This window comes from Leucopleurus acutus (assembly GCF_964270905.1).
Source record: "Leucopleurus acutus genome assembly, chromosome: 13".
NCBI lineage: Eukaryota > Metazoa > Chordata > Mammalia > Artiodactyla > Delphinidae > Leucopleurus > Leucopleurus acutus.
The window spans coordinates 71,838,449-71,910,288 of record NC_139155.1 but is presented as its reverse complement, the minus strand read 5'-3'; the positions used below and the strand labels follow the sequence as shown (position 1 = coordinate 71,910,288).

The following is a 71,840-nucleotide window of genomic DNA, read 5'->3' as shown; positions in this document are numbered from 1 at the left end:
CTTCCTCTTATACAACAGGTCCAACTCTCCTCTCACGCGCACAGCCTCTCGGGGCCAATTGGACAAAGATGTTGCATTTGGAACACTAATAATAAAAGCTTCCTTTTATTATCATTTCCGGAAGAGCCACCTGTTACCATTACTTCTTGACTTTCTGCTGCTCCCAACAGGGTTTGAGTCTTAAAAAGTGGAATGAAAAAGTCATAATGATCACTATTAAGATCATTATTAACAACTTTCAACAATTATTGACAATTATTCTACATTTCACATTCAGAGGAGGAATGGAGGCTTGGAGAGGTGAAGTCTCTTGACCAAGGTGACTGGGTTGGGGAGATAGTATGGCGATGGGAGTTGAACCCACCTTTGTCTGACTTCAAGCTGTTTATCGTTGCACTAGGAAGAGTGCATCACTGCAGCCCAGGAATGGTGTTGCTGTAATCAGGCTCCTGTGCACAGCCACATGTGATTTTCTGCCCACTTAGGTGAGCTGCTTCCCAGATTTCTGAGACCTGGGACTCAGCCAGTGTTAGTCTCCTAATGCATCTGTAATAGGATTAATGTTGCCTGGAACCCTGGGCATCCTCTCTCCCTTCCTGAGCTCTCTGCGTCCCCTGGGTCAGAGGGTTGCCGGGAATTAGAGACCCATCCTGGGTCTTTGGAGACTACAAGAACAGATGCTCAAGCCATTCCCCAAATGTTCCATGTGCAGTGCTGTTGGCAGCCATTCTGGCTTACAAGAGGCTTTCACCTGCCTGACCTCACTGCACCCTAAAAGTTTACTGGGACAAGGGGGATGAGCCCCAATTTTAATGAGGAGGAACCAGGTGCTCAGAGAGGTCAAGACATGTGCCCAAGCAACACATCTAAGGAATAGCGGTGCCAAGACTAGAGTTTAGGACATGGCGGCTGCCAAGTTCTTGGGCTCAGTATTGAACTTGATGACCTGGTCACCAAGTGTCTTCTACACTTTGTGCCTCAATTTCTTTCTTTTTTTTTTTCCATCTGCAAAATGGAGAAGCAGTGCAGGTTCTGAAATGAGGTGCTAAATCAGAAGGCAAGACACTTGTGTTTGAGTCCTACCTCTGTCACGGGGTCTCTGTAACTTTGACGTGGTCATGTTCCCTTTCTGGATCTCAGCCTTTCTTTCTGAAAAAATAGGGAAGGGGAAGGAGATGGGTTTTGACAGGAATGCAGTTATCAGAAGTTAGCCTATAACAGGTACCTACTATGTACCAGGTACTTAAGACACACATCACTTCATCGAATCCTCCCCAAATCCGGGGAGGCTAGCATGGCTATACACATTTTATGGATGTGGAAACTCACGTTTGTGTGTTTCCAGAGGCTTGCTCTTGGCCAGACGACCTCTAAGGACCCTTTAAGCTCTGACATTCCAAGATTCTAGGCAGAGGGTTTAGACAGATCAGGACTCAAATCCTGCCTTTGCCACTTCCCAGTCGTGGGACATTCTGGACTACCAGCTTCACCTCTCTGAGTCTCAGTTCCTTCATCTGCAAAATGGGTCCATCGTGTCCACCTGTTGGAGTTACTGACATAATTGAACGATACACTACATATAAACCCACCATCCAGCATGTGGTAGACGTGGATCTTTCTGCCCTTTTCCTGCCCACACTCACGGAATGTTTGAAAGGAGTAGGAAGAATCTCTCCTCTCCCCAGCAAAATCCTTTCTCCTCCCTCCTTCCCTTCTGTTCTGCTCTACCACACTCAAGTTCCAGCAGTTGCGCTTAATTGGATTTAACTTAATAGTTTTATTGATGCCTTTTGGTTCAGAGGACGAAGAGGCCTCTGGGTAATTTGCACATTTTTAACAAACCAAATAAAGAGCTGATAAGCATAAACAAGTGCGTTTTAATTGGATTAAGGGAAAGCTTTGCTTGGGGACTGCAAACCACAAAGGAGCTGGAGAAAAAAAGGGCTCTTGGAGATTTCAGACTTTCTGCTTCCTTGGACCTCCAAAGCACTCCGCACAAGGCTCTGGTTTCTTTCTAATAAACTGCGTTCTGGTGTATTTGTGTCCATGTCTTACTTCCTACATGAGATGGCAGCATCTTTCCCCCACCATCCTTCCCCACCTGCTGCTATGCGCCATGTGACAAGTGGTTCAAGCCTCTGCCTTAGGTCTCAGACCCACCAAAGTTCAAGCCCTTGTCCTGACTATTCCATGCTTCTCTTGAGCAATTCATTTAATCCTCTAAGCCTCAGTTTGCTGTGAAAGGGGTTAGTGGTGTTCTCTGAACTGTAAGGTTAGTGTGAGAATTACATGCTGGGAAGTTGCCTGCTTCGGAATAGGCCCAGCAAAATGGCAGCCACTAATAGCAGGGGGAGGGATCAAAGTCCCTGTTCTCATGGGGGCTCACATATCTGTGAGTCAGATATCCTAATACGTATTGTCCAAAACATCCCCAACTGATGGGGCAGGGGATTGTTTTGTCATGTAAATCCCTGCACAAAATTTAAATATGCAGACAACTAAATTCTCATACACTCCTGGAGGGAATACAAAATGGTGCAGCCTCTTTGGAAAAGTTTGGCAGAGTCTCTTTTATTAAAGTTAAACATCTATTTACCTTGTGATCTGGCAGCAATTCCATTCCTAGGTATCTACTCAAGAGACTGAAAACATTATGTTCACACAAAGACCCACATGTGAACATTTGTAGTAGCTTTATTGATAACAACCAAAAACTGGAAAGAAGTCAAATTGCTATAAATTGGTGAATGGGTTAAAAAAAAAGAGTACTTGGAGTACTACTCAGGAGTGAAAAGGAATGAACTATTTACATATGCAACATTGAGTATAAATCTCAAAAGCCTTATGTTAGCTAAAAGAAGCAAGACTTGTATGACTCCATTTACATGAAATTCTGGAAAATTGTAATGATAGAAAGCAGACTAGTGGTTGCTAGAGGCTGTGGGGTGGGGGGCGGAGGGAAGGAATTGACTGCAAAGGGCATCAAAGAATTTTCTGGGGGGAAATGGTAATGTTCCATAGCATGATGGTGATGGTGGTGACATGATTGTATATGGTGATGGTTAAAAGTCATCAAATTGTATAGCTGAAATGGGCAAATTTTGTTATATGCAAAATATATTTCAATAAACCTGATCAAAAAGCAAAAGAAAACATTGAGCCCACGGTGGAAGACATACTGATATTGACAACAATAATAATTAAATCCCTTCAGTGGGTCAGGCGCTCCACATACACGTCTCACTTTCTAGACCAGAAAACTGATGCTCAAGAACATGAAACAACATTTCTAAGGCCACACACCTGGGAAGTGGCAGAGCTGGGACTTGAACCTGGGAAGGTGAAGGCACCTCATCCAGGCTCCAAGACCAAAGAACTGGCCATCCTGTGGCTTGGGAATCAGGCCATTTGCTAGGGAAAGATGCAGTCCTAACACCTGAGGGGGCGCTGGTTTCTCCTTGGGGATTAGCTAACAATGACCAAATCCATGCCACCAATGAGGCGGAAAGCAGCCTCTGATAACAATAATTAGCACTGAAACATTGCTTTTAAACATTAGCTTGCTTTGAAGGTGTGTTTATTAATTAAACACTTTCCACAGCCCTGGGAGGCAAGAGAAGAGTGGATGGCTGGCTTTCCAGGGCAGCAACCAAGAGGAGGAAGAGGGTGTGATTTTCCCCAGGTGGGGCTCCTGCCAGCCTCCCATCAAGACCCAGTGGCCTTAGTCCACTTAGCCCATCAACACACAGAGAAAGGGCACGTGGTGGGTGACTGTTCTCCGAACCATAGTTTTGACCAAAGGGAACGTAGATGTGAAATACAGTTTGAGCAAACCTCTTTCCCCCTCCAGACCTTGTTCCCAGTGGGTTGGCTTGTGTGATTCTAAGTTGTACATATGCCCCTAGTTGTCCTATCCTAGGGATGATTGGATTATTAGGGGATCGCCCAGTTCAGTGCTCTGGTTTTATAGAGGGGCAGGAGACTGGGAAGTCCAAGAGCAAGGTATCAGCAGATTTGGTGTCTGTTGAGAACCCAATTCCTGGTCTGCAGATGGCTGCCATCTTGCTGTGTCCTCTCATGGCACAGAGAAAGTGATCTAGTGCCTCTTCTTTTTATAAGGGCACTAATCCCATCACGAGGGCCCCACCCTCATGACCTAACCTAATCCTAATCACCTCTCAAAGGCCTCACCTCCTGGTACCATCACACTGGAGACTGGGGCTTCAAAATATGAATTTCAGGAGGACACAAACAGATAGTTTATAGCTGTTCTTGATCCCTCAAGTTAGCCAATGGCAGACAATTTTCCGGGTTATTACAAACTGAATTAATTCCTCATTTGCAAGAATCTTCCACAACACCATGAATAATCATAGTAATGATAATAAAGAGAATACATTTGCACTTTTTATTCCCTCTGTGTATAGAGTACTGTGCCCAGTACAAGAAGTCCAGTAATTATATTCCATGATAATCTCCATTTTAGAGATGAGGAAACTAAAGCTAAGAGATCTTTGGCAGCTGGTCCCAAGTCACACAGCTGAGTCCAAAGGTAAGTCAGTTTAGTCTGATGCTGGAGGAGCTCCATACCCCGCTCCCTGCCCATTTCACTGAATGAGTGAATGAATGAATGAACAGCTCCCCTTTTATTATATTACACCAGGGTTTGCCAGCATTATTTTGGGACAAATCATTCTTGGTTGTGGTGGCTGTTCTATGCTTTGTAGGATTTTGAGCTACATCCTTGGCCTCCACCCAAACCAAAAATGTCTCCAGATATTGCTAGGTATCCCCAGGTTTAAATCCCCCTTGATTGAGAACCACTGTATTAGAGATTAGGATTTCACATTTGGTTTTGATTGAAGATAGGGTTCCACTGCCCTACTTTGGAAACCACTGGATTACATGATTTTTAATTTCCTACTTTAGGTCCCAAAGAGCCTAAATGCTCCTTGAAACTCTATGCAAACTCTGCATGCATGGGTATATGTGTATGCTCACTTTTTTCTGGGGAGACAGTTCATGGTTTTCATGAGATTTATAAGCTGATTTGACACCCCCTTCCCAGTCTGATGATTAGACCTGTGAGGTTTTATGCCCCTCTTTGTTCTTTCTTTGGTCCCCCCACTCAAATTTCTCCTCCATCATCATCATGTAAGGGTCTCAGGCCATTTCTTCTCCTCCAGCCCAGTCTGTCCTGGGGAAGAAGCTGTCACCCTGCCTCTGTCGGCTGGAAGGAGTGGTAGTGACAGAGAGTAGGAAGGACTTTCCAGAGAATCACTGAGCTGTGGAGTCAGAGATTATTGCTTGGCAGTTGCCATGGGAACCTATAAACCAACCTTGCTGCTGAGAACCCAGACTTGTCTGGAGCACCAGCTTCCGGCCTTGTCTCTATCTCCTCTTCACCCGGTGGTTCCTCAACCCCAGAAAGGCCAATCCTCTGCATGATGTGTTTTCTTCCCTCATCTCCCATTGCAGCAATCTTCTCTGTGTTGACCTGAAAACCACCCCTTCCTTCTCGGCTCTGCGCTCATTTCTCCCCCTGCGAGGCAGCATTGTGGCTAAACATATGGACTCTGAAGCTAGACTGCCTAAATTCAAAGCCCAGATCTATCATTTCCCAGCTGTGTGACACTGGGCAAAGTAGTCAACCTCTCTGAACCTGGATTTCCCTCACTGTAAAGTGGGGAGACTAAATGTCCCTGTCTCCCAGAGTTCTGGCGATGATTCATACCTATGAAGCTCCTAGCACAGCGCCCAGCATACAATTAGTACTAAATAAATATTAGCTACTATCATCACTCTGAATAGTTTTTCATTCTCCTGCCTTCCTGGCCATTGTCTGGTCAGGTGGATCCTTCTATCCACTCACCACAAAGTCTGTGATAGCTGAGAGGCTGGTGGATGGTGTTAAATGTAATCGATGTATTCATTCTTTCACTGGGTCAACGTTTGCTCATCTGGGCTAGGAAGCACGTGGAAATCCAGAGGCGAAGACAAGGTTCCTGCCCTAACAGAGCTCATGCCCTGAGCACTGAGAGAGAGAGACATGCACCAGCTTACTGAAGAGATCACAACAATGGCCACGTCCAGAGTTGTTAGAGGAGGAGTTGAATTTGGTCTTTGTGATCAGGGGAAGCTGCCTGGAGGAGGAAGATCCTGAGCTGAGTCTTAAGGAGGCTTTCCAGGTAGAGGGGGCAGCATGAATAAAGGCATGGAAAAGACTAGAAATAGCACATATGTGCCTGTGTGCTTTGGGCAGTGGTGTGCTGGCAGATACTTAACAACTCTCCAAACAAAACGAAAAAACCACTCACCTGATTTGTAGCAGTTGCCAATTTCCATGGTGTAAATATTCTCACCATGGCCAATTTCAAGCTACCGATATGATGTCACTGAATGTGAATTTGAGAAGAGATGTGCACAATGGGCTTTTGAGAGCTAGTATAAGTGGGCAGCACCACACCATCGGCTTTAGGGGCTCAGGCTGGGGGTGAGAGAATAGAAAAACAATTCAGTATTACTGGAGAGAAAATTCAGGGCAGCTAAGGGCCTGCTTTGGCTGATGACTTGTGGTTTTTCTCTGAATATCCTTTAAGAGTCCGTGATACACTCATTCAGAAAATCAACAAGCATTTCGGTCACACCTGCTGTGTGCCAAGCACTGTGCTAGTTCTAGGGATACGTAGATCACGATGCGTGAAAAGCCATGGATGTAGGGATGGTAACAACAATCCTTCGAATGCTTCTACCATAGAGCATAGATCGGAGCCAGTAATTATCAACAAGGCAATTGTAAATACGACTTTGCCTCCCAGCAAGCCCACCAGACCCTTCACATCCACACCTGGACTCCATCTTTTGGGAAATCTGATCCAGAAGGTCTAGGATAAGGCATGGGCATTCCACGTTTTGGGGAACTCTGACTATGGGTTGGGTGCCTAACTCAGGTCTTGGAAGAGAATCTGGCCTCTAAGTTGCTTCCTGTTCCCTCTCAACCCCGACATTAGGACACACACACGTCTTGTCACCCCCTAAGATCGACCCCCTCTCTCACTTCTGGAGGATGGTTCATTCCCCATAATTGTTTAGCAAATGACTCCAGAATACACAAAAATCATTTTGTTGCAACACATTCCATTCTATAATGACATCATTTCAATTAGCTGGCAGAGCCTGAAATAGAGATGCACGGTACTCCTCGGATAAATCACCACCTGGTTTGAAAGTGGATTTAAGACAGCCGGGGTGGGGGGTGGGGGGCGAGTGGACAGAGGGGGTAAATATGTCCTCATTTCTTCCCTTCTTGATGTTCTGCCAGTTTGCTCTCATTTCCATGCTTCTCCCCCTGCACGCCGGCAGATTGCAGACTGTAAATTTGAGGGGAAATAGTAAATGTGCAAACGTGATAAATAAACATGTTGGTTTTGCAGGGACGGACATTATTATCATCCAGATTTACAGCTCTCCTCGCCTGCATGCTTTATTGCATTTGGGGAAAAGCAGAGCGAGGTTCTCATGTTACATTGATCAACTTTCTGCCCTTCACCCCCTGTAACCCGCTCTGAGTCATTTAAATATCAACCTAGGCCAGGGACACAATCCGTCTCCCTGGGAGTGACTGCATCTTGACAGGTGTTTTCTTTGGGGATAGTTATAGCTGCAAAAGCTATCATCCTGCAGGGTGCTTTTGTTTCCTCCCTCCCCCTTTGTCATTTCTCTAAAACTGAACATATTTTTGTTTTCCCAGTAGGAAAAAGTGCCAGATGGATGATTTAAATCTCTCTCTCTTCCTGTCTCCTTCTCTGCCTGTCTCTTTATATTCTACCCTCTTCTGTCTTCCATCTTCGGGACAGGTTCTGGATCCTTCGAATCCAAGTGTCACCACCAACTTTTGGCCCAACTTTTGGGCCACCACCACTTTTGGGCCAAGTGTCACCACCAACTTTTGGGATCAAATTACTTACCGTCCCTGAGTCTCTCACCACCCTCGGGGCCGTGCTTTTTTCTCCGGGGCTCCTTGTTGCCAATTTGTAGGGAGAATTGAGTGGGATATTTCTGTCTGTTGCCACCTTCCCTCCCACAACGTCACCCCAACTAGATGGTGAACTCTTGGGGACAGGGAGCTATGTCAGTTTACCATACCCCCACCCCCACCTGCTCCTCTGCCCCCTGTTCTCCATCTCACTCAAAGGACCTCCTTCTGGAGATGCACAGACAGAATCTTGGTGCCCCTTTACCTTCCTGGCCACCTCCCCTTCCCTGAATCCAGCCTGTCACCAGGTCCTGTGGACTCCTTCCCCAGCTGTCTCCACTCTCTCTGCCTCTCTCTGACCCCACAGCCCCTCTATTTTTTTTTGAGTGTCCCCAAAGTGCCAGGAACCGAGCTGGTCTCTGACCGCTGTCCCCTCTCAAGAGGACCAATACAGCAGCGTCTATAGCAACTGCCCCATCTCCAGGCTTTCCCCCCGCCCTCTCAGTACTTACTGTAATAGCTAAGGGATGGGGCAGTGGAGCGCGTGCCTGCAGATTCTGTTGCTAAGGAAACCACTTCCTTGGTTACCGGCCTGGGTAGCATTTGTCTCACTGGGTCTGGATCCCACTGAGTCGCCCCCACTCTCCAGGAAGATGAGGAGGAAGAGGTGGGAGAGAACACCAGGGGTGGGGAGGACGGGAGACAGGGAGCAAGAGACAGGCAGAGACACAGAGATTAAGAGAGACAGGGAGAGAGTTGCTTGCACAAAGAGAAGCAGAAATCAAGAAAGAGATTACGATGGAAGAGAGAGAGAGAGAGATTCAGGGGTGGGAGGAGGGAGGGAGAGAGAGAGGAGAAAGACAAGAAAGAAAAGAGGTTTAATGAGCAGCTGGAAGAAATAAAAGAGACCACAAAGAGAGAAATTGAGAGCAGGAGGCAGTGTAAAGAAAAACAGTGACGGGGGTGGGGATGGCCAGAAAACAAACCAATGCAAGAGAGATGGGGGGAAGGGAAGAAAGCCTCTAGGAGGAGCTGGGTCCCTGTAGGACCTTGCCCCCCACCATCCCCTTTGCCTCCCCATCCTTTTCTCCCGCCCACATTGTCTACCAGGGATATGTTTGCAGCCGCCTCCAGGGTTCCTGGAGAAATCAGGAGGAAATCCCAGCCGTCAGCAGATGCTGGGCCCTGTTTGTTCTCCTTGAGTTCTGGAGGTGTACCGGAGGTGACAGCAGGATGAGAGCCTACGTGTCTCGGCTTGCAGGCCAGGCATGTCCCCTGCCCTGGGGACCACTGGAATGCAAAGCTTTCCTTCCTCCTCAAGTGCCAGGGTTTGGGTGGCACTTTTTGGAGAGGGCACACAGACACATCAGACACTGCGCGGTCATCACACCAGCCTGGGGGATGCAGCCTCACCACACAGAAGGGCAGTTGAACACAGAGGCAGAGACAATGTTACACACCAAGATACACAGTTCTCCACAGGCAGTTAGAGTTGCACAGACATCAAAGCAATGATGCTCCCAGAACATTCTCTGTCTCTGTCTCTTACACACACACACACACACACACACACACACACACACACACACACACACCCCAGAAAAACATTCCATTTGTGACCTCGCCTTACATGACAGTCTATCACGTGGTAGAATTATCAACAAAACTTGTTTTTAATGATGGTGTTGACCTGAGGAATCTTCAGACAGAGGCTGGTGGCCTGAGGTGACCACCAGCAAAGAACTGGCCCAGGTCTTGGGCCAGAGTCTCCCAGAGAGAGCTGACCTCTAAGAGGGAAGGGAGGCCAAGCCCTCTAACTGCTTCGTGAAAGAAGACTAGAAATTTGCCTGGGGGAAAGAAACACGGTACAAAATACATTCAGAGCCCCCTGGCTGGGCCCCGGGGTGGCCCGAATCCTACAGATGAGGGGCTCAGGGAAGAGAACCACAGGTCCAATCCCCTGGCCCTTCTCTTTGCATGGCCACGTTCAAAGGGGTGGAATGTATTAGTCATATTCCTCTTAGAAAAATATATCTCTTTACACTCGCCTTCTCCACAGTCCCTTGGCTATCTGGGAATGAGCATTTATTTGCACCCCAAGGCTTCAGAGGTGGCTGCTTGGGGGGCTGCTCCAGACAGAATAGCAAAGAGCTGTGACCTATGGCTTTTGCACCTACATGGTGGGGGGATGGTGTAGGTGCACACATGTGGGCTGGATGCGAAATCACTGGTACCCAAGGTGGCGGGGAGAGATGGGCTCCTGGATCTCAATGCTTTCTGAGATAGATGATCAGTGATTCAGGTCCTTGGGAATCCTTTGGTTTGATGTCTCAGCATCAAAAGAGCAGCGTTTGTATGGACATGAACCACCACCCCACTCACCCCGTTCCTTAACCCCCTAAGAGAAGCTGGCCTATGACCAAAGGGAGGTCTATGGTCTGGGAAGGTAGTGGGGGTCCCTTTCGCTCAGGGTTCCACCTGATTTGGAGCACTCTTGTTCTCTCTCCTGGATAGCAAGGGACCTACTGGTAGGGGTCAGAAGGGCAGTGTCAGATCAACGTGTTGGACCCCACGGTGGGGAGGTGTGTTACCAGAGCTCTCATTCTCGCTCAGATTCTGCATGTGGCTTGTGGCCGTCCCGGTGAGATAATGGTTGGTTCCTGAGGACCCTGGAAGTGGGCCACCACCTGGATACAGCTGGGGAAGAAAGGGAAGAATTCCAGCCCTCGAGGTGGACAGGAACCGGGTCATTTCTCAGGAGCACTGTGACCTGGTAGGGGGGTGGATTGGGATGTCAGTGACCCCACGCGGTGGCCCCAGTTAACCTGTTCTGAGCACCATTGCTTCCCTGACCCACCCAGAATGTCAGAAACCTAAGGGCGCAGAGAAACTTCCCAGCAATCTTTCTTCAAACAGAAGTGGCTGGGATAAACCCTGGCGTCAGTGCTTCCTGGGCGGGGCAGAGACGGGGAAGCTACGAGTGCTCAGCTCAGCACGGAGGAGAGTCTGGGGCCACATTTTTCCATGTCATTCTCTTTAGCTCTTGCACCAGGGTCCTCAACACCTGCGGTGGGGCACCCTTGTCTCTGGGACACCCATGAGCCCTCCTTCCCACAAGTGGAGCCCAGAGTGGTGGGCACAGGGACACGGGAGACAGAGAAGGGTCCATGTGGCTAGAGCTCCCTAATCCAGTTGCCCCCTCCATCTCTGGGGGCGCGGTGTGAGTAGGCGGGGCGTGCCTGCACAATCTCTTCGCCTGAGCCTCCTTTGTCATGCAGGAAACTCAGCGAAAGGCAACAGCAGCCATGGGGATTGTCCCCAAATCGAAGAGGGGACTGATGGGTGTGGGCCCCCAGGGGTCTGGAGTCCCCAGGGCCTGCTCGGTCTGGACTGCCAGCTCCCCGCCCCGCTCCGACCCATCATCTGGGGTAGTAGTCATCGGGAACGCCCGTGAGGTTCCTCCCTTTAAGGGCCGCATCCACCGTCTTGATGTAGGCAGAGATGGTCTTCTGCATGTCCGCCGTGTAGGGGTCGTACTCCAGCTTCCGGAGCCCCGAGCGCTTGAAGTTGCCGTCCTTCTGGCTCTCCACACACAGCAGGCGGTCCTCCCTGACAGCCACACCCAGCAGCCCGACCATCCGGCCCAGCTGGACGAAGAGGTCCTGCTTCAGATCCTCAAAGTGCACCACCAGCACCTTCTTGCCAAACTTGAGCCAGTCCAGTGTGTGCGTGGCCCACCACGGGGCGTAGTTCCTTACGAACTCTGGCCACTCTGTGGACAGAGCAAGGAGGCCCAGGTCAGCGGGAGGACACAGGTCAGATGGCGTTGGCTATTCACAACAGCGCCACCACTGTTAACCCTTAGATCACCAAACTCGCCTCCCTCCTCCCACCTCGGGGCTGCTGCTTCTGCCTGGAATCATCTTAGCCCTTCCTTCTCTCTGGGGAGAATGACATCTGTCTGGTGCTTACTCCATGCCAGGCACAGACATATATAAATCCTTGTTACTCTATTTTTATATTTTAATATATATTGATCTTAATATAGAGTGTAATAAATATACTAATAGAGCTATCAATTCACTTATTCCTCACAAGAACACTGTGAGGCAGGCATCATCGTTTTCTTCATTTACAGAAGGGGTAACTCAGGCACAGAGAGGTTAAGTAACTTGCCCAAGGTCACACAGCTAATAACTGGCAGAGCCAGGATTTGAAACCAAACAGTCTGGCATCAAAGTCTGGGCTTTTAACTACCAAGTTATCCTGTGTAGGAACAGTTATCCTGTGTAGTAACAGTATCTTCTCACAGGATAGTAATAGGGCCTTTGTACAGAGAAGTGGAAAAAGCATACAAAATTTTCAGCATGGTGCCCTGTACCCAGTAGGTGCTCAGTAAACGTTGGCTATTATTACTGTGATTATTCTGTTCTCAGGTGAGATGTCATCTTCCCTGACTCCCCAGGCTCAGGCAGGTACCTCCTCTGGGCTGAGGGCAGTTTAAATCAGATTATTTACATTGTCATTTTGACACCTTCCTGTCCTATCTTTCTTTCTTTGCTTTCTATTGAAGTATCACACATTGTTTCTTTGTGCTGTTTGTTCCCTTGCCACGGTAAAAGGACTGGATGGATTTTCACCCAGATTGGGAGTGTGTGTTTGGGATCCCCTGACTCGAGAAAGAGACAGGCTACAACAGAATGTGGGAAATTCACCAGAGAGCCCTGGAGAAGACCTCAGAGAGACAGCCAGCCAGCCAGCCCCAGGAGCTGTTGAAACTCTGATAAAGGGGAACCCAGGAGGGGGGTCTTGGAGGATGTTGGGAACAGAGAGAGGGATTTGCAGCCTCAATTCTGAGCCCCAGCTGGAGAATCACAGGGCCTGTGCTCCGGAACCCTGAAGCCATACCCCCTGCTTCTCACAGGGGCAGCACCACCCCGCACCCTCCAGACGGATATGTTTACTGAACGAGGCTCAGTGAGTCTCCCAAGCTGCGTTGGGGAGCCCAGCTGGTTCTTAATAACTAAATCCTCATCCTTTGCTGGATGATGGATACCCCTGATCTCATTTAATCATAGTAACTACCCTGAAAGGAAAAGACTACTGTTCATTTGTCACCAGTGAGGAAGCTGAGGCTCAGAGACGTGAAGTAATTTGCCCAAGGTCACACAGCCGGGAAGCATAATCCAGACCAGGCCTGCCTCATTCCAGGCCCCCATCTTTCCTAGGCACCAGCAGCCTCACCCCCACTCCCTCCCACTGCCTCACACCCAGCAGGGGCTTAATAAATGGTTGTTGAACTAAATTGAAATTCCCAGCCGCCAAGCTGTGATGTGATAAAGGGCTCCTCTTTCTTCGCAGAGCACATCAGAATCTGTGGTGAGGCTCCTGCTCCCCCAGTGACCCCCTGGAACACCACAGCCGCTTGGGAAATATTTATGCTGATGACAAAGATATATTTTCTTTTTGCGGTACGCCGGCCTCTCACTGTTGTGGCCTCTCCCGTTGCGGAGCACAGGCTCCAGACGCGCAGGCTCAGCGGCCATGGCTCACGGGCCCAGCCGCTCCACGGCATGTGGGATCTTCCCGGACCGGGGCACAAACCCACGTCCCCTGCATCGGCAGGCGGACTCTCAAGCACTGCACCACCAGGGAAGCCCCTGACAAAGATATTTTTTATCCTTCAAATAGATTATTTACAATGTATCTAGCTAACTGGGCCGTACTGTTATAAGACCAGATGTATCTGTGTGATTAGGAAAAAATCTAGCATGTGTGTACTCTGCTTTACTTTTTGAGAAAGAATGTCCCCATTCCTGAGTCATCTCACAGTATCCCTGGTGATTCAGGACAACTGCCGCTCCCATGGCAGAAAGCCAGATGGATGCAGAAGGCACTCAGTTACTCAGTCCATCTGGATGGACTTCCAGGCTTAGCCACTTGTGACCATCTCAAGAGGTTCCTGGAGGGTGGTCCTCAAGAAAAAGGAAGGGCCTGTCTGCATGATGGCCTGGATCCCCCAGGTGGTGCCCCTGGCCTTGGACACAGGTTGGGGGGAGATGACATGGCATCCCTGTGACTGCAAACTTCCCTGGGGTGGGAATGTATGTTGCCTGAGCACCTACTGTGTGCCAGGACTGTGCTGGGCACTTTGCACGCACTACCTCACGCAGTGCCCCTTACAAGAAGCCTGGAGAGTAGGAATTACTCTAGCTCCATCTTACACACGGGAGTGAGCCTGGCTCCTGCCCTCCTGGCAAACCCTTTAAGAGCACCTGATCTGACCATCTCCAGCACTCTTCTCGCCCCAGATCCTAGTCTACATCCGCTTACCTCACCTTCAGGTGTCATCTAAGACACGGGTCTGTTCACAGAAGACTTTGGAGTCAGACTGCCAGGGTTCAAAACCCAGCTCCTCTCCATATTGGCTGTGTGAACTTGGGGACGTCAGGAGGTCTCCTTGAGCCTCAGTTTACCCATCTGCACACTGGCAACTGTGCTAAGAACTCCATCCTAGACATGCCATACAGATGGAATGGAGTAAGATTTGTAGACCCTGGCACCAAGCCTGGGACGCAGGAGGCGCTGGATAAATGTTGGCTACAACTATTCTTGATGTTGGTCCCCAGCATCTCTGAGATGCCCCAAGTGGCCCATCATTTTGGGGCAGCAGATACTCACCCCCTCCCCACCCCTTCCTAGAGCAAAGATCCCTCACTTGGAGCTCCTGAATGACTTCGCTGGAATGAAGAAGAACGAAAATGAAAATGAAAAACACAAGCCCTCATTTAGCTCAGGATTCCCGGTAATTGATGGCTGCCTTCAAATTGGGTAATAAAGGCACACTGTGCCGTGGACCACTGGTAATGAGTGCTGGTTCTGCCAGAACCGTCCCCCACAAGGGCCCGGCGGGACACGCGCTGGCCACTCTCTGCTTCATCTTCTTGTCAAAGGGAGGAACCGGGGTCTGATTAATAGCTTAACTGTATTTAATTCTCCACGGAATCATTAAACACGGTCTCTGTTTCATTAAACAGATCCAGGACAATTCACCTTGTGTAATCGTATCACATAAAACTTTGCTTTGGGCCCACTCCAGGGATATCATAAAATCAATGTTATGGAAACAAAAGCCGGGGGGGTGGGTGGTGGTGACATGAGCCTCGACCCAGCTATAACTGGGAGGGGGACACGGGTGAGTGACCTCTCAGCAGGTGAGTGACCTCTGCTCTTAGGTGGAAGTAACCCTCACATTCCCGGCCGAGGGTGTCCTAACGCAGTGATTCTCAAATTTGAAAGCTCACAAGAAGCTTCTGGAAGGAATCTTGTTAAAATGAGAATTCTGATCCAGTAAGCGTGAGGTGGGACCTGAGAATCTGCATTTAAAACTAATTCCCAAGTGATACTGACGCTGCTGGAGCAGGCAAGGGTCTCAAACTCAAGTGCCTACAGGGTCAGATGTTAATGCAAATGAGAGGAATGAGTGGGTGGGGTCCGTGGGGATGGGGTTCTTTGGAGAAGGCTCTCAGGCAGAGCACTTGAAGACCTAGGTCAGGCCTGGGAGGAAGCACTGGGAGAAGGTCCCTCCCAACCCAGACTAATGAGGGGGCCCCAGGCCCCCCATAGGAGGTGTGTGTCCTGAAATCTCCTCTTTCCCATCCCCTGCAGCCTCTGGGCTCAGCCTGTCCTGACACCTCCCTTATCTTTGGTTTTAAAGCTCCCAACTGGCTTGAATAAGGAAGAGGCAAGGTGGCTCCTGGGAATTAGGAAATTGCCTAAACCTGAGACTAGGGGTTATGCCAGGAGGGGGGAGCCTCTGAATGTACCAGAATGTCAGCAACACCCCGAGGTGAGAGACAGCCTGGTAGCTAATGCCTGGGTTTGGATCTCAGCTCGCTCAACTCCTGGGGCCTCCGCCACGTGACCCGCTCCCTTCCTGGGATGGTGACTGTGGCAGCCCTTCTTACCTCCTCGGGTAATTAGAAGATGTAAATGAGATAATTATTGCTAAGTGCCTGGTCCCATATGAGCTTCCCAAGTGAACTCCCTCCCTTTTTACTTGGGGCAGTAGGATGCCTGGGAGGTGGAGAGCTGGACTCTAGTCCTGCCATTATGTGCCCGAGTGACTCTGGCAGGCCCTGCCTCTCTTGGGCCTCATTTTCCCCATTAATAGAGAATGAATCCGTGGTTCTCAGGCCTGCCTGCACACTGCTTTAAAAAATACCAGTGCCCAGGCTCCACTCCAGTGATCGTCTGGGGTGCAGCCTTGGAACTGGGACTTCCCCACATCCTGGGATTCTGATGTGCTGCTGGGGCTGAGGACGCCTGGGTTCAGCGATCTCCCAGGTCCTTTCCGGCTTGACAAGCAGAACATCTGCTCCTGGGACAGGATCCTGCCGTTGGCACCTGCAGACTTCTCAGCCTGGCCCCAAACAGTGGTCATTTTTGATTGTTCTACAGATAAATAATTCAGAGGTCTCTTTACCCCTGGGAACAAATGTCATCCCCTGTCCAAGCTTCCACCCCCTCACTGAGAGAGGGGGTGAAGTAGGGGAAGGGACAGACAGGCCCCTTGAGCAAACTGGGAACCCAGGGCACAGTTGGTCAGACAGGCCCAAGAGTTTTCATCAGTGACATCAGTGCTGAGAATGTGATTGGCTGAGTTAATGTTGTCCTGCCTGCTCCGGTTCTATCTGGGGAGGGGCTGGAGCGTGGAGCAGCTGGGGGCCAGGGGGAGGGTTTGGAGGAGTGGGAAGCACCCCTGGGCCTAGAGGCTGCAGCAGCCTGGTTCCTTGAAGCTGGATGAGGTCGGCTGGGCTCACATTCACAGAGTACTTACTTGGCATCGGGAGCTCTGAGCGGGGGGATCCGTAGCCACTGACGTTCAGTCTAACTCATTACCATAGCTCAGTGGTTAAGGGTGTGGGCTCAGGAGCAAGACTCCCTGGGTTCAAACCCCTGCCCCACCACTTCCTGGAAAAGTGCCTTCACCTCCCTGAAACTAGCTTGCACCATCCATGACACAGGGTGAACTGTGTGAACCTAACCCAGGCATTAGCTACCAGGCTGCCTCTCACCTTGGGGTGTTGCTGACATTCTGGTCACGCATGGAGGTGACTTTCATTATGGTAATGGAGATATGGGTGATAACTGACATGGGATTTTGAGGAGGCTGGGTCTGAGTTCGGAGCTCTCCCCACTACTGTGGGCTGCTGCTCTGTACTGAGACGTTCTTCCATTCTGGAATCTACTAAGCACCAGAGGTGAACATCAAATTCAGATCATCTTAATGAACTTTAGTGCTCGGAGACTGACACTGTCACTTCCCAGCTATACCTGGGGCAAGTCACTTAACCTCTCTGAGTTTTCCAATCCAGAGTAGTGGAGGGGGTTCATAGAATGATGATCTTAGGAGCTCATAGGTGACCTCATGGCCACTCAGCCACTGACCTTGGGCTGGATTCAGATCCCAGGAAAGGGCTCTTGAATACGAGGGTCCACTGAGTGTTTTTAAAGGGTGAAATTCTTGGATTTTACTACCTGCACTTTATAAACAGGACAATCTAAGTTCATGGAGGTGAAGGCGCTTTTCTAGGAAGTGGTGGAGTTGGGATCTGAACTCAGGGAGTCTTGGTCCAGAGCCCATGCCCTTAACCACTGTGCCACGGTAACAACCTGGCTCACAGAGGGTGATGCTGGTGGGTATGGTGGGATGTGCAAAGCATACCTCCTCATCTGTAAGAAGGACCTGGACACTTACACACGTGCCTTCAAGGATGCCCTCCTGGATTCCTGGCAGGAGACAGCACTAGCCCCTCGCACTGCCCTCTACACCCTAGGGCTCCACCCCCCCACTCCAAAGCAGTACCTTTGCCCTTCCAATGGGCATGGGCAGCGAAGCCGATGTGTCCGCCATACTTGCGGTTGAACTCCGCCATGAGGGCCTTGTAGGGGTTGCGGATGAGCAGGATGGCCGCGTCGAAGGCCTCGATCTCCTTCTGGCCGCTCTCGTGCGTCTTGATGCAGATGGTCCTCCCGCTGCGCCAGTGGTCCCGCTCACCTTTAAACCCTTCCCACAACCAGGGGGTTAGGGAACGTGGCACTGAGCGGAGGGAGACAAGAGGTCCACCCCACCCCCTCCTGGACCCCTTCAGGAATCCTCAGACGTTCATTTGTCTACTCATTCATTTACTCACGTACTTACAGAGCACCTACTACATGCCAGGCACTGTGCAGGGAGGAAATGATTGACAGAAACATCCATGGGTCTTAGTTTTTGAGAGCCAGATAATTTGAATAGGGACATAAATGAATGTAAAGTCACTGCCGTGGCTAGAGCTACAGAAGAGGAGTAACCATGCCTACGTGCCACGGGAGCGGCCTGACAGTGATGTGCTGGAGGATTCCTCTTTGGGTGGAGTCTACATCTCTACCCCACTGATGCTGGGCACGCCGTATGACTTGCTTTGGCCAGCGGATTGAGGGCGGAAATGGGTCTCTGCCAAAGTCTTAGGATGCATCACATTTCTGTTCACTCTGTGTGTTTCTGCTGTCACTGTGAGAAGGACATGCCCTGGAAGCCTGTTGGCCCCAGATGGTGAGAGACCCATGGAACAGACACGGGTCCAACCTGCAGTCTGCAGCTGAGCAGCCCAGCCAGCCTGGCCAAGATCACTGACCTAGTCAGGCAGCATCCAGAAAGACTTCCTGGGAGAAGAGGTGCTTAGGCTGAGAACTGAAGGACGAGGAAGAATTTACCAATCCAAGTGAGGAGGGAAAGGTGGTGGGAACAGCAGGTGCAAAGGTCCTGTGGTGGGTGGGAAGAAATGTGTCGCACATGAGCGACTGGTACAGGAGAGCAGAGGGCAAGAGGGGGTTGTGATGAAGAGTTTTAGTACTGGACCAGAAAGACTACACAGCCCTTAAAAGGAATTAAGCAAAAGGAGGGAGGGACCGGATCAGGTTCTCATTTCAAAAGCTGAGGAACTGAAAGACATTCTGGGTAGCTGGACGATGCTTCTATAGCACCGACTCCATGCTGAACACTGCTCTGAGCCCTTTTCATGTAGTAGACAACTGATCCTTTCAATAATCCTTTGTGGGTTTTATCTGATAGATGACGAAACTGAGTCCCAGGGAGAGCAAATAACTTGCCCAAGTTACAGAGCTAGCGAGAGGCCCTTCCAATGGGCATGGGCAGCAAAGCCGATGTGTCCGCCATACTTGCGGTTGAACTCTGCCATGAGGGCCTTGTAGGGGTTGCGAATAAGGTTCAAAGCTAAGCCATCCTGCCGCCCAAGACTGTGCTCTTCTCCATCTTGGCCTCCCATGCCCATGAGAGTTAAGGCATTTGGATGGGCTCTTCGAAGCCAGTTAGAATGCTAATGTATCAATACTAGACCTTCAAGACACTGGCTGTGTGTCCAACTCAAATGAGTGATCTGGGACATCGTGTCACGTCTTTGGGCTTCAGTTTCTTGTATGAGGTGCCCAGCATACAGTAAGTGCTGAAGGAATGACTTAAATGGAGGGAAGGTCCCAGGCACATAGTAGGTGCTTAATAAGGGTCTAATGTTGACGGAAGCAGGTGAGGTACCCAGGACATGATACTCAGGAAATGTTTGTGGGATGTAAGTGAAGGGAAGGTACCAAGCATATAGTAGGTCTCGATAAACATGCCCAGGTGAGCTGAGCAGCACACAGTAGGTGCTCAGGAAGGGGTATTCCCATGCCCTCCCAGGGGGTCCTTCCCGAGCTCCTGCCCCCGTTCCCTGTTCCCCTCCGCCTCCTCACCTTTGTTGTAGAGAGAACCGTCGAAGTAGTAGCTGCCGGTGTAGAAGCCGGTGGCCAGCTCGATGAGGTGGCGAGCCCACGTGTTGCCGGCACCTGGGAAGCTGGCCAGAGCGATGAGCTGCTTGGACTTGGCTGGAAGGAACCTTCTGTCCATGCAGCGGTTGTCTGCAAAGGGCAGGGCACAGACAGGGGTCAGTGGCAGGGGCACAGCAGAAGGAGCCTGTTTAGAAGGGACCAGGGTGTGAGTCCCATCCCTGCCACCTCCCAGCTGTGCGACCCGGTGCTTCTGGGGCCTGTCTCCTCATTTGGAAACGGGAAAATGGTTATATGAGATAATATATGAAAAAGGATAAGCACATGGTAGGGATTCAGTAAAAGTCAGCCAGGAGGATGAGCCTTCTCTCCAGCCTCAGTTTCTCCCCTGTCCCACTGAGTCTCTCATCACCCCCACACCTGCCTCCAGATTAAAACTCACAAATGCCGTCCATCTGCATGGGACTGAGTCCAAGGTTTTTATCTTGACCTTCAAGCCCCGCGTGGCCTGGCCCTTGCATCCTCCCAGGCTCACGCCACCCACATGCTCTCCCCTCAAACTCCCCCACCTGCCAGCCACTTGGTTCTTGCACTGTCTCATCCGTGCTCTGCTCCTTCCTGACTTGGCAGCTTCAGGTGCACTGGTCCCTCCACCTTCACTGCCTCCTACCTGCCTTTGACTGCTTATTATCCTGCTCTCTGCTGAACTGGACCCTTCCTTCCTCCCTTCCTTCCTTCTTTCCTCCCTCCCTCCCTCCCTTCCTTCCTTCCTTCCTTCCTTCCCTCCCTCCCTTCCTTCTCTGACTCCCTGGGCTATCATTAGTGTACTATGTCCATCTCTCTTGTATTACTTTCTGCTACTGTAATTCAAATAATTATTTGTTTAGTCAGAAACCCTGCCCATATTGTCCTTTGCTGATTTCCTGGCACTTTCCATACTATCTGGCATCCACCTAACCATCCATCTACCCATCCATCCATCCAAGAAACATTTATTATCCTTACTTGCTTTCTCACAATAGCCCTTCAAGGGAAAAGTCTGAAGTCCTACATTTAAATTCCAATTCTGCCATCTCCTTGCTGGGTAACCTTGGAAAAATGATGGATCTGAAAAAACCTCAGTTTCCTCACCTGTAAAATGGGAATGCTGATAATGATGACATCCTGGGGGTTGGTTAGGAGGGTTAGAAGAGAGAATGGGTGTTGAGTGTTAACACAGGGCTCACATGCTGTGAGCTCTTAGCATTGATGCTGCTAGCCAGAGACCAGGTCTCTTCCCCGTCATGCAGGTTTAATCTGTTTGTTCAGAGGAGAGCAGATTTTGGAAAAAAACAAACCAAAAAGCATCTTTATCAAGCCAAGTAGGTATCTGGGAATGGTTTTCACGGGAACACATTGCAAAAAGGAGCCTAGATGCAAAACTTTCTGGAGAGTGGTTATGTTTTATATTTTGACAGGGGTGTGGATTTCATAGGACCAAGTTGGCATCAAATAGTACACTTAAAATTTGTGCATTTCACTCTATGTAAATGCTACTTCAAAAAATCATAAGTGGGGCTTCCCTGGTGGCGCAGTGGTTGAGAGTCCGCCTGCCAATGCAGGGGACATGGGTTCGTGCCCTGGTCCGGGAAGATCCCACATGCCGCGGAGCGGCTGGGCCCGTGAGCCATGGCCGCTGAGCCTGTGCGTCCGGAGCCTGTGCTCCGCAACGGGAGAGGCCACAGCAGTGAGAGGCCCGCGTACTGCAAAAAAAAAAAAAAAAAAAAAAAAAAAAAAAAAAAATCATAAGTAAATATTGAATTATAATTAGTGATATGCAGACTGAAGTGTAATGATGTTTGCAACTTACTCCGAAATGCATCCAAAAATAAAAATTGAGGGATGGAGAAATGGAGAGATGTATGATAAAGTAAACAGAACAAAATGTTGACAGATATAAAATCTGTAGGATAAGTCTAGCAGGTTCACTGTGTAATTCTTTCCATTTTTTTCTGGAGGTTTGACATTTTTTCATAATAAAATGTTGGGAGAGAGAAAGAACCTGGCCCCTCAATTTCCCCTGAAAACAGAATTCTCCATTCAAATACTGCCTGGGCGAGGATAAAGCTGGTTATTTTCAGCACTAAAAAGGAAGTTGATTTGGTTCTTAAGCTCCACAAATCGAAACAGATGCTGGAGGCAGTGTTGTATATAGTTTTGGAATCAGACAGACCTGTGTTTCAATCTAGGATGATCATGGCCTAGTTGTGTGACACTGAACAAGGCTCTTCACCTCTCTGAGCCCCAGTTTCCTCACCTGTAAAGTGGGGCTAATAAACCTTACAGGATTAGGTGGATAATGCATGTGAAGTATTTGCAGTATATGTTGAGAAGCTGAGATTAAGAGTGCAGGCTCAGGACCCAGATTGCCTTGGTCTGAATCCCAACTCTGTTCTGTCCTAGCTGTGTGACTCTGGCCAAGCTCCTCAACCTCTCCGTGCCGAGTTGCCATATTTGTAAAACGGTAATAATAACAGCACCTATGTCATTGGACTGTTATGAGGATTAGATGAGTTAATTCAGTCTAAAGAGCTTAGACAGTGCCCGGCACACAGTAGGTACTCAATAAATGGCTGCCATCGTGGACCAGACTCTTGGCGGCCTCATGAACCACATGACTCTCAAGCCACCCCAGTGTGTAGGGCCTGCAAGTGTGACATGGGAAATTGAACACCAGTAATGGCCTGGGGCCAGGCACTGGGAATGAGCAAACCCATCAATCAGGGGCTATTGAAAAGGCTCCAGTGTCGGTTCTGTCCACATCAAAGCTGTTTATGGTCATGGGATAATTAAGCTGTGTATGACCCTTCCCCCAAGCTGGGGTAACACAGTTCTGCACAGAGTAACCAACACTTCCTGGAAACTAACAAACACTCATCCTTCCTCACCAGAGTGTAAATAAAGCCAAGGGCCACACTGGCTAGAGACATTTCTGCTCACTGGGCTCTTAGCAATATTCAGCTGCCATGGAAGCAGCCGCAGTTGGCCACCACCAGTACCCCCATCAGGCCAAACAGGGGACAGGCTGTTGGTGAAGCTGCCACTAGCTCTTACAGCACCTTTGGAAAAATCAGATAAAGGTTCCCTCCCCTTCCTCTGGGCAGATGTGCTGCCATCCAGAGTGCACGGCATGACAGGCAGAGCACAGGCTGGCTTTCAGGCATTACTTTTCTTCTAGGTTATGCCTGCGCAGTGCTCAACCTGCCCGACCGTATATGGCAGTCTAGTTCCTGGGAGATGAAGAGGAGGTCTAGCCCAGTGGTGTTTTGTTAGCTCTCCAGGCTTCAGAGGGTGTGGGGAGTGTCCTTGGCACTGTGGGTAGAGGTTTCTAGCAGGGACTTTGGAGTCAGAGACCTGAAAGCAAATCACTCTTGTAGATGTGTGATTATGGCCAGTTCTCAATCTCTCTGAGTCTTGGGTCTCCCATCTGTAAAATGGGGATGGTATCATCCTGATCATAGGCTTACTGTGGGCTTCCCATCATTAAATGAGATGAAGCTTGGCATAGGACTGCACATCGCAGGTGGACAGTTTTTTCAGATATTGGGGTAATCCTTCACGGGTTTCCTTTGGGCTGAGCATCCCAGCAAGGCACCTCTCCAAGTGCCACCACCTTTCATGATGCCTCCAGCAGGAGAAAAGATTTTCATCTAGAAATATTATAAACACCATGACCTCAGGCAAGTCCTTTACCTGTGCTGAGTCTCAGTTTCCCTACCTGTAAAGAAGGCATAATGACTGTTCCTGCCTCACAGGAAAGCTGAGGGGAATCAGTGAGAAAATGCATACGAAGGACTCAACACTGAGTCTGGCACAAAGAAAGTCCCTAAGTGCCACCATCACCACCACCACCACCACCATCGTCATCACAGTCCGGTACCCCAACAGATGGAAGAGGAGATAAACATTGAGTGTGGGTTCCACTAGCAAAGGAAGAAGGATAAAAGCGGAAAGGATGAGTGAGACAGAGAAAGAGAAGAAAAAGTTATAGGTAAATTTGCAGAATCCTAGAATTGGCAGGCTAACCATCTACAGCTTCATTTTACAGATGGAGAAACTGAGGCTCAGAAAGGGGACATGACTCGCCCAGGATCATGCAGGGGGTCTGTGTTGAAGACCCAAGTCTCCTACTCCCAGATCAGATGTTTTCCCATTCAAGCTCACAGCCCCCGTTACAGGAAGAGCCACCAAGGGGGTCTTCAGTATAAGGGATAGAGAAGAAGGTTTTCAGAACCATCCCCCCCCGGGGGCCCTCCCTCCATTGCCCATGCAGGATCTCTAAGCCTGGCTATGCTCACCAGCCCTGCCTCTGCCCTCTGCCCTCTGCTCTCTGGCCTGCACAGTTCTCTTGCTGACAGGCTGGCTGGAATGGACTGGCTGGAGCATCTCTGGGAGGGAGGCCGCTGGGAGAGCTTCTGGGGGTCTGCTGGGTCGGGGCGGACCTGGCTTACCTTGGACCTGCGTCTGATACACAATGAAGTAACTGGGTGTCCCGCAGCTCTCAAACTCCTCCGCGCTGCACTTCTGGGCACAGAGCTGTTCGTCCTCTCTCTCGTGGAGGGGAAATCGCGTAGTGGGGAAGCCACAGTGGCAGGCGGTGCCCGCAAGGGCTGCCAGTGGGTACTCCTGGGGATGAAGCAGGAGAGGAAACGGAAGAAAGTCACCAAATCCCTGGACAGCCCGGACTCTGGGTGCAGAACAGGATTTGTGTTCCAATCGTCCCCTTCTCCATCACTCTCCCCAGCTCAAGGGTCCCCAAGCTTCAGCAACAAGATTTTGCCCTACCTGCGTACCTCCTGTACTATTATATTTTCCAGCTTTTTTGAGGTATAATTAAGTAAAAAATTGCATCTATTTAAGATGTGCGACTTGACGTTTCAATGTATGTATACACTGTGAAATAATCACCAATATCAAGCTAGTCAACACACCCATCACCTCACATAGTTACCATTTTCGTTTTTGCTTTCCTGTACTATTATTCATTTATTTGTTTCCTTTATGTGTCAAGTCACTTTTTAAAATTAATTTTTATATATATATATATATATATATAATTTTTGGCTGTGTTGGGTCTTCGTTGCTGCGCACGGGCTTTCTCTATTCAAAGGAACTATTTATTACTCCTGAAAGTAGCACTGGTTGAGAAGTACCATTTCCATACATTTCCATACTGTAAACCCCAATACTGCAGAAAGAAAACCACGCGATTAAATTCTAACTAGGCACTCTGCCTGCCAAGAACTTGAGCCTGGGGTCGACTCTGTTTTTCCTGCAAAAGGGAGATTAGTTGAGGGGAGAGAGGTGTTAAAGATACTTTAGCACTGAAACGCAGCTTTCTCCTGGAGGTCTTAAAAGAAAACTGAAAAAGAAAAGTTTTTCTTATGGCCATGCATTACGCCAGAGAAAATCCTCTGTGTCTGACAGTGATATGAAGCCCATGCTTTGGGAAAAGCTCTCTGAGTTCTTCCTTTTAAGCCAAAGAGGATGTTGATACCTACCCGTAGCCAGTCTTTGCTGGGAGAGCTGCTCCTAATTGTTTTATTTGTTCTATGCAAGAGCTAAGTGGGAGCAGGCTGGGCCTGAGATCTGGAGGGCAATGGACTGTCCTTGGTCCAACTTGCTTCTGCTCAGACGCATGAAGCTGAATTCTCCCTGGCAGCTGGTCCAGGAATAATGTGGTAACAAACCAAGGTCATACCGCCGTGGCTGGTTCCGGTGAGCTTTGCCATGGTAGGTAGGTCTGGTTTATTTCTCACAGGTGTTAAATATGAGCTACAGCACGTAGCCAAAGATCAGAGAGATGCTGATACAGGTGGGTGGACCTGGGCTGGGACTGATGGTATTTTCTAGCCGGTGACCCATGTTGAAGCCTCCTCTGACACCCTAAGTCTTTCAGACCCTCCACCACTTGACACAAGCAGCTCTGGACCCCTGTCCACTTAATCCCCTCAATTTTCCTCCTGTGATGCCCTAAGGAGATTAGAAGAAACTAGAAGAGGGAGGCTTGCAGCGGGGTCTTCCTGTCGCCCCCCACCCCGCCCACGCAACCTGCCCACACCTTTGCTTCCCTCCAGTCCTATGTGCAGCTGGACCCTCTTCCATACTGGTTTGCCCTGTGACCTCACTGTCTTGTGTTTGTCCTCCACCTCTGGCTGATCTGTAGTTTCCTCCAGAGCCCTCAGGACAGAGGAATGTCCACCTGGAGGGGATGCCATGGGAGGGGGATTCCTGCCCAAGAGAGAAAGCTGGACAAAAAGATGGTCAAACCTTCATTCTTATGAACATCGCCCCTGACCTTCCAGGATGCCTCTTGGGAGCAGAGCAAGCACTCAGGAAATGCTTGGTGACTTGAAGTGGCCTGGCTGCCCTTGGATGGTTCCTGGAAGCCTCTCTGTGGGGTCTCTAGGGTAGCTCAGAAGTCAAGAGAATAGATGTGGTGTCAGTCCCAGTTCTGCCACTTGCTTGCGCTGTGAGCTTGGGCAAGTGACTTCATCTGTCTGAGCCTTGGTTTTGTCATCTGTGAAATGGGGATGAAAATTCCCAACACCTAGCTTTGTTGTGAGAGGTAAACTGTGTGACCCGTGGGGCAGAGGGCTGCATGGAGGAGGTGCTCGGTAAGTGGCAGTTTCTATGATGATCCTTTCAGTCTTCCTGAGACATGCTTTGTGAATTAGGAGCCTTGATGAAAGATAAGCCAGGCAGGATGCGTCAGAGCAGGTGGGGGCATTCAGCAGTTGGGGCGCAGGCTGAGCACCCAGGAAGAGCCACAAAATTGGCCCCCAGCAAATGTCAGCATCATGGAGGATAAAGACCATATCTTGTTGACTTTGCACCCCCAGCACTGAGCACAGGGGCCTGGCACAAAGCAGGTTCTCATCAAATATTAGCTGAGTGAATGAATGAAATGGGCAACCACCTTCTTGTGGTTGGGGAGGAGTGGTTCTCCTTTGGACCCTCGTGTAATTAGCTCACCTTGAGTGAAGGAGGGAGCTCCTCAGACATCACTGAATGCCAGCGATGAGCCTAGCTCTGTGCTGGGTATTGGGAGTGGTCACAAAATGTTTTAGGCCCCAGTCTCTGCTCTTGTGGCGTTCCCCGTCTGGCTTGGGAGGAAGGATAAACAGTCACCCATCGAGGATCTCAGGCTGAGAAAGGATCAGCCAGTTGGATCATCCAGTCCAACTGATATCCAATGTCCAAAGTTCCGTATGCCACACCTGCTCTGCCTCTGCTTGCATACCTCCAGTGACGGGGAACTCACTCTGTCCCAAGGTGGGATTGTCCTTGCCTTTACCTGGCAATCTTCTACTCATGCTTCTCGGCCCAGTTCACATGTGGCCCTCATTCCTGAGCAGTCCTCACTATTAGAACAAACACACTTCTCTGGAGGGAAAGAAATGGGCCCCATGTAACTCCTACCCTTTGGATCCACATGAAACAGTCACATTCCCCCCATGTCACAGATCACAGTAATGACCTCTCTCATCCCAGCTGGGCTGCTGCTCCTCCAGCCAAGCATCCCGTTCCTCCAGCTGCTCCACACCACCCTCCCCAGAGCTCCGTGCACAGAACCAGGCTCACCTTCTCTGTGCAAAGGTCCACACACTTGTCCACAGACATGTTGGGCATGGCAGCCGTCACGGGCAAGGCCAGGGAGAGGTTGTCGGGCCTGCGGAAGCAGCCTCGGAAGACTGCACTTCCATCTGGAGAGACAGAGGGAAAAGAACTAGTCAGATGTAGGCTGGGAGAGCCACCTTCTAGGCAAGAGTCTCGCCCAAGGTCACGCCGTGAGCCACAGTGGAGACTCATGAGCTAGAAAATTCAAAGAATGTCCTCAACCCTGGCATCTCTGTCAACAACACAGGTCACTGAGATGTTCTTGCTGGGCCACATAATCCCCTTTTCTTTGTCACCACTCCTATGTCTCGCTTTCTCATTCTTGGTGGTGGCAACTTTTCATTTAGGGAAATGACAGATGCCATGGAGGATTTTCGTGATCTCATCAGGAGAGGGTTGGGCATTTGAGGACGGAGGGAAGCAAAGGGTCCAGAGCTCTCCTGCCCCTCCTTCCAGCACTGGGGTGCCCCCTCTCCCTCCCATTGTCCTGGGCTTTAGGGGAAAACCCGGGGCCTCGGGAGTCTCTGCCCCACTCAGTGCTCTAAGGGACTGATTTGTTGGAGAGATTCCCCTTCAGATAACCTAATCTGGAAACATCCCAGCTACGCAACAGAAAATTCAGAAGGCGTTGCTATCTCTTTAATAGAAGTCATCCTCAAAACAATACTCAGAGATGTTGTCTTCGGCTGGGTTTACTTGAAGCCGAACCTGAGACAATGTTTTATGGTTTCTCAGGAGAAGCAGGACAGGGCAGGGGAGGAGCTAAGTAAGCATGTGATCTTGGCTGGGTCCCACCTCCAGCCCGGAGGGTAAACTGTACCACAGAGTTGGTCCCACTTTAAGGAAAGGGGCCGACCTTGGCCCTATGTGCCCCTCTCCCCAACGTCTGTCATTTGGAAGGCTGCTGGGGCAAGGGGGCAGATGTGAGCCATTAGCGGTAAAGAGGATTGGGGTGGGTACCCTTTGCATCCATTACAGGTGTACACAAAGACATCAATAAGGATGCTCATTGCAGCATTTATTTAAATTAACAGGTGAAAGACTGGAAGCAACCTTGCTGTCCAACAATGAAGTACTGGACAAATAAAGTAGGGAATGACAACACAATGGGATTCTACGCCCCATCAAAAATAATGATGTTAAAGGTTACTTTAAAGAGATGAAGATGTGTTCAAGATAGAATGTTAAATAAAAACTGAGACCGTGAAACTCCACATATTATAAAATATCAATTGTGTCCGCAAATTCTCTCTCAGTGTAAATCTCTGGAGGGACATAGACTAATACGTTAACAACCATGGTTATCTCTTAATAGCAGATGTGATGGTTAAGTTTTGTGTCAACCTGGTGAGGCTATGGTGCCCAGTTGTTTGGTCAGACATTGGTCTAGGTGTTGCTGTGAAGGTTTTTTGAAGATAGGATTAATATCTACAGTTCATTGACTTTAAGGAGACTTAACAGAGATTTCCCTCTAAAATGTCAGTGGGCCAGATCCAATCAGTTGAAGGGATGAGGGGAAAAAACGAGGTTTCCCAGAGAAGAAGGAATTCAGCCTCTGGATGTCAGGCTTGCCAGCCTCTACAGCTGCATGAGCCAATTCCTTAAATCAATATCTTGATTCATATATTTGCATATATCTTACTGGTTCTGTTTCTCTGGAGAACTCTGATAGGATATAGGCAATTTTTATTTCCACCTTTTTGTAAAACTCTTTTCTAACTTCTTCGACAGTGCATAGTTATTTTTTAATGTAATAAAGACAAATTTTAAAAATTATAAGTGGCCCCTGTCAAATTTATCTAAAGACTCATGGTGCCCATTTTCAATTGGGTTCCACTGTTCTCAAATCTGAGCTGTATACACTTTTCTAGAAGCACAGCTTTCACATGAAATAAAGGACACTGTTGATGCAGTGAATCAAAATCAGGAGCACAGAAGTAGGTGCCATTTACTGAGCACCTACCATGTGTGATCCACTCTTCTGAGAACTTTGCGAATGCCATCTCATTTTACCTTCCTGGGAACTCTGCAGGGTCCATAGTAAACTCTCATTTTACGGATGAGAGACACAGGGCTTAGAGAGGGGAGGTTATGTGACAATACTAGGGACCCACTGTTAGCGAAAACGTGCTAAGGATTATCTCAGAAAGACAATGCTAATCCTTGGGGAAAAGTGAAGCAAGCTACAAAAATCAACAACTCTGATACAACTCTGTCTTCCCCTGCACAGTCCTGGGCTGGGGAGGGTCTCAGATCCCCCAGGGTGGTGGGAGAGGGCTCCAGGAAGGAGCCCTCTTTTTTTAGCATATACGTATATATCTATATTTAAGTGCAGAGAAAAGGATATGAAATTACTCCCCGGGCAGAAGGATGGTGGAGGAGCGGGGAGGGAGTCTAGGAATGAAAATTTTAAATCTCAGCTGTCAAAGGCACCCTAGTGATTACCTCTACCACCTGGCACCCTGTAGCCTGAAATTGCTCATCGTGGAGGCAAATCTAGCAAGCTGAGAAGACATCTGGAATTGGGTTAAATGACTGATTTCCAGAGCATGCTGCAGGCTCCCGCCACCCAGCACCATCTCCTCCACTCCCCACCTCTCACTCCAGGCTGCTGCGAGAGGCTGGTGAAAAGTGACGGTGGTGGACGCTGTGGTTCAGGCCTCAGTTTCCCCACATGTAAATGATAGGGAGGGGGTTAGACTATGCAGTCTCTTCTGTGCAGGACAGCCCTCCATCCCCCAAATGAGGAACTGCCAGACCCCAAATGGCACTAGTGTCCCGTGGGGGAACACGGGACAGTCTCCCATCCCGTGGCCCAGGAGGCACCGAGGGACGCGCCATTTCATCGGTCACCCTGAGGAAGAGTTAACGATGCTCAGAGAATGTGCCGTACGAGGTGAGGATGCGGAGGGGAGTCAGGCGCTTAAGCTAAAGATTTACAGCAATGAGATGAGAAGCCGGAAGCAGTGTGGACGAAACCTCACGTAACCAGAAAACTTAGTTAGCTGGACGCCAATCAGGTCCCAGGGCAGAGACGCTGGACTTACTCTCAGCAATAAGGGGACTCGCCTTTTCTCTTTAGACTCCACCAGTGTTTACTGAGCCCGCACGGATGCCAGGCTCCAAGCTGGGCGCTTTGGCTCCACTGAATCTTCCCAGCAGCCACGAGCAGTAGCTGTCACGGCTGGCTCAAGGAGGCACTCTGGCTTCCAGGGCCACAAAGCTGTCTAAGGACAGAGTGAGATCAAAGCCAAGTTGCTCTGTCTCCCAAGTCTATGCTTCTTCCAATAATAATAATGCTACTATGATGATTAGATGCTTATAGTCATATCATAATATCATTGTTATCATCACAGCCACCATATATGGGTCACGTGCTATCAGCCAGGAACTAGGTTAAACTGTTTACACATGTGGCCCCGTTGAACCCTTGCATCATTCTGGTGGTATAAGGATCCCCATTTTTACAGATGGAGAAACTCAAGCCTCAGAGGGCTGAAACCGCTTGACACAAGTCACCCAGCTTATAAGAGGCAGAGCTGAGACTGGAATCTAAGTCTGAGATGCTTCCATTCTTGACGATCTTATCGAATGCTCTCGCCGTACCAGGCACTGTGTAAGCACTTGATATACTTTATCCTCCTAATTCCTATAAAGAAAGTCTCACTCTCCCCATTATACAGAAGGGGAAACAGAGGTTCAGAGGGGTAAGTGGCTTGCCTAAGGTCACACAGCTGACAACTAGCAGCATCTGGATTCTAACCTGGGAACATCTGAGCTCAGAGTCCTCACACTCTGGGCTGTCCCTCTTTAAGGAACCACCCCCAGGCCCTGTTTGAGCATTTTCAAAACACTGTGACATATATTCACTCCCCTTTGACCACTAATCATTCACAAAGGCTGTCACTCTGGGGTCTCTCAACTCTGGAGTTGGATTCTCTTTAAGCACCTAAAAATGCCTAGAACTTGACACTGAGTCTCTAGAACCATATTCAAGTTGTTAACCTGCCCCTTCCCCACCAGGACCCTATTCGAGGGACCACCTTATAATCCTCCTGGGCCCCAGCTGGGGCAATGGTTTTGGGGTTGAGGCCAAGGGAGGCCCCTTCAGGACTGGTGTGGTCCTGGGTACACTGTAGGGGTGCAAAGCCCACCACCTTTTATCCTATAGGGTGGATCCTTCCTGGAGCCCTCTTCCACCACCCTGGGGGGTCTGAGACCCTCCCCAACCCAGGACTGTGCAGGGGAAGACAGAGTTGTATCAGAAGGCATTGGGGGTTTGGGGGTATGTGTGGGTGTGAGGGAACCAATGGGGCAGGAGATGCAGACCATGAGGGTAGCTTGGGCCTGGTTGTAGTGAGGGTGTGTCTGGGAGGTGGGACACTTGTGCACAGTGTGTGTGACAGGGAGGCAGTGTGTGCATCTTGTGTGTGTGCGCGCACGTGTGTGCGTGACTGGGTTTGTGATGGTGTGAGTAGAGATCTACCTATTTGGGTGCGTGGATACTGAGCTCTGAGACCACAAATGTGCCCCCGTGGACCTGGTTCATCTGAGCGCATCTGGGTCTGTCCACGTGGGAGTCTAGGACCCTGTATGAGCAGGTGTATGTCCACCTGCCTGCCTGGTCTCCTGACAGTGGGCACTGGGCTGTGGCTGTGTGCTTCGGGCTGTGACTGTGTGGTTGTGCACTGGACCTCTACGGGATGAGTCTTATCAAGGGGAGGAGACATAATCTTGGAGGCTCTCTCTGGGTTGCCTGGCAACCATGTACCAGAGAGAAGAGCTCCCCCTCTTCTACCAGAAGGCCTGGCTGAGCCTCAGCCAGCCTCCCACCGGACTGGCCCAATGCCACCAGGGTTGGGCATTTCCCAACAACCCCTGAACAGCCAGCACCCAGATTCGAACAAAAACTTTCGTCTCCTCAGTGCAAGGCCACTTCATGCTTGAGCCACACGAGAGAGCAGAACAGGAGGGTGGGCCCCTCTGCTGGAGTCCAGCCCAGACTGAGTCTCTCCCCAGGGTGTCAAGACCACAGAGACCCTTCCACCTGGAGCCCACAGACAGGGGCACTGTTGGTATCGGTCCAGCTCCTGCATATCACAGAACACCTTGCATATGGGTCTCTGTACAGGAGTGTGTGTCTGACCGTAGGCATGTGAGAGCAGGAGTCCACCCATGGTAGTCTTTGGAGTCACCTGCTATTAGGGGCTCACCCTTGGATCCTCTTGCAGATGTGACCTTGAGTAACTGAGGGCACTGGGGTATCACTCAGGGTCCTGTGAGCCCACAGGCTCTTCATCTAGTCCTCTGGCCAAATGCTCTGCCCTCCTATCACCCCCAGCTGGATGCCTGTCTCTTGGGCCAGATCAGCACGCATCTCCAGATGGCCCCGAGGGCCCAACACTGACCTAGGGGCTCCAGAAGAGGCCATCCGGCCTGGCACCACACCGGAAGGCCACGGTACTTCCCAGGACCATGGCACTTTTCTGGATGAGCTGCCCTGGCCAAGGAGCAGAAGACCAGTGGCTCAGAGACACGAGTTCTAATCCCGACTTTGCTTCTCCTCCCTGAAAGGTGGCGTCTTCACCTGTCAAACGGGCAGCTCTCCTCCACACAGTGCACACAGGCAGCTCCACCCTTCTTCACTGACCTCCGCATGTTTCCTCTCCTTTTGGAGGCTCAGTATTCTCATCTCTAAAATGGAGGCATAAATACTGGGTGGATCATTCAGAGCCGGACAGGAATGAGATTTGTCAGTACAGTGGAAGGGACAGGCAAGGGGCTGTGAATCTGTCTCCTTACAGGAAGTAGAATTCCTACCCTGGCTTCTCCCCAGATGATTTTCTCCTGCCTTCCTGGATGCCAGGAGGCCAGATTGCAAGTGTGGGAAGAGGAAGGAAGACTCTGTAAGCCCAGCTCTGCTGAGACAGGTCTCCCTTTGACATTTAAGCATCCGCTAATGAGTCCCTGACCCTCCCACCTTAGAAAGCAGAGCTGAGCTGAATGCCCTGAATACCAAGTAAGGTGACGTTTTCAGAGGCCTTAAAGGGCCAGAGAGGGATCAGAATCTGCTGCTGTGAGTCTCTCTTTGGTCAAGGTATGCACTGGGGTGGTGGGGGGAGGGGAACAGGTTTGGGAAGTTAGTTCTAGGAGCAGTAAACCTGCTGGATGTGGGGTCTTCCTACAGTCTTGCCCACTCTGCTTTTGGAGGGAAACCACATGGATTCACAGAGAATTCTGTGATGTCTAACGGGAAGGTCGGACTCCCAGGGATCTGGGAAACACTTTGGAGACCACCTCTCTCTGCAGGTTGCTCTCCATTATGGCTTGGTGATTGGAACACTGAGAACATGCACGGTGGCCAACACGTTGAATCCTCCTGCTACCCTCATTTCCTCCATCTGTAAAATGGGTTGCGTCACCGGTTCTCCACACCAGTGGTGAGAGGTTTTCTTTTCTCTTACGTCTGAAAACAAAAGAGAAGTGGCCAGCCTGGGTCCCCTGACCTTCCTAACACTCTTCCTGTGATACAAAGAATTTTGGACTTCCACAGCAGTAGGTAGATGCCTTCCTGTTTGCAAAAAAGCTCTCGTGCCCAGCAGAAAGGGCCTTGGTTTTGAATTCAGACAGACCTGGGTCAGCAACTTACTTAGCTGTGTGTCCTTGGACTGAGCCTCGGTTTCCTCATCTGTATATGGGGATGATTATCTCTACCCTGCACAGGTGGGACAGAAGGCGATGCAGTGACATTCACAGTGCCTGAGACCTACCAGGATTCAGTCAATGTGTCTTCCTGCTCCTTCTTCATTGCTCGTTCATGATATGTGAAGGGTGGCTAGACCGCAGGTAGGAGACACTATCAGTGCCCCATTAATACACTCCTGGCACTCACCATCCCAGTACAGGCTGACAGTGACCTACTGTAAACACCTAGCGTATGTGAGGGACAGACTGCACTTGCCAGGGAGTTAATCTCCCTGGGAGCCACCCTCAGCCAATGATGGGTGAACGCTGGAGGATAAATACTGCAGCTTCCTGCTCCTCCAATGGGACATCTCTGAAGCACGCTCTCCACCACCTCCCACAGCTCCCCGGTGGGATTAAGCCTCAGCTGTCCTCAGCAGTGACCTGCTTTGTAAAGGGCAAGTATTGGCCCCTTCCCTTCCCTTTCTCACGTCTCCACTCCCCTGGAGGTGCATCCTGGGGTCATGATTCAAGTAAACCAGAGCTCACATCCTTGTCTCTGGGGGAACCCAACTTAAAATATCTTGGATCTTTGAGCATTCTTAATTCACAAGGGAAATCCTGCACAGAGCTCAGAGCCACTGCTCTTCACAGCCTGTAGCCTGTGAGAAGGGTGCTCCCTGGAGTTGTGCAGTACAGAGTCCGTGGACAGTAGCGGCAACCCTGAGTAGTGTCTTCCTAACGACCAAACCTTGCTGAAGAATAGCAACAAAGGTAATAATAACAGCTGTTTACTGTATGTCGTTAGTGCTAAGTATGTTACACGTATCACACCTCAATTAATCCTCACAACAACTTAAGAGGTAGAGGATGCTATTATCCTGTTTTGCAGGTGGAGACCCCGAGACGTAACAAGATTTGGTCACTTTTCCAGCTCATACAGCTAGTGGGGAGCAGAGTAGGGATTTGACCCTGATCTTATTTGACATCACATCCTAGGTTCCCACCTCTCTGCTATTCTGCAGGAGGCCTGCCGAATTCCAACATGGTTGGGCTCCAGAGACCCCATGCCAGCCACCTGAATTTCCCAGAAACCCTCTGAGGTTCCACAGTAGGGGTCCAAGGGTCACAAAAGCCCATGCCCCACATTCTGATGATGTCAGCTCTTCATCGCCAGGCCAGCTGGGATGGTGCATGACCTCGGAAGCTTGGAGTTTCTACTAGCAAGAGGCGAGCAGAGCAACTGTTCATCAACTCCCTTTACTGGGGGCAGATGAAGAACATCCTGGAACCAGCTGCAAGTATCTCTGAAGTCCATCATCTCTTTGTTCTGGGGCTTCACAAAGATGAGGTAAATCCCACCAGGCATCAGCTTAAAGGCAGGCGTGGAAGAGTTCTCCTTGGTTTGAAAGAGGCCATCACCCCCCGGGTAATTAGGCCAAGCTCTACTGCATTAAAGATGCTGGTGAGGAGGAAAGGCAGTGAGCTGGGAGCTGTTAATGGCTACCTATAATCAGAGAGAGATTGAATTACACAAAGAGCCTAACTGTCCGAGGAGAATTCAAACCAGCTATTTTTAGGCATCACCAGAGGCTCCTGTGAGCTGTTGGAAATTCAAATAGCTTGAGTTGGGTGCTACTCGGAGTGAGTTGAGGAATTTTCATTTCAGGAAGGAGGGTGCATCACCACTACTTCATAACAGGCACTGTGCTATGTGCTTTCTCAATTTTATCTCACTTGGTGGTCAGAGCAATCTTTCAAGGTTGGAATTGTCCCCATTTTACAGATGAGGCATTTGAGGCTCAGACAGAGTGAGTGGCTTGACCAAAATCAACACAGCAAGTAAGTGAAGGAGTTGGGATAGAAACAATGTCTGCCTGATTTCAAAATCTACAATCATTGCTCCCATAGCCTTCCTGGATTATGGTTCACGGAGAAGAGCAAACCAATTCTCCCCCATCCTGATGCAGAAGGAGAAAAAATTTTCTAGCTAACATCTCCTTGGCCCTACACAGCAGAACACACGAAGACCCATATGAATTATAAAATTCAGGGGTCCCAGGCTAGACATAGCCCATCCATCCAATATGACTTTCCATGGTCATCTGAGGCTCCTCTCAGCAGAACTGGTTAAAACGGAGTATCAGTGAACAAAAACTACAAGCATTGCACAACGTTTCCCTTCTAACCTTCAAAGACAAAAAATCGCCAGAACTAGCAACAGTACACAAGAGTCACCAGGTACAGTGTGACCCACGAGTCAAGATCTACTGTTTCGGTGATAACATGAGCTTCATAATACTTTCACCAAGACAGAAAAGAAAAAACAAGAGGGAAAAGTGCCGAGTCCTGGGAGAGGCTGGTCTGCAGTCATGGGGGTTTCAGGCAGCACTAAAGGATTGTCAGCACCACGGACAGCCACCCACGGGACCCACATACATATTGTATATTTTGTGTAATTCTAATGAACCTTGCAATGCGAATCTTACAAGAATCTTTCAGGCAAATGAAATCTCTTGCAACACACTATAAAGCCATAATACTCTCGAATCACCAGCAGGTCTCTGCCCCTGGGAGGAGAAGCTACACTTGCTGACACATTTAGCAAACTGCTGTGAAAAAATGTAAGCCAACCAAGAAGGAAGTCCATTTCTCGGTTCTTTTCTAACAAGGGCAAAGAGTCCGTGTGCCCGAGTGTCTGTGGCAAGAAAGAAGAGCAGGATGCCTGCAGACATTTGCTCTGCCAACCTTCTAATGCTCTCACTACCGTAGGAGCATTCCATCACCTCGGAAACACGCGGGCTGGCTCCCCACGCAAGGTGGACACCCCACCAGAGTGGTGCCTGGGCGATAATAAGCCTCCTTTGGATCTTCACAATCATGAAGAGTTCTGTGCCACTGCTCAGGGAAACACAATTAGGACACGGTGTTAATACAAACTAATGACTCTACAAATGGAATCTGGTTTCCACCATACCTGTTTCCTGGAGTGTTTGCTCATTGCCCTCCCTAATGTAATACGTGCTAGTGTCGTGTGCCGGTGGAAGGCCTCCCTTTCTGACTAATTTGTGTATAAATCAGATCTCAGGAATGGGAAGCCACTGAGTCAGAACAAAGGCACTGGATATTCTGTGTGGTGTAGAGTCAGGACGCAGGGCAGAAGGAGAGGTCAGGGGTCAAGGAAGAAAGGAGGTAAGTTAAATCCAAGGAACACTCCCAAAAGAGAGGCAATGGGGTCCAAAATCCAATACAAGAGGTCAAGGTGTCTACAGCACTATATAGAGTTAGCACTCAAACTAGGAGTCAGAGACCTGGGTTCCAGCCTATGCTCAGTCCCTAAGAAGCGCTGTGGCCTTGGAAAAATCATGCCTGCCTGTCACGTCTAGAAATTACCTCTCAGCTTTGCACACTCTATTCCCTCTGCCTAGATTTCTCCCCCACCCTCTGGCAATTTCTTGAGTCTGGATATACTCCTCTTTTACACATCTTTCAAGGCCTTAATCAGTCAGCCCTCTTCTGTGGAGCCTCCCGCAGGGCTGTTCAATTTAGCCACTTGTGCTGTCTGGGCCTCAGTTTCTAAAGCCGTAAAATGAAGCATCAGTGAGGAAGGTGCTTCCAACAGGTCATTCAAAACATCACCTTTGATGATCCTTTTGTTCATGGCTGAATACACGACTCTCCCTTTCGCCTGGAAATCTTAGAATGAGATTCAGCTCAAATGTTGCTCCCGTGGCTCCTATATATACCCGCCATGCTTGAACAGATCCCACTCGTCTCGGGTCTGTCTCTCCACTAGACGGTGGTCTCCTTGAAGGCAGGGACTGTGCTTTATTCCGCATTGTCCTCTCCATGCCTAATACACATGGGAGCATCAAGTGTTTAATGAACAGTCCCCACGCTCTCTCCAAATACCATGTTGCCAACGGGGAGCCCACCAGGAGTCCCAATTTGACAAACCATCCGTCTCCTTATCCAAGCCACTTCCATTCCCATCTCAGCCACAGTAGCCTTGAGATTAGCAAGGCTTAGCTTTCCTTCTGGAGTTTCCAGCTGAAGGTGCCCAAGCTTCCAGCCTTGTACAGCGATGATTCGGAACAGCTGGGGTGGACGCACAGCATCCAGGACTCCCCTCTCAGTAGAAATGAACGGGTTCCCCGTCTTCGACATAAATACGAAGATTCCTCCTCAGATGGAACAAAACACCACTGCAGAGGTGGGCAAGCTGAGGGGCACAGCAGCATTCCCATCAGCCTCAGGGGTTTCTCACCAGCCACCACCCAGACAGCCCTCCCACAGCTACCAGGGCAAAACACACCCAATTGTAGCGGGATCTAGTGGTCTCGGTGTGTCGAGGTTTATATATTTCACCTGATGACTGAAAAATCTTTGTTGGTCCATGAGAGTGTTATTATACCAGGTGATCTCAATAGTGTGTGTGTGTGTGTGTGTGTGTGTGTGTGTGTGAGAGAGAGAGAGAGAGAGAGAGAGAGAGAGAGAGAGAGAGAGAGAGAGAGAGAGGGAGAGAGAGAGAGAGAAAGACAGGAGAATGTTCGTATTACCCAGCCAATCTGAACATTAACCAAAAGGAGGTCTAGCTGATAGTGGCTGATGACATAAACAGCCCAATTCTTGTTATCTAGCTCAGCATCATCCACTAGAATGTTCTAGTGGCATCAGCTTTCCCTCTAAATACACACAACTTTAAGGCCATCTCTTCATATGGTCAACGTCACCATCAAACTAATGTAAACATTGGCATAAAGAAATCAGTACTGGGGATGATAAATCTGCTATCAAATTAAAACCTCATTACACGAATGGCCAAACCAGAGACTTGCTGTATGGACACCATCCAGCCTGGATTTCACACACCCTCCCCTCCCTCTGCCAGCCAGACCTGCAGAGCTGGAGGAACTGAGGCAACGATGGGGGGGCAGATGGTGCCTCTGTTTCTAGAAATCAGCCACTTTGTAAACTGGCGGCACGCGGGACCCCGTTGTAAAGCAAAGCTTGAACAGGGCTTCAGAGACACGGGGTTTGGAAAACAGAACACAGTGTCAAGCACACCAGCAAGGAATTCTTATAAACAATGACATTCATACGGAAAAGGCCTTTCTCTGCATGCAGACAGGCATTAAGGTTCTGCCAGATCCACGTGGGTGGGCAGGCTGACATTCTGGGCGGAACTTGTCAGCTCCATGGAGGTCTAAGGCCTTATTATTCAAAGTGTGGTCCATGGACCAGCAACCTAGCATCACCTGGGAACTCCTTAGAAATGCAGAATCTCACCGGCTGAATCAGAATCTGCATTTTAACAAGATCTCCCTAGGGTTCATTGGAGCATTCAAATTTGGGATTCTTAGTTCTGGATTCCTATTCCTACCTCAGGACTGCATCAGAAGAGTAACCAGGACAAACCTCAGCTCTCTGTCTTTCGTCAAGGCCATTAGCTCTTCGTATAGGTCTGAAGGTCACCTTTGAGGTCACAAGACTGTGTGACCTTGGGCAGGCTTACTTAAATTCATCAAGCCTCGGTTTCCTCACTGTAAAATGGAGATAAGTAACCATGGTAACTGCCTGAAAAGTCTGTAGGGAAGGGAAACAAAATCAGGCTTGCAGTGGGCACAGCACGTGCCTGGCACACGGCAGATGCTTGATAAATAGACCTTAACTGCTATTAAACACCCAGAGAGGGGACAACAGGACAATATCCACAGAAGAAGGGGTGGCTCTTGTCCTCGGCTATTCATCCCCTTCCCTCCCTCCGTTTGGAAACTGGAGAGTTTTTCCAACAAGACTGAAGCACTGGCAGGCGAGGGATAAATTCTCTCTACAGGAGCATTAAAGACATAAGCTCTGGAGTTGGTTTCAATCCTCTGCTGTTTGTGTGACATTGAGCCTCAGTCTCTTCATCTGTAAAATGGGAGTGGGTGAATAACAGTGCGATTTCAAGGGTCATCCTGAGGATTAGATGTGCTCTCCCACAGAAGGCACTTGGAAAACGATGAAGTGTTTGCTGTTGTCATTGTTACCACCGTTAGACACAATCTGCTTTCAGAAAATGAGGAAGGACAGGCCAGCTCAGGCTCTAGCTGTTTGTTAAGGAGGAAGAGGGGCGTGGCTGGAGGTGAGGCTGGGGCAGGATGGTGGCAGCCTTGGAGGGCAGCCGAGGGCTTAGGAGCAGGGGGAGCCGTGGAAGGTACAGGTGGGCGCTCAGGTGGGCCAGGGCAGAGAGGGGAGGGGCCAACTCACGTACACCTGCGGGCTGACTCCTGGGCCAGCTGCAGCCGGTAGACGGAGAGGCGGTTGGCGCCACCGCACACGCTGCCCCGCTCGCCCTTGCAGTCCATGTCACATTCCGCCTCGCTCACGTTTGTCGCCTGGATCTTGTGGCCACAGTAGCACTCGGCGCCGAACTCCAGCCCAGCATACAGGTAACCCCTAGGGGAGGCTGCTGTCAGGCCAGGGTAACTGCCACCATGGAGACCCCAGGGACAGGGTGACTCACCTAGTGAGGAGGCCTGGGGGACGGGAGGGCTCTGGGGACCAGGAGGTCCCAGGGGAAATGGAGAGACAGACGATGGAAGGGGGACAGGGGAGACCTCACGGGACAGGAGACAGAGGCTTCCAGGAGACAGGGAGATCCCAGAGGAGTAAGGAGACTGGGGTGGGGGTCTCCCTATCTCCCTGGAAGAGGGGAAACAAGGAAGACTTTGGGCATCAGGGAGACCCAAGGAGATCTGAGGTACAGGGATACTCCAAGGGACAGGGGGATCGGGACTGAGAATAAGGAGACCCTGAGAGGGTCAGGGAGGCTAAGGGGTTAGAAAGTCTTGGAGGTGGGATGGGCAGGAAGCCAAGAAGGAATACAAAGAGGTCCCTGGGGGACAGGGAGACTCTGGAAGGGGACAAGACCCCAGGGACCACCTGCTTCCATCCCTGCCTCATGTCTCACACCCCCATACACTTACCCACATAGACACACAACGTCATATTCACACCCATCTACATATACCTTCAACACACAGGACACTTGACACACACACCCCTCTGGTCCTGTGGTCCCTCTGCCCCACCCACTCTCTTGCTCTTCCCTGTCTAGAGCCACAAGCCAATCATATCTGCAAAGTCCAGCCTCTTTATTCCAGGAAACATCCCCCAGGAATGATGCCTCTATGTCCCCTGAGAGGAGCTGGGCCCAGGGGAGGGGGCAGGGACTCTCGTGTGTCTTTGGAAGGTGGCAAAACCAAGGTCACGTATCCAGCCAAGTAAAAGATTCCTTTCCTTAACACAACAAAAAAAATATCCAGGCACTGCAAGATTGTCAATTTTTTTTCATAGCTCTGGAATCATTTCCTAAAAAGGACTTCTAGTGAGGACCTGTTCTGTAAACAGATGAAAAGGGAAGCGCTTGCTCTGCCTCACAGGGTAGGTATGAAGTGGTGGGGGAGAGGGGAGTAGGACGACCCCTGCTCAGTCCTCTTGCCCACTGTGGCCTCTGAGGCACTTTCCAGAATCGTGAAAGCTCCTTGGGGGAGCAGCCTGCAAAATACTGGTCATGCAAGGCTGGACCTACGGGAGGTGTCAGCTCACGCCATCACTCGGGACTTCCGGGGGCTGGCTGGAGGGACAGACCCACCCAGACTCATGTCTCCAAACACCCCTACTACTCAGGTAGCGTGTGATCACACGGTCACCTGGGCAGACGCAGGAAGAGCAGCTTAAACTATCTGGGCATCTTGGAGCTGGGCCAGCCTCCTTCTTCCACCTGTCTGTCGCTGTCTCTCTCAAGCCTTGGTTCTCAGGTGCCCTTGGGGCCCGTCTCATATAAATGGACCCACTGATAGAAGGAACAGTGGACAGCAGGAGTTTCTAAAATTTCCCAGCTGGGTGTGAAAATCAGAGCAGTGGTGCTCCAACCATAGTTCCAGGACCAACAGCATGCAGGGTCACCTGGGAACTTGTTAAAAATGCAGATTCTTGGGCCCTACCTCAAACCCACCAAATCAAAAGCTGCCGGTGGGGCCCGGCAATCTTGAGAGATTCCAGGTGATGCTGACGTGTGCGTCACAGCCCAGATGGAGTGACAAGCGCTTAACCAGAAAACGCCGGCATAGTGAGATGAGGGTTGAGATGGGGTAAGTCTCAGCTCGTGGAAATGCAGAAGAGGCCCCCAACCTGCCTGGGGTGTCAGGAGAGACTTCTCAGAGGAGGTGACAGCCAAGGTGGAGCTTCAGAAGACGAGTCGGATCAACGCGCGTAATGCACTCTGGTTCAGCGCATACCTGTGGCTGCCCACATGGGTTTCCAGATAGATGCAGAGATGAGCCAGCTGCAGCCCTGCCCCCAAGGGGCTCCCCAGCTAGTTGGGGAGGCAGAAGCAAGAACGGGTTTGGGCCACAGAATGCCAATAGCTTACACTTCCTCTCTTCCAGGCACTCAAATATTTGCTTTGCAAATATTAACTCTTCAACTCCCACAAGACCTCTCTGAGGGCATGGACTCTGAAATTCACTTCTGTCTCCCCACCATTCAATAAATAAATTAAAGAATCAACATCCTCAAGAGCTTGGAGTCTTTCCCATGCTGGAGATGGTCCTGGGCTCAGGATTTCAATGGTGAACTGTTATGGAAGCTGATTATAAAGGGGACAGTGTGTTCTAGTCAGGAACTGAGGGAAGAGTCCCTTGGCCACCCACTTGCCCATTTCCACTCCAGCCATGCAGTGGAGCTCCTTCAGAGCTTGTGATCAGGCTAGAGCCTGAAGACGAGCATGTTAGAGGCCTCTCACAAGCCATCACACATCAGGGGACCCAGGGCACAGGGGAGGAGAAGGTCAGCTCACTCCACAGTGCCTCTAGGGCAGCAGTGCTGGTTCCCAGGCCTGGACTGAGGGTCCCAACTCGCCAGTCCTCTGGGGCCTCATCCACTCTTGGAAAGCGAGCGCCCTCCCCGCAGTGCATATTCTAATCAAGAACATCATTTTATTCTTAGATTGGAAAACACTGTCTGGACAGGTGAGTGTTTCTCCCTGGTAGAGAAACAAATAGTTTTTTGCTGGTAAACCATTAAATAGCCCTGATCCTGGGCTCCCACCTCATCCTTCCCACGGGCATCACACAAGCCTCACGCTCACAGACTCACACTTGCCTGCGTGTAAACACCCACTTGTGCTTTCCCCACAATTCGGGACCCTTGCAAACATATCCACAGAGACTCCTGCACTCACAGCTACTGTTATTTAAAGACAGTTAGGTACTGGCATTAAGCTTACAAACATATGACCCTGCATACTGTACACTGCAAACTCACTCCTAGACAGTCTCACAAATTCCCACAGACCAACTCCCTGCTCAGTTGCATGCACGTATGCATATGCACACACACGCGCACACACACACACACACACCACCCTTTCCTTGTAGCCACGTGTTCATCCTCCATCATGCCCTCCCATGGAAAAAGAAAGACCACCACAGGTAGGAATCTGAGAAGGAAGGGATCTGAATGCCTGGGACACTGGTGGGGCCCTACCGTTCTGCACAGTTGTCCTGGCAACGGAAGACGGTCATCTTTTTGTAGTCGAAAAAGGACACGCCTCGAAGGGCCCGGCTCTGGGTGTCATCCAGGTAGCAGCCGATGTACTTAGCTTTGGGGAGATGAGAAAAGTCAGATTTGGCAGGGGGGACAAAGCTGAAAGGGTTTCAGGAGTAACCAGTGTGCCTCTGGCTATGTGGCCTTGTTGACCTTTTGGTACCAATTCCTTCCTCTGAGCAGTAAAGTAGAAACAAGAGAGACTGAAACTCATGTGCATTGGCAGAACATGATCTATAAGGGCAGTGGTGTCCCATGGGTGAGGCTGTGGGCCCTGGAGGTCAACAGAGAGGAGGGAGGGACCTTTCCAAGGCCAGGGTTAAGGTCATGCCCCTGGGCTCTACTGGTGACAACTGGGCACCCAGTAACCCAAGCCAACATCATTCCCTAAGCACCAAGCAGATGAGACCTGTATTAGGACAGCTCTGAAGAGCTTGATAAGTTGACAGCCTGTTATCATTTCTGCAAGATGGCTTAAGGTGTTATTTTCCCTTGGAAGGAACACTGGCCTGGGATATCTCAAGATCTAGGTTGTCGTATCACTTTGGTAACATTCTCGTGCTGACCTAGTGCATTTAGGCCAGTTACCTCCCTGAGGCCTAGTTTTCTTCATTGTGGGGATGAAAATATCAGCCCAATGGGGTTAACATGGACTTATTTGTATAAACGTCTCTACCACAGTGTCTTGAATATAACAGGCACAAAGTTAAGGTGAGTGGAATAAAAAACCAGCCATTCACAGTGCTGTATCAGTACTTTACAGTTTGCCCACCTTGTGGGCCAAGGTGAATGCTTTCATCCAAAAGGAAAATTTTAAATAATGTAAAACAACTATCCAAGTACAAACCATTCACTTAGTTTTCTTAAAGTAGTACACGTGTTCCTGTACTTCCTGGTAAGTAGTACACAAAGATGGTACTTTACAGTTTATAAAGTCTTTTCCCATATGTTCTTATAATCATTAATTTGGACATGCACTTTGCTAACTGCTTTACACATATTGTCTCAGTGAATCCTTAGAATGACCCTATGAGGTAAGTATTAATATTCCCACTCAATGTAGAAGAGGAAACTGAGGCCCAGAGAGGCTAAGTCACCTGCCCAAGGAAACACAGCTTATACCTGTGGAGTTAGGTTTGGACCCAAGCAATCTGGCTGCAGAGCCCATGTTCTGAACTACTGCTTGTTTCTCTTTGAATCCAAGGATCTTTGCAATGACCCAGGTGCAATGACCCTTGGCATGCTTAAACTGTTTTCTTAGATGATTGAACAGAGGCCCAGAAAGGTGAAGTGAGCTGTCTGAGACCTGAAACTAATTGATGGTAGAACAAAGACTTAAATCTAGATCTATGGGACCCCAAACCAGTGCTCTTTCCACCCTTGCACTTGGAAATAACTGAAGGTTAGACCGAGGACCCAGCCAGCCCTTGGAATTAAACGGCCCTCATAGGGAACGACTGAGGGAAATATTACATGCCACTCGATCTCGTTCATGGGTGGGCTGCCATCTATTTAAACTGTGGGCTTCTTGTCCCCCTCACTCATGGTGGAGAGCAGGGTCTAGCAGAGGATACAGGCTCATTATGGAGCAATTGTTTCCCTCAACACCACCCTGGTAAGTGTAGAATTTGTTAGCCTCGCTGGAGATGTGTCTCATCCCTGATCACCTTGAATTTCTTTCATAAGACAGAGGTGATTTGGTCAACTAAGAACAGTCCGTCCATCTTTAAAAGAAACATTGCCTCCCTGGAGCAGGCACATCAGATGGTGACAGCTCTGGAAAAGCCTACATCTTGTCACTGTGCTTGTTCGACAATGTATGTCCCTCCTGTGTCACAGAAGGAACCACGGCCCTGGGGCACGGATGCTTGCTTACATCTGGGCTGGGAGCGAGAACTTCCATGGGCCATGGTGGTGACAGCTTCACACCAACTTCAGCTCAATAGGTCACTAGAGGACAGAGTGTCCAAGGATGGGCAGGAGGAGAAAAAAAAAGGAGGAAGGAGAGGGAGGGAGAGGGGAAGGGGGGAAGTGGTTGTTTTACTTTGTCAGCACGAGGTCACTGTCATCAGATCAAAAACTGTGTGTGTGTGTGTGTGTGTGTGTGTGTGTGTGTGTGTGAGAGCGAGCGAGCGAGTGAGAGCGAGAGCGAGAGTGAGAGCGAGAGAGAGAGAGAGAGAGAGAGAGAGAGAGAGAGGAGAGAATATGTATTGAGTATCTACTATGTGCTATCTATTTTACTAAGTGCCATGCCTTATTTAAAAAAATTCAGTCCTCACACCCTTCTTATTAACCCATTTTATAGATGAAGAGGCTGATCCTAATGACTATTACATCTCTCTGTCTTAGATGCAAACCTTTCTTTTGGCATATGGTATATGTTCTGACTGGTAACCACTCATGTTACTCCATGTTACTCGTTTTTATGTAGAATTCGCAACTATGTAGTCTGCCTATGTTACTACAGCTTGGAAGTGTCTCACTTAACATTTAAGCCCAGATCTGTCCTCCATCCATTTTACATTGGGGGGGGAGCTTCACTTCCATTTGGCCCACAGACTTCAGGATCACAGGGGCCACACTGAGTTCTGATGGAGAGTAACACTCGTGACCCAGAAATGCCAGGCTTCGAGTTGGGTGTACTATGACCATGGGTGGTCTCACCTTAGGGTGAGGGTAGGTGCATTTGGCCATATATGGGATAGTGGATTGTGTTAGATGAGATTTTTATAATCAAATTAATAGGAGTGCGAGTGTATGTACACATACGTCCTCTGCGGGGTTAAGGGGTAGACTGTAATGGTACTGTTTGTACCTTCAAAGCACCCCCTCTTCCTATTTTTCTGTTAACAGATCTTAGCTGCCCTGACCATGAGGAGAGCTTGAAAGAGCCTGACCTTGAAAGAGCCAATCATGTTGCACCTGCCACCAGCCAGTGATTGATGGCTACAGGGAAGGGCACATGACCCATTCTTTGGATTTTTATAGATTAAAGCTGGGAGAAAGAAATCTGTTTCCCTTGGGTTATGACACTGGCATTCTCTAAGCCCAGAGCTACCAACAGCCACAATCCCTGGCATCAAAGTCAGTCTGTACAGGAGAAGAACCAAACTAAGTCAGAGGTGAGCAGAGATGAGAGTTAGGAAGAGAAGGGCACAAATCACTCATTTGAAAATCTAGCCCCTTGGGTAGTTTGGAGACAAGACACAATACATTTTCTTCTTTAGCTTAAGCTGATTCAAGATGGGTTTTTGTCCCTTGCCACCAAAGGTGCACTGACTAATATGCTGATTGTCAAGCTAAGTTGCTTAAGTCCACCCAGCTTGGAGGGTCTAGACTACACCATGTCTAGGCTGCTTTTTCCCATGTACCACATTCAGTCTCAGCTTGGGAGAAGGGCTTCTCCATCCTCCAAGAGAGGCCTTCCTGGAGGGATGATGGGAGAGGGAGGGTCTTTTGGGAGAAGAGTTGAGATTTGACCATAAGAGAATCCTCAGCAGGAATATACAGTTTCTCTTCTCCATGAAGAGATCAATCTTACAATCAATCTTAAAATTACCCTTGTATTAGAGTCTGAGGGCTGCTATAGCAAAATACCATGAACTGGGTGTCTTGAACAAAAGCCTGGGCTTTTAAATGTTATACCACCCCTTCCCTAACCCTCCCACAGGCCAGGCATCAGACTGAGATGTCCTACATAACAGGTGCTCAAAGACTTGTTGGGTGAACAGATGACTTTCCATTTCCTCATCTGTCAACAGGAGGAAAAAAGAGATACATGGTACCTTCACTGATGCTCTGGAGAAGAATGGGCGTGTTACATACTGTGACCTGATGGACGGGCTGAGCTCTTTGGGTCAGGAAATGGATATTGAATCTGTTTCCTCCTTGTCCTGGGCAAGTGCTGGTGACTCTTTCCCCACTGACCCTTCGGTGCAGGCTGTGGCCAACGTAACCGGTGACCCTGTCCCTGGAGTTCTATCACCCTGCTAGCAATGAGCTCATCAGCAAGGGTACTGTCCAACCCACTTCCACCATTTTCCAAAGGCCCGCCTCAAGTTCTGCTGTGGTGGCAGAATCTCCCAGAGATGAGGTGGAGATCGAATATGTAACACAGGGACAAAAATCACAGGTCACTCGAGGGTGAATTAATGGCCGAGTTCACATAATCTATCAGTTTATCTCTGCAGCCATCTAAATATTGCTGAAATGGCCAAGTCCTGTCCCAGTCTGCCTATTTATCTCAAGCACAGAAACCAGTGCGGGGTGAGCCCAGGAGAGCACAGGCATCTGGAAAGGAGCTCTCCTGACTGTGTTTCTTCCCCTTTCCTTTACTTTTTTTTTTCTTTTGCTTCAATTAATCTTCCTTTTCAAGAAATTTTGCTCTCTTCAATGAAAGTAATTCGTTAAAAAGATAGCTACACATATGTTAATTTGTATTCCTCTTATTTACCGTCTGTGAGTAGATTCACAGACAGGAGGCACTACAGTGTCCTACAAGAACAGTTTTGGAGTCCACCAGATCGGGGTTCTAATCCTGACACTGCAGTAGCCTTGTAGAATTACTCAAGCTCCTGCCTGAAAAGCGGGAATAGTTATGGGTTGAATTGTGCCCCTCATCAAAAAAAAAAAAAAAAAAGATAGGTTGAAGCCCTAAGCTTCAGAGCACACCTCAGAGTGTGACCTTATTTGGAAATAAGGTCATTGGTGATGTAATTACCTATGAGGTGATACTGGAGCAGGTGGGTCCCAATCCAATGTGAATGGTGTCCCTGTAAGAAAGTGGCTCTCTGAAGACCCAGAGACACAAGGAGAAGGCCATGGGAAAACAGAGGTAATGACTGGCGTTATACAGCTGCAAGGAATGCCAAGGGCGCCTGCTGATGCTAGAAGCTGGGAGAAAGGCTTGGGACAGATTTCCTCTTAGAGCCTTTGAGAGCCCATCTTGATTTTGGACTTCTGGCCTCCAGAACTTCAAGGTAATACATTTCCATTGTTCAAGACACCCAGTTCATGGTATTTTGCTATAGCAGCCCTCAGACTCTAATACAAGGGTAATTTTAAGATTGATTGTAAGATTGATCTCTTCATGGAGAAGAGAAACTGTATATTCCTGCTGAGGATTCTCCGCCATCTTGGAAAGTTGTCCTTCAAGAGGATCACTCCAGTGCTGTCTGGGTTTCCTTGCAGAGAGAATGGAATTTCCTGCTCATATCTAGGCTTCCCTGGGGTAGAAGGGATGCATCTTTCACTTTGGTCAAGGCCCATGGATCTTGCAGGCTCAGTTCAACTATCACCTCCCCCAGGAAGGCAGCCATGATACAGCCCCATGACTGAACAGGATCCCTCCTTTGGGATCCCAGAGTCCCCTGGCTTACCCCACCTTAACACTTTTCTGAAACAATTTTCCAAGTATTGTCCATTATTTTTTCAAATTAGAAATAATTTAGGCCCATTGGGGAAGAATTTTTAATAAAATGAAAAAGTGCTATCGTAGGGGAAAGCAGGATATGATGCTATATATACACCATTCTATTCTTTAGAAATACACACATAGAGGAAAAAGACAGGAAGGTAAAGGTGATACACCAACAGTGTTGACTGGGACTGTTGCTGGATGGTGGGACTCTGGGCTATTTTTATTTTCATCTCTTTTTTGCTATGTATTCTAATTTTTCTACTTTGATAATCAAGAAAAAAGTTATTTTTGAAAACATAATTTATCTTTTACTTGCCTGTCTTCCCCCAGGAGGGTGTGAATACTCCTCAGAGGGAAAAAAAAACACTGCTTGAATCATTCTTGTGTCTCCACCTCCCAGCACAGGGTGGGGCATACAGACGTGCAGTAAATATGGAATGAATGAACGAATTAATGATTGCAGTTGGGGATTCTATAGCTCAGTGGTTAAGAATAAGAGCTTTGGATTCAGACAGAATTGGGTTGGAGTCTGCTCTGCCTCTTAGCAGCTGTGTGACATGGGGGGCAAGTCATTTACTCTCTCTGAGCCTCTGTTTCTTAATGTATGAAAAGAGTTTAATACTTCCTACCTGATGTGAGGCTGAGTATGAGCACACAGTCGCCGACACAGAGCAGACCCTCCGTAATCTGCAGAGATTGCATCTTCAGCTGGAGGAGATGGGGAGTGGGTCCCCTGTTGCCCCTTCCAAAAATGCTGACTAAATATCCCCGTGTCCTTCTTTACACCCAGCCCACCCTTTCTGTAATCTGGGGGGAACAGAAACGGCACAGACTTTGAAATCAAACTGGATTTGGCTCCTGGCTCTGGTCCCAACAACTGGGTCACCTAAGGTAAGTCAAATCATCTCTGTTTTGTCCTACAGAATTACAATATTAATAATAATAACCAGCACATACTAACTGCTTACTGTGTGCCACACTCTGTGCTGAGTACTTGTGTGCTGAGAAGTGAGACGATGTAGTGCTTAAGGTTCAGGTGTAAGATTCAAACCACCTGGGTTCAAATATTGGTTTACCCACTCCTCCAGCTGGATAACCTTGGGCAGGTTACCTAGCCTCTCTGTGCCTTAGTTTCTTCCCTGTATGGGGGAGTTAATAACAGTGTCTACTTAACTGAGTTGCTATGAAGACTACATGAAGTAATAGATGCAAAGGGTTTAGAACAGTGCCTGGCATTCAGAGAGCATGCTATTGATTTATCTTATATAATCATCACATCAGTTATCTGATGTTAAGTACTTTTTATCTCCCAAAGGAAACTGAGGCTCAGAGAGGTGAAGTGACCTGCCCAAAGGTGCACAGCCAGCAAGCTGCAGAACTGGGATTTGAACCCTCATTTGGCTGCTCAGAGCACAGGATTTCGCAAGCCTAGCAAGGTGACTGGCACATTGTAGGTGCCAGCTCCACCCAGGAAGTCAGACTTCCTGCCCAGCCCCAGCCCAGTCTGGGAGCAGCTCCACCCTCACCAACTGCGCCGTGATGGGCTCCGAATCCTTTACAGCTTAAGTCTTGCATCACTGCATCAAGCAGAGCCCTTGCCAGCTTCAGAGAAAAGCCAAATGGGTGTAGCATCAGGTCAAAGAAGCGTCTCGTTTTTATTAGCGTTAATCTAATATGTTGTATTTCCTTGCTGAACTCGGAATAAGTTAATCAAGGACAGTCTGAATTTGTGTTTTCTTACTAAGACCATCTGATTTTAAAGCTGCCTGGTGAGAGCTCTGGGGTCCAGGCTTCTTTCTTATTTTCTCTTCCTTCTCTCTTTATATTTTATAAAATACATAAGATTTCCAGAGGCAGCGGGGATAGCGTGGTAGAGAAGAAGGCTCACAAGCTTTGGAGTTAAATGGACCTTGTTTCAAACCTCAGTTCTTCCACTCACTATCTGTGTAACCTGGGGTAAGTGACCTCTCCCTGAGTTTTAAATTTTCCCATTTGTAAAATAGGATAATAGTCTCTAACTTTTTGAGTTGTTGTGATAATTACATAAGGCAATGAAGCACTTATAACATGGTCTAGCCAATAATGACCATTCAATAGATGTTTAGCTATTATTTCTACTACTAACAGCAGAAACTATTAAGTGACCTATTATTATAAACCAGGAGGTGTAATAAGCATTTTACATATATCATTCCATGCAAATAACATATGAAAAGCAAGTGGGACAGTGACTGGCATGAAGCAGGTGCTCAAGAAATGGTAATAATTACTCGTGATAGTGGCAGTGGGATTTCATTCTCATAACAAATGGGGGGATGTTGTTATTGTCGTTGGATAAATCAACTGTGCCACTAGGGAATCATATTCTACCAAAGGACCTCGATAAACACAGGCAATTACCATTTACATAAGCGCCATGACAGGGAGTAGAGAAGAGGAACCTTCGATCAAGCCTGGAGGTGGGGTCAGGGACAATTTTCTGGAGGTGAGCTAAGCTGAGATCTGGAGGAATAGTAGAGCTAAGCCTGTGGAGACACTCCAGGCAGAGGGCTGGCCATTCATTCATTTGTCCATCCAATCACTCATTCATTCAACCAGTAGGTACTGAGCGCCATCTTTGTTCCTGGTGCTGTCCCAGGTGCTGATAGAATGAGGTGACAGGACAGGCACTATCCCTGCCTTCTTGGAGCTGACGGTCTAGTAGTAGAGACAGACTATAAACAAGAAAGCGAGTAAAAATGAGATACTTTCAGATAGCAGTAAGAACTGTGACAAAAATAGAGCTGGGGCATCTGGTCCTGACCAGGCACAAAGTGGTGCTACTTTGGGACAGTCCAGGAAGACCTCTACAGGGTGGCCAGGTTTGCCTGAGGTCCAGGAGGAAGGGAGGAAGGGAGCCATGCAAAGATACGGGGAAGAACACCCCAGATGGACAGGACTATCTATACAAAGATTCCGAGGTAGGATAAGACTTGGTGTGTTCAATGACCAGCAAGAAGGACAACGGAGAGGAGTGTGGTGAGGAGGGGTAGGAAATGTTATAACATGAGGCTGGATTGGTGGGCCACGGTGGGGACTCTGGAATTTATCCTAAGTACGATGGGAGCATATCATAAGGTGCAGGCTTGTGGCAAACTTTGGGGTTTGCAAAGTAGCAGAAGGAGTTTGGTGTGGCTGGGGTGAGACGAAGCTTACTGACTGGAGAAGGTAGAGAGGGAACCCACATCATGATTTCTCCATCACTGTAGCACCTCACACCTCAACTGTGCCTACAAGATGGGGTCCCTTACCCAGGTAGATTACAAGAATTTCCTGATCATCCCTATGAATTTACTGTGTGCAGGCAGTGTGCTAAGTGTTTCCATAACCGTGTCTCATTGAACTCTCCGGAGAAACCTGGCGGGGAGGGGGTCATTATTTCCATTTTACAGATGACAAGACTGAGGCATGAGAAGGTAAAGCCACTTGCCTGGACCACACGGCTGGTTGGAGTGGACCTGGACTATGACTCCAAGTCCTCCAATCCATTCTGCCACCTCCCACAATCCCCTTCACCTCCCTGTGAAGTTTTCGAAGAGGCAGAATTCTAGGAAATTCCTGAGGGTGAGATGGTAGGGTCTTCTGGAGGCTCCTGAGCCAGGTGCAGGGTGGGACTGAAGCAGGGAAATGTGCTCCCCGGGATGAGTCCCCTCCATTAGTCCTGCTTCCTTCCGCGGTGGGAGAAGGGGTTTTTCATAGGTTGAATCACAGCAGAAGCGTGACACGTGGCAGGGAACACAAGGGCCAGGGAGGTTTTCCTTCTGTCCTGATTGGTCGTAGATCCTCCCAAACCATCTGTCCCAGATTCTGGAAACATCCATTCGTGTTAATCTCACGAACTGCAGGGGTTGTGGGGTCCTCCCCAGAATGCGGGTTAGATGGGGAGACATCGGCTGACTCTGGGAGGTAGTCATAGAGCCAGCATCCAGGCCAGATGGGTCTGATTTGAACTTACCACTTACCAGTTACGTGACCCTGGAGAAGAGTCTTCACTTCTTCAAGCCTGTTTCCACGTCTGTTAAATGGGCATAAGTTCATATTCCTTGTTTAAGTCCGTGGAGTGTAGTGAAAATCAAATGAGGTAATGCACTTACGAAGAAAAGCCCTTTTTTTTTTCTTTTTTTTGCGGTACGCGGGCCTCTCACTGTTGTGGCCTCTCCCGTTGCGGAGCACAGGCTCCAGACACGCAGGCTCAGTGGCCATGGCTCACGGGCCCAGCCGTTCCGCGGCATGTGGGATCTTCCCGGATCGGGGCACGAATCCGCGTCCCCTGCATCGGCAGGGGACTCTCAACCACTGCACCACCAGGAAAGCCCAAGAAAAGCCCTTTTGGACTGTGACAGGCTAAGAAAATGCAACGAAATATGGCCAGGGCGATGAGGTTCCCCAAGTGCCATCACTGAGAGATCCAGCAAAGTGAACTGAGAAGCAATGCAGTGGAGCAGAAGCTCTGTCACTAGCTAGCTATGTAAACTTGGGCTCTCGGTGCCTCAGTTTCCTCACCTTTAAAATGGGAATAACAGCACCTATCACATAGAGTTGTGGTGATAATTCAATGCATGTGAAGTGCTTAGAAAAGTACTTGGCCCTTAGTAAGTGCTCAGTAGATGCTAGGTGTTTTGATTTTCAAGTGTATGTAACAAGGGCTAAAAACGCCTGCAGGGGAGGGTCAGACTTTGGACTCTGACAGATTCAGGGTTCAAATCTAAGCTTGGCTGTTTACAAGCTGTGTGACCTTGGGCAAGCTACTCAATGTCTCTGAGCTTCAATTTTCTCCTCTGTGAAACCTCTTGTGTGTGTGATGACTGGTTCCTATTAAACACTGAACACTGGCAGCTGTTATTACGTTATTATCATCATCATCCCCCTTCCCTTCTCCTCAGCCACCTTCCAAGCCCAGATGCTCACCCCTCTTACCTCGCTCCTCCTCCTTCTCCCGAATGACCCTCCCCTTGAGGGCCCGGCTCCAGGCTCCCCCGTAGTCCACCAGCTTGGCTCTCTCATTCCCGTCCTTGCCCTTGAACCAGGGTCCATACCTACGGGCGATGCTCGAGGTTTCACCTGTATCCCGGAAGGCTCTGCCCAGATTCAAGTCACCCAAAAAGGGCAGCTCAGCGCCCTCCACTGGGGCCCCCGCAGCGGGGTTGGCCTGGTTCTGGGAGACAGCAGGCTGACCCACAAAACCAGAGTGAAGGAAGACGAGGCTCCCAGCTGTCAGGTAGAGCACCAGGAAGGTAAAGAAACGTACAGGTTTCCTGCGGAAGTACCGCTGGAATTTGAACCAGAGCTTGGCCATAGCGGGATCATTCCGGACTGGATCGTTTCGGCTCCGCTGGGGGCTGAGGGGTGTGATCCAGGGAGGGAATGGAGGCAGGGCTCTGCTTCTCAAGCTTCCCTTAGGGATGGAGCCCCTGGGGGTCTTCAGGCTTAATCCGTCTGCGAAGGTGACTGCCAAGATCAGAGCAGGAGGGCAAATCCAATGCCTGGCTGAAGCCAAGAGAATAGAGGACAGAGTTCACCAGCCCTCCCGGAGCCAAGGAGAGCTTCTTTGGGCCATGAAAGGGGTTCTGAGGCTCGGGACACGCAGGAGTTGGTCCCATTTTCCTACATCTTGTTCTTTGCCTCAGTGTTCCCAAGGAACTTTGAAAATAGCCATCGGAGGAGGATTTTGGGAGGCTTCACCAGCAGCTGGAGTTCGCTTCTCGCCCTTTCTCAGTTGCTCAGGCCTATAGGGGCTGGATTATTTCACTGAGGGCCGTGTCTGGCCTCTTCCCCAGCTGGGGACCAAGCTCAGCGTGTCCACCTGGCAGAAACAGAAGCTAGCGGGCTTTCATCCGGTTAAGCATTTGGGCTCAGGGCTGTCACCTGCAAAACAGCACAGGTACAGGCATAAGAAATCTCCTCATAGAGGCCAGAACTCGAAGCGTTCTTGAACATTCTCAAGGGGGGATGCAGAGTCAGAGAGGGGAGGAAACCAGCGGCTCAAAGCACCTAGCAGTGCTGGGTAGAAGCGAATCCTACTGGGTCCTGGTTTGAGGGCAAGCTTTATCTTGGACAAGCACAGGTTCTTATGCCCCCCACGTCTGCATATTTGTCAAATATACACTGATTCGTGGGTTACTTCAAGGCCAAAAAGTACTTCCTAGGTCCTTGCTGAACTGTCTGCTGGACCTGGCTGGTACTGAACCAGATCAAATTCATTCATTTTTTTTCCCAACAAATGTTTAGCGAGCACCTACTGTGTAGCAGGCACTGTCCTAGGTGCTGGAAATAAAGCTGTAAACCAGAGAGACACAGTCCCATCCCTCACAGGGCTCACATTGTAATGGGAGAGATCAAATCCATAGCCCCCCTCTTCTATCCAAGGAAGAAAAGAAGGAAGGAAAGCAGAATTATTTAGCAACATATGCATTCACTCAGTATTTATTGAGTGTCTCTGGTATGCCCTGCTTTGTGCCAAGCCTTCTATGTGTATTAATGATTCTTCCCCATGTTCCTGTGGGAAGTAACTATTTCCCATTTTACAGATGAGGAAACTGAGGACACACAGCTGGTGAGTGGTGGAGGTGGGATTTGAACCCAGGATGGTCCAAACACAAAACCGCAGCTCTGAACCCCTGCCTTTTTGACGCTCTTTCTCCAAGTGATGGTCTGGGCGTCACTTGGGAATCCAGAGACAGCCCCCGAAGCAGCAGCCCAACTCCACTACCTTCCAATGACCAGCAGTGGCTCATCCTTTGAGGGTCCCTCAGAGTGTGGTCTGAGGAGCATCTGATTCAGAAACACTTGGCAGCCTGGTTAAACATGAAGTTTCCTGACCTCTCTAACCAGAATCTCTGGTTGAAGAGGACACCTACAGGTGTAACAAGGTGCCCTCAGGTGATGGTAATGAGCACAAAGGTTTGAGAATCACGGCTTTATGAGTCAACATTCAGAATCATCAGCCAGGAGGAAAATAGAATCTAAATTAGAAAATCGAAGACTCCACTTGGTCTATGTTGTTTCATTTTACCACCAGCAGGGGGCCTCGTGACAATCTTGGCCAGCGCAAAGAATTCAGCTGTCAGCCAATGGGTGATTTGAATGGTAACAGCCCCTACCAATCCAGACAGCAGCATGGGAGTTTAACTGTGGTTCAAGGTAGAGTCCAGTGTCCCTCCATATGCCATCCTATTAATTCAGGAACTAAGTACTGAGCACCTACATGCACCAGCTACTGTTGCAGGCACTTGGAATAATTCAATGAACAAAACAGCCCCAAATCCATGCTTTCGCGGGGTCAGACTATCTGTTCATCCATCCATCCATCCATCCATCATCCTTTAATCTATCCAGCAGTCCACCTACCCATCTGTCAAGTCACAATCTATTCACCCATCCATCATCCATTCTTTAATCTATCCGTCAATTCACCTACCCCTCCATCCATTCATCATTCATCTATTCATTAATCCATCCACCCATCCATCCACCTATCCATTCATCTGAACTGTAGCAGCCCACTCATCCATCCGACTCTCCACCCATCCATTCATCCACCCATTCTTCCATTCATTTAACAACATGTGTTGCTTGCCTACTGTATGTGTGCTTGGAATGCAGAAATAAATAATTCAGAGTTGCTGCTTTCAGAGAATTCAGAGTCTACTGAGGGAGCCAGCGATTTAAACAATCACTCTACTAAATCACTATACTACACAGGCAATGATAAATCCCATAGTAGATGTATATATGATATAGAGCAGCAATTAATATTAATAGCTGATGTTTACCAAGCACTTATCATGTGCCAGATACTGCTCTAAATGCTTACATACTCTGATTTAATCCTCATAACAATTCAATGAGGGAGATCTGTATCTACTTTACAGAGGCGAGGAACGAGGCTCAGAATTATTAAGCAACTTGTCCAGGGCCACACAGCTATGAAGTTGCAGCTGGATTGTGAACCGAGGCCCATCTGATTTCACAGCTTGTATTCCTAACCACACGCCTATTCCGGACTTATATCCCTTTGAGAATATGGCGAAAACTACAGGCATATGCCCAGAAAAGAGCCCTTGCACATAAGCTCCTAGATTTTGGCTTACAATGTCAAGGGGTTTCTGGACCCCGGGGTAAGAAGCCCTGGAATGCGGGAGCCCAGAGAAGTGAGGGACTGTAGCTGCCCTGAAGGACTTCTCCCAGGAGGGGTCTTTAAGCTGGCAGGTCTTGCAAGGGGAGTCAGCTTTCTGTGTGAAGGAACAGCAGAAGGACACCTTAGGGAGGAGGAACAGCACACGCGGCCGGCAGGGCACAGGGGTGGAGGCAGCCAAGGAGCTTAGGCCATGGTGAGAATGCAGGGAAGCGCTGGGTGGGGTCAGACCATGGGGAGCCTTGAATGCCAAGCTCAGAAGTCTGGACTGTGCTCTAACTGAAGTTTCACCAGTCTCCTATCAGCTAGAAAACCTCCAGGCAGTGGGTTGTGCCCCACGGTATTTCATGTAGATCACACACATGGCAGAGATCTCTGCAGCTGGGACAGGATGAAAAAAGGCCAGCAGCCCTCAAGGGAATGGGCAGGGGACACCAGCCCTTCCAGAGACAGGCAAGCAAGAGCATGGACTCTGGAGGCAGACCGACCTGGGGTCAAACCCTCCCTCTTCCACCCGCCACCTATGTGATTGGGGCAAGACACCTCTTCTCACTGACTGAGGCTCCTTTCCTGGGGAGTGGACAATAAGAAGCTTGACACCACCCCCGCCCCGCAAATACTGCCGGCAGGATTGCATTAAAAATTGTAGGAAGACTGCCTGGCACATAGTAGGTGCTCAAGAAAAGCCTCCGGCCACTGTCCCTCTCGTGAGCACATGTGAGCTGCCATCAGAGTCACTTGCTACAGCAGCACATTTGCTGCGGGCATGAAGACAGCAGATTTCAGCTGTTCTGTTCCCTGTGGCTTTTTGTCTTTCTGAGGATATTTCTGGGTGTAGTTCTTTTTTGTTGTTCCCTTCTCATTCTTTTATATTTCAACACATCTTTCCTCTAAGTGGGTGCCAAATGGGTTTTAAGAGGATAATGAGCTCATTAGAAGCTGGCAGGGAACAGAAAGAGACTAAGGCAGCAGTGGTGGGAAGAGAGAGCGGCGGAAGGGGGGTTCTGACTTGAGTCACCCACACCATCCTGCCAGTGCCAGGAGGTGGGGGGGTCACCTGGACGGAGAACACTCTGGAATCTGAGCCCTATGTAAGTGGGACCCGACCTGTGCTCTCACAGTGTCAGCCCCAGCCTCTGGGACACAGTAGGTCCCCAAGAAACACTAGTGCAGAAAATGAGTGAGAAGACTCAGAGGACTGACCTCTCCCTGGGGCTTAAATCTACACCAATGGGTCCATGCCATGTGCCAAACGCCCCGCGTGACAGCCTAAGGGAGCCGTAAATTCAGGGCGCTGTGGAGGCAGCTCTGTGTGGTCCTGGGGTGCAGGGGCCCCCGCTGAGCCACAGTCCCACTTCCCCCAGGGAACCTTCTCTCTCATGCCCATCCATCATCCTTTCTCTCCTGTCTCTCCCTCTCTCTCTCTCCAAGTCTCTCTCAATCTCTCTTTGCCTCTGTCTGTCCAGACAGAACTGGGGAATGAAGCTGACTGCCATTGGCTGAAAACCTACCATAGGCTGAACACTGTGTTTAAAGGTTTTACAAACATCTTCTCACAAACTCCTCCCTCCTGGCAACCTGCAAGGCAGGTGTGATGGTTCCCCGTACTCCACAGCTTGTGTCTGTCCAACCCTGGGCAGGGGGCATGGCTTGGCCTCCAGAAAGCCCCTTCACCTCTCAGTTTCTGTTTGTTCATGACATGCTGGAAGCCAGAATCACATTAACATCCTCTCCCGTCACCTATGGGTGTGAGAGTCGGGAAGGTGTCTTCACCTCTCTGAGCTGCCGATTTCTCTCTGCAGAGTGGGCGGCCCATAGAATCTCCCTCCCGGCGTTTAGGGAGGACTTGAGGAGATAACCCATAGGGGCGGAGTTGACACTCGCTAAAAGCTGGCTGTCATTGCTTCATATCTCTGTGTTTTACATGAGACCGCCCTCTGAGCCTCAGTTTCCCCATCTGTTGAAAGTGGTGGATGCCCCCTACCCTGCCTCCAGGGTAGTGTGAGCTGCCACGAGGGTGAGGCTGAGAGGCCCCCTTTTGCGGGCATGACAGTATTTGGTTACTGTAGTCTGTGTTTCCAGCCGGAGCCCTGGAGTGTCTAAACACAGCCTATTTTTGGCACCAGAATGAACCTCGGGTGCTGAGTTGCCAAGAGAATGATGGACAGGGCAGAGCTGCCCTGTGGGAAGGGAGACCGGGAGGTGCAGCCTGCCCCATGGCTCCCTCCCTGGGAGGGGCCGGAGATTCTGGGGAGCAGGTAAGTCTGGCTAGAAGCCCAGAAGGCTGGGCAGGAGCCGGCTCTCCCTCCACAACTCCCTGAACTTGACTTGAGGGCATAAGCCCAGGCACCAACTGACCCCTTGACCATCTAAACTTGCCAAGAAATAGCTGCTGAGAAACCAGGTTTGTGACAGTTCAGTTTCTTCAGTTTTTCTCCAAGAAACTGAGAGCCCAGGCCAAATAATAACAACATCAGAAATCACTGGTATTTGTTAAGCATTTACTATGTGCCAGGCACTGTGCTGAGTATCTTATTTCCATTGCACCACTTGATCCTCACGAGAACCCTTTGAGATGGTTATTAATCTCACTTTCCCCATCCATAAAATGAGGGAAATAACAGTACTTATCTCATAGTGTTGGTGTGAGGACTAAATATTAAATTGAATTATTAGGTGCAAGTGTCACCTGCTACCTCTTATTATAATTTGTAGAGAATATATGTGGTCTTGCCTCCCAATGCCCCTTTTTTGCTGGTATAAGGATCCCATTTTCCTTCACAGGGCTTCCTCATCATTAATTCTCAGCTCATATGGCTTGGGAAGAACGGAATCCCCTCCCTGGTTGCTGCAAACACTCTCATCCTTATCTCCTGATATATGTGTACAAGAATTAATGTACGGTGTGTATATACCTGGGAGTGAAATTGCTGGGCCCTACTGTGAGAGCATCTTATGACTACCCCGAGAAATGCTGATTTGTTTTCTAAAGTGGCTGTAGTGACAACTCCCCCCAGTAGTGTATGAACGTGCCTATGGTGACAATTCCCATCAGCACTTAATGTTGTCACCCTTTTTCACTTCTGCCAGTCTGGTAGATCTGTAATAGATGCTGTATGTGCCCTACCTATAGAGTTGACTTCCAAATGCCATTTGGAAGCAGCCTCAATGAATGACTGATGGGAGTTGGTGTATAAATGCCCCAGCTCCCTAACCCCACTGATAGAATAACTCTGAGGCTGTGTTTGCACAGCCTCCTTGAGTTTCCCCAGCCTCAGTCACCCTGAGTGGTAACTAAGTTGACAGCACCGCACTCTATTTGGTGTTTTCCCTTCCCTGTCTTCCCTGCCCACTCAGGGAAGGAAAGGGGTTAGCGTGCTCTTCACCTAAATAAACTACTTACTCATGCAATCCATTACTTGGAATATATCTTGAGTCATCCAATCTTTTCCTTATCATTAGATGTGTAAAATATTTCCAGTTTTCATTCCTTGTAAATAAGTCGTGCTATGCTAAACCTCCCAAACGTAGATCTTAACCAGACTCCTGGAAGGCAATATAGGACCTCTCATGAATGTGAAGTGTAGGCACGATTATACCCATCTTACAGATGAGGAAGCTAAGGCTCACAGAGATTAAGTTACTTGCCCACACATACAGATAGCAAGAAGTGGGGCATGAATTCAAGTGCAGAACTAAGTCTCCACGTCATGATGTAATGGCACGCATGGTGCAGACCACCAGGAGAGCTAGTCCTTTCTCTTACACTCTGCATCTCTCAGTTGAATCCCAGCCTCAAAGGAAGGAAGCTTCCTGAGCTTGGAGACATCCCTCAAACACTTCTTCTCCAGGTAAATGAACCTCCCACTCCTTTAAATCAAAGTTCCTTCTCATCCTTCTTGCTCCTGGACCAGTCACTTGGCCAGTGAAAGAGGTAATGAAATAGTCTGAGAAATACCATTATAATTGTCAGTCTTGTGGCTTTCACTCATGGTCTTTAGGAATCCAGAAATTAATTACCCCAACAAACCCTGGGGAAGAATTTCGCACCCCTACCTGGTGTGTGAACCCCCTCCAGGACACACCCTCCCACTCATGGGTGCGCTATAGTGTAATGAGCCCATCGTGCCCAGGATGGACATATTGTGTTCTTTTCTCCAGTTTTTGGCCACTCTGTGCAAAGCTGCAATGGGCACTTCTGTACATATAGACTTACTTTCTGGGTAAAAAAAAGGGGATTGCTTTCATCCAAGATTCCACACATTTGTGTGTGCACACAGGGGGAACCTTGCTCCGGGCTCCTGATCACAGGACGTGTTGCCTCCTGCATCCTCACCCATCTCCCAGGAAGAGTCTCCAGAACCCCTACACTCCCTTCCCTTGGTTTCCAGGGCAGAGACTCACCTGCCACCGCCCAGCATTCACAGCTCACCATCCATGTCCATTTTCATCTGTCTTTCCCAAAACTCGAGAAAATAAATGAGAAGGCAAAGTGCCATTAGCTTAAAGTCCTTTAACATCCAGCCATCTGCCATGATGTAATTAAATAAAAAAATCAGAGGGAACATATGGTGCCCATTATAAATAAATATTAAAATTTTGTTTCCCTGGGTAATGACTTCAGTGCCTCTTGCTCCATGGGCAAACTTTATGGCCATCATCACTTGTTACAGGGAATCAGGCTGAGCCATAGTGAGAAACATGGAAAGAGGTCATATCTAGTGTCAGACGTTTCTGGCTTGAACCTGGCTCAGCCACATGGTGGCTGTGTGATCTTCAGCAAGTGGCCTCTCTGAGACTCAGTTTCCTCGCTTGTAAAACAGGACCAATCTACTCTGCCTCATTGGGAATGTATAAGGGTTAAATGAGCTAATGTGTTTAAAATACATGGCACGTGCTAATATTTATTGAGCACCTACTATGTGACAGGCACTGTTCTACATATTACGTTGTTTAATCCTTAGAACAATCCTATACGAAAGGTCTCATTGGTTAGCCTCATTTTGCAGATGAGAAAACTGAGGTTCAGAGAGGTTAAGCCACCTGTGCAAGGCCACACAGCTAGGAATGGTGGAGCAGAGTTCAAACCCAGGCAATCTGGCTCCAGAACCTGCACTCTTAACCAAGGGGACTCAATAAGAGTTAGCCACAGTTAGTCCTCAAAGGTACACTACACAAAAACTAGACATCGTCTAACCAGATGATCCAGCAATCATGCTCCTTGGTATTTATCCAAGGGAGTCGAAAACTTATGCCCACACAGAAATCTGCACATAGCTGTTTATAGCAGTTTTACTCATAATTGACAAAACCTGCAAGCAACCAAGATGTCCTTCAGTAGGTGAATGGATAAATAAACTGTGGTATATCCAGACAATGGAATATTATTCAGTTTTAGAAGGAAATGAGCTATCAAGCCATGAAAATACATGAAGGAAACTTCAATGCATATTCCTAAGTGAAAGAAACCAATCTGAAGAGGCTACATGCTGTGTGATTCCAAATATATGACATTCTGGAAAAGGCAAAACTATGGAGACAGCAAAAAGATCAGTGGTCGCCGGGAGTTAGTAGGGGAGGGATGAATGGGTGGAGCACAGATGATTTTTAGGGTCGGGAAACTCTTATGATACTACAATGGTAGATACATATTATATATTTGTCAAAATCTATAGAATGTACAACACCAAGAATGAACCCTAATGTAAACTATCAACTTTGTGTGATAATGATGTGTCAGGGTAGGTTCATCAATTGTAACAAATGTCCCCTCTGCTGGGGGACGCTGATAGCGGGGGAGGCTGTCTGTGGTGGGGGGCAGCAGGATGTCCGGGAAATTTCTGTACTTGCTGATCAATTGTGCTGTGAACGTAAAACTGCTCTAAAAAGTAAAGTCAATTTTTAAAAAGGGGAGGCAATTATATACTTGAAAAGGCATGGACCCAATGGAGTAGATGTCAGTGAGCCATCTAAACTCTGAGCTGGGGAGAAGGGAAAGAGTTGCAGGAAGGAACAGGGGTGGGGCAGGGGATAAAGGTCATGATAAAATGACAGTTCCCCTGGTCCAGTGGTTTGATGAAAGGGTCACTCGATCCACTGGTCTTCCCTGTCAGGCAGCTGGCAGCCCTTCTCTGAGTCCAGATCACTTTCCTCCCCAACAGGGACTTCTAAAGAAAGGCCCTAAATCCCTATCATTAAGTCATCTGGAGTCCTCCTCCTCCAGGAGATGCTGTCTTGTGGGTCAATTAGTGCACATTTGCATAGAGGTCCTTAATAGGCTGCTAATTGTCTGGGGGAGATAATGGATGACTCTACTGGTTCTGGGCAGAATGTTTACCTACGGGGCAGACCTACGGGAGGTGGCAGAGAACAGAGAAGAAGGAAGGAGGGAGGGGAAGGAATGGGATGGAAGGGAATGAACAGAGTGAATCATTCCTGACTCACATGCAGTAAGGAGTATGATTTTGTGAACCTTTTGCTTTAGTTGTGTGCGTATATACTGGATCCTAATGTAAAGTGCATTTCTCCCTGTAGGTCCATAAAAATCATTTGAGAGAGAATAGTAGGGAAGAGCTACTTTGGGTAGAGTGGTCACAGAAGGACCTACTGAGAAGAAGGCATTTGAGCCAAGACCTGAAAAATGAGAGAGAGACAGCCATGGGAAGATCTGGGGCAAGACTCTTGCAGGCCGAGAAGACACAATGCAGACTGCGAGGTGGGAAAGCGCCCCAAACATCCCAGGAACCTGAATCAGGGGCGGGGTCAGAGTGGAGAGAGCAGGGGCTGGGGAGCAGGACCCCATCCTGCGGGGGCCATGCATTCTGCTCAGGACTGTTTCTGAACTGCAGTGTGACCCACACCTACTTCTTCTGGCACACAACGTGGAGGGTGGAGGAGGAGTCCCCTAAGGACCCTCCCTGCCCCAGTGGGCTATGGCCATGCCTCAGTGGCTCAGAGAGGCTGAGAGAGTTGCCCAGGGTCACACAGCCAGGCCAGGGCTGAGCTGGTTCCAGGTTTCTTCCCAGTGCCCATGCCTCTCCCTGATAGCCCCCATCACCTCCCACCCTACCATGACGGGTGACTTGCCGCTTGCAGGCTCCATGCTGGCCATGGAAGTTTAAGCGCTAATTTAGGAATAGTGATAGCTCTCATTAGCAACTCCTCCCAGAGAGGAATTTTCCACCAGGGGTTTCACCAGCAAGAACCACTGTCCCTACCCTCCAATCAAGCAAGCCTAGTTTTTCTGTCTAAGCCAGTGTGTAGGTGTGTATGTGTGTGTATATGTGTGTTGGGGGAGGGGTCTCTGCCCACAGCCCACTTGTACGGGTTCAAGTTCTCTTCCAGCATGGAGCACCCAGTGCCCTTGGAGGGGTCACCGGCCCCCTGCAGCTGACTCAGAGGAGGACTAACAGGTAGGCTCAGAGCCCATCAGAGCTGGAGGGAGGACCCTTCACAGTCCCCAGGCCAGCTTCTTTACTGACAGATGCGGAAACTGAGGCTTAAAGGGTAAGGCGGAGGGACTCCCCACAGGCATCCAGTGACTTACCCAGACCCAGACCTTAAGCCTTGGCACCTTACCTGGGGAGGAAGGAAAGTGGATGAACCACTATTTATTGCACACCCACTATGTGCCAGGCCCTTCCATCTGAACGGTGTCATTGACTGTCCCCAGTGACTCTGCTCGGTAGGTTGGTTTTGTTCTCACTGTACAGATGAGGCAGTCGAGGTAGGGAAGGTCAGCCAACTCACCAGAAGGCAGAGCTGGGGAGCGGCAGAGTGAGACTCAAACCCAGGCCTGTCTGACTCCAGGATGTTAATCATAACCTCCTGCAACAGTGCCCTCCTCTGACCTCTGCAGGGTGAGTGGTTTGATTAGGAAGCCCTCACGTCCAGGGGCCTTTCTCCAGGGAGTCTGCTCGGTAAGCTGGCACCCTTCTTGGGGCTCCTCAGCTGGGAATGAGGGAAGTGAACCTCTTCTAGAAGGCATAGGGGTCCCCAGACCCCTGGGGTATCTTCACCATGTCCTTCCGTGGCCCAAGGAGTTCTGGCACCCAACAGAAAGATGTCCCATCCCACGCGGGCAACCACTGCCAGAAACTGACCAACACGGCAGCCTCTTGGATCACCATCTGGACACCACTGAGGGGGCACACGACCACACAGGTGCATGTGCCAACCGAGACATGCGTGTGTGAACATGTGCATCCCCCACGTCCCTCACAGCACATATGCATACGTACCCATCCCTACTGGTCCATCCCCATTTACAGCACGTGGCAGGAATCCTTCAGCCCACTTCACAGATGAGACACAGAGGGCGCTCTGTGACTTGCCCAAGAAACATGTTTAGTGTTGAAGGTAAAACAAGAAGCTGAAGCTTCTCGCTTTGACCAAACATAGTTTCTTAGCCCCTGGGATTGTCAAAAGCATAAGCCAGCACATGTCTTCAAAAGTCTAGGCCAGAGTTCCTCAACCTCAGCACCACTGTTCTGAATATTGGATAATTCCTTGCTGGCAGGGGTGTGGGAGGCCATCCTGTATACTGTAGGATGTTAAAGCAGCATCCCTGGCCTCCATCCGTTAGATGCTGCTGTTGTCCTCCCACAACTCCCCAACCCCCCAGTTATAACAATGCAAAATGTCCCTAGACATTGTTCTAGATCTTGCCCTTGTGAATAAACAAAGAGTGGACCAGAACACCACTCTTGGACCCATCTGACTCCAGCTTTTCAAAGTTGCAGTCTCCAATTCTAAAGCTCAATTCTAGATTTTATCCTAGTGCTCTTTCAAAAGATGCTATTAGAAGTTTCCATACTAGGAGCCCCGACTTCTAGCATTCTGTGCTGGGATTCCAGGGTCAGTTTCAACGTTGGCAGGTTCTCTGATTCTGAAATTGTGTTCTAAGCCCCTAAGATCCCATCTCCTCCCATGTCCAGCTTGAAACTCTCCCTGGGAGATAGCCATGCCTCGCTGCCTTCCAGCGACCAGGATGAAAGATGCACCCATGAATTATATACTTCCTGTCATCTCTAAGTTGCTCAGCAATTACAGAACACCAAGGGTCATGTGCTGGGAGCAAGAACCTCCCCTTCAGCAGAGAAAAACAGCTGGATGGAAACTCACCAATGTACATAAAGATGTTACCTCTTGCAGGGTAGGTGTAGGAGTAGATTTTTTTTTTTTTTCACTTGGCTTATCTGCATTTTCTTTTTTCACAATCAGCTGGGGTTTAGAGAAAGAGATGGAGAGTGCATGTGCACTTTGATGTCCGTTAGACTTGGGCTGGAACTGGCTTCATCACTTACTAGCACTGAGAACGTGTAGAAGCCACTCACCTTTTCTAAGCTGCAGGTTCCTCACTCATAAAATGGGATGAGGATGACAGTACCCACTGCATGGGTTGTTTAGAGGGTTAGTTCAAGTAACACGTGTAAAATGCTTAGCTCGGGGTCAGGCGTGCTTGTGGGTCTCAGCATAATCACAATTACAGTTAACTTCATTTTTGAATCAACCCAGGCAGCTACAGCATGGCTGAAGGCACATGGGTTCTGAAATATGTTAGTAGTTCAGCTCTGTCACCTTATAAGTCAAGACCTTGGGAGGGCACATCCCTTCTCTGAGCCTCCCTTTTCCTGAGGTGTAAAATGGGCAGGAACACGCCACTTCTCAAGGTCGCCCACAGGCATCTGGCGCCAGTCAGTGCCTGACTGTTATTACCCCATTCTGGAGGGCTGGCGGGCACAGAGCCAGGCGGGGTGGGCCTGGGGCAGAAGTTGGAACTGGAGGAGGCACCTTATCTCTCAACTTATTTCTGATTCTTCTACAAGAGAGGCCTCCCCAGCCCCAACATTAATAGGTCGCTGCTGTCATGATGTCTTTAAATTTAGAATATCCCCTCACAAACACACATCCACCCACACACCCCCAGGAATAAATCTGCCAGGGTGGGAGAGAGGAAGGTCTGTCTCATTACCGACCTTCCTCATTCCAGGAGGAAGAGGGAGGCAGGCGAGCTGGCTTGATGCTGGAGGCTTCAGCAGCCAGGGCCCTGCGGGGAGGGAAGCTCCCCTCTTCCCCGCCCAGAGTGCTGGATGGAAAGCCAGGGTGCTCGGATGCTCGATCCATGGGGCTCACCAGCAAGGCTAGTTCAGTGAAGGGGTGGACTAGATGATCACTAAGGTCTGTGGGTTTGAATGTGGATACCCCTGCAGACAGGCTGGGTGTCCTGGGTGAGATGTGCAGCCTCTCTGAGCTGGGGTTTCCTCATCTATAATTGAAATAGTTGCAGGGTCATTTTCAAGGGCATGTGACCTGTGTGGTCCCACAGGGCTCTGCACTTGGTTTTAATTGTCTTCTGTCACTGTCTTGAATTTCGTAATAATTTTTGGACAAGGGGCATTTTCATTCTGTAGTGGGCCCTGCAAAGTAGGTAGCTGGTTTGGGGTAGTTGTGAAAACGGAAGGAGGCTCGTGACTGAAATTCCTAGCCCCGTGCAGGGCACCGGGTGGAGATGCAAGCCTGGTCTCTCCCTTCCTCTTCCTGCCCCATCTTGCAAGCTCATTCTATGACTGTGTGGCCCAGGGCAAGTGGATTACCCTCTCTGTGCCTTCAGTTTCTCCTTCGTAAAACACAAAAACAAAAACTACCTTAAATTTTCTTCTGGTTCCTACTTATTGTTCCCTCTCACCCTGGCAGTTCTAATTACAATTCACTCACTCACTCAACTCATTCATTCATTCAACAAACATTCACTGAGTGCCAGCCATCTGCCAAGCCAAGGTTTGCTGCACGGGCCTGGCCTGAACCAGCAGATCCACCCATGGGGAGAGGTTATCGTGCAAAAACTTCACAAATGCATCATCTGTGGGGGAAAATGTCTCTTTTCTCATCTCATCCACAGGATCCCAGGATTCTCCCCACAACTCCAGTCTGGTGCATCTATACAAGGGAGTACTACTCAGCCATAAAAAGGGAACAACTATTGATAGGTATTTGCGACAGCACTGATGACTCTCCCAGGCATTATGCTGAGTGCAAGAAGCCAGACTCAAAGGCTATATGGTTCATCTACATGACGTTTTAGAAAAGGCCAAGGGAAAACAGATTGGTGGTTGCCAGGGGCTAGGATCAGGGGAGGGACTGACTACAAAGGGCCACAGAGGAATTTTTGAGGGTGAAGGAACTGTTGTATATCTTGATTCTGGTGGTTTGTTACATGGTTGAATGCATTTGTTAAAAACTCACAGACCTATAAACTACAATGGGTGAATTTTACTGTAGGCAAATGATACTCAGTAAGAAACGTTAAAAAAAAAATATCCCAACCCACTGTGCTTTTTCCTACAATGCTGGCTGAGCCTCGAAGGGAAAGGATGCTTCCAAGAGAATCAACACCTGCGCACTTCTCATCCCAGGCTCCTGGGATGCTCACCTGGAGGGAAGGGATGGCTCAGCCAGGGCAGGGACAGCTCCCATGAGCACCTGGGTTCCCGCCGTGACTGTCATCTCATTGTCTGCTCTGCTCTGAGAACAGGAACACATTCAGGGTTATTTTTGCTCTGAGAAGTACCAGCCACAGGGTACTTTCTCTGCAGGCAGCCGCCACCCCCTGCTGGGTTTACAAAAAAACACATTTGCACGGGGTTTTGTTTTTACATTTGCTTCAGCAGCCTGGATTCTATTAAACGTGGGAAGGGCTGATTATCTGGCTGGAAGCAGCTGATGGGAGAGGGCAGGCTGAAGGAGGATGCTTTAGGTAGGCATGCATTTCCTCCCACTCCAAGGGAGCCCTGGGGTCTCTGTGCAAAGGCGATAAAAGTGCTCACCGAAATCACTTGTGCGCGCACCAGCATTTCCCAGCCTCAGCCCCACTGACATTTGGGGCTGGATGATTCGTTGTTGAGGGGGGGCTGCCCTGTACATTGCAGGCTGTTCAGAAGCATCCCCGGCTTCTGCCTACCAGCATCCCTCCACCAGACGTGACGATCAAAAATATCTCCAGACATTGCCAAATCGCCCCTGCTTGAGAACCACTGGCACACGCGTGAAGATACACACAAGCAAGCTCAACTCAGCATCCCTCTGCCTTCCAAGACCCACCTAAAGAGAGCACTGACACTCCTCCTGCACCTCCGCATCCCTGGCTCTTTCCGTAGTGCCTAGAATGCACATGTTGGAGGCTCAAAGGCATTTTGTGGGATGAGCAAACCATGGCAGCACGAGTGATACTGACGGCCACCAGCTGCCTTGGTTTGGAGGACAGTGTCCTGCAATCAGACTCTGGCCACCATGCGGTTTGCACCATGAGTCAGGTTGTTCCCACATCACCTCACCTGGCCCCGGGATCGAGGTCCATGATTATCCCCATTTTCCAGGTAAGGAAACTGAGGCACTGAGCTAGTGGGTGGTAGAGCTGGGATTTGAGCCTAGAGATGTCCGATGCCAGGGCCCAGTCTCTGATTATCACACTCCATTTAAGGCAGCTGCAGCCTTAAATATTTTTTAAGGATGAGATGGGGAACAAACAGTGACAGTGATTCCCTCCTTAACCAAACTCTACTCAGGCTTCCCTGACTTCTTTTACACATAGGTGTCTCTGCATTGTCCAATTTTATTAAGAATCCTGCTAAGTCAGTTTAGCAGAATTCCCATCCTCCACATCTGATCACCTGCTAAATCTAATAGGTTTTCTCACCCTTCACCAATCCCAGGTAATGTCAGGTCACCTGGTCTGCCTTCAGCACTAATCCTGTTAGGTTGGTTTAGTCAGAATCCTCCCCTATTCCTGATGTTTGCTTTTCATAATTTTCCATCCACTGATCCCCCCACCCCACCTTGCTTTTTAGCTATAAATGCCCATTTGCCCACGCTGTATTCAGAGTTGAGCTGGTTCTGTCCAGATGTCTCTTTTCTCCCATTGCAATAGTCCTGAATAAAATCTGCTTTTCCACTTCAACTACTATCCAGCTCTGGTTGTTTTTTAACAATAGATGCAGATACATGCATCTATTGTTAGATGCATGGGGGAGGGAATGTGGTTGAAAAGCAGAAAATCTGCTAAGATTTATAGAGTAAGGAGTGTGGACTTAGGTGCAAGACCTACCAGCATCCAAATGCCACTTGGCCACTTACCAGCTCTGTGAGCTCAGGCAAGTGGCGGGGGGGGGGGGGGGCTCATTTTGGCATTTGTAAAGTGGGGACAATGACAATAATACAGGACAGGATTTTTGTAAAGATTAAACGAAATAATGTTGTAAAGTGCTTACTGGAGCCTAGAAAATGGCCTGAGCTCAATAAATATTAGTTGGATAGATACATTCAATAGGCTATGGGGAGAATGGACCCAGATAAGGTGGAAACCAGAGGGAGAGGTGAGTTTGAATCAAAACACCCAGCAAAGCAAGGGTGTTTGAATCCCAGACAGTCCCCACCACACACACACACACACACACACACACACACACACACGAGCCAGAGCTGGTTATTCCTCAATGCCCTCCTGCCCGATTGGACCAAATAGAGGTCCACTGTGTGTGTGCTGACCAATGACAGGCTGCCAATTAGGTAAGTGGCCCATGCAGGCCCTTCTACCATAGGAGTCAGAAGCCTGCTAACCCCTGGAAACTGCAGAGCCTAATTCAGCATCCCTTGACCCCTTCTCAACAGACATGCTGAACACAGGCAACTCTGCGTTCAGAGTCTCAACAGAGACTGCCTTTGTGGGAGACACCGAGAGGCACCACTGTCCCTCCAGGCCTGACCGAGGGACAGGACAAAGGGGGACCCCCTGGGCCATCAGCCATAGAAGGTTCTGCTTCTCCATGTTAATTCAAGAGCATCCACGGCTCCTGCTGAGCAGCTGAAGAGCTCCGTGGAGCCTCTTTTCAACTGAAAACAGTAATTTGCAAGAGCTCACAATGCAAGGAGCAGACGGAATGGCACAGTTGCACCACAGCCAGCCTTTCTCACAGCCCAGAGCCTGTGGAGCCACTTCCAGGACCAGCAGCTGCTGCAGGCTGGTGGGAGGGTCTGGGGACAGGAGGAGGGCACATCTCGACAGCTCCCAGGAACAAGATGGGGCTTTCACAGTAAAGGGGCAGCCAGCATGTCATGCCTGGTGGATGTTTCCTAGGGTTGCTATAACAAATTACCAAAACTGGGGGGCTTAAAACAATAGAAATTTAGGCTCTCATAGTTCTGGAGACCAGAAGTTCCAAATCAAGGTGTCAGCAGGAAGCAGGATTGGTTCCTTCTGGAGGTTCTGAGGGAGAATCTGTTCCATGCCTCTCTCAGAGCTCCTGGTGGTTGCTGGCAACCTCTGGCATTCTTTGGCTGGTAGATACATCACTTCAATCCCTGTCACCATCTTCACATGCATTCATTCTTTCTGTATGTCTGTGTCTCTGTTTTCGCTTCTTATAAGGACACCACTCATTGAATTAGGGCCCACTTGAATCCACTGTGGCCTCATCTTAATGAATGACACTTACTTCCAAATAAGGTCCAATTCT

General features: G+C 49.2%; 1 protein-coding gene across 2 annotated transcripts; it reads right to left on the bottom strand.

The window, feature by feature from the left end:
- Positions 1-11,394: 11,394 nt before the first annotated feature.
- Positions 11,395-54,492, bottom strand: WSCD2 (WSC domain containing 2; the record flags this gene model as incomplete). Of its 2 annotated transcripts, none has more annotated exons than XM_082852816.1 (8): positions 11,395-11,747; positions 17,844-18,044; positions 19,769-19,933; positions 24,292-24,466; positions 27,425-27,546; positions 40,401-40,585; positions 43,679-43,793; positions 54,105-54,492. In XM_082852816.1, the coding sequence occupies 8 exons, from the start codon at positions 54,490-54,492 to the stop codon at positions 11,395-11,397; spliced, it is 1,704 nt and encodes a 567-aa protein (XP_082708942.1). The 2 variants fall into 2 exon arrangements, with proteins under 2 accessions (XP_082708942.1, XP_082708943.1); XM_082852817.1 differs by having other exon boundaries at positions 54,114-54,492.
- Positions 54,493-71,840: the final 17,348 nt, after the last annotated feature.